At 66.5% G+C, this 64,767-nt stretch overlaps 1 protein-coding gene across 1 annotated transcript; it reads right to left on the bottom strand.

Annotated features, from left to right (window-relative positions):
* Positions 1-18,044: 18,044 nt before the first annotated feature.
* Positions 18,045-62,939, bottom strand: PLXNA1 (plexin A1; the record flags this gene model as incomplete). The annotated part of the gene is made up of 33 exons (XM_039248624.1): positions 18,045-19,326; positions 20,922-21,072; positions 21,154-21,366; positions 23,189-23,358; positions 23,517-23,707; positions 24,014-24,110; positions 24,327-24,430; positions 25,057-25,216; positions 25,335-25,481; positions 27,646-27,712; positions 28,037-28,293; positions 29,361-29,503; positions 31,861-32,095; positions 32,427-32,570; positions 32,654-32,893; positions 33,044-33,137; positions 33,588-33,755; positions 34,620-34,756; positions 35,068-35,188; positions 35,272-35,423; positions 35,522-35,715; positions 35,849-35,945; positions 37,735-37,935; positions 40,014-40,128; positions 41,347-41,446; positions 41,659-41,812; positions 41,897-42,020; positions 42,252-42,352; positions 43,259-43,399; positions 53,969-54,151; positions 55,835-57,119; positions 62,096-62,370; positions 62,677-62,939. Coding segments are annotated over 33 exons (6,320 nt in total), but the record flags the coding sequence as incomplete, so codon positions are not given.
* Between the last annotated feature and the right edge of the window lie 1,828 nt (positions 62,940-64,767).

The raw sequence follows: 64,767 nt of genomic DNA, 5'->3' as shown, positions 1-64,767 counted from the left end.
CAGGAAGACAAAACAGAAAATGCAGGGAAATAAAGATCCTTCAGATGCCAGACCGAGGAAGCCAGACAGAGTCAGGCCAGCTCGGAAGCAGAGCTCCAGCGAGTCTGTGGAATTGGGGACACCAGACACTTTGGAGATGGGTCTGGCCACTTGGATCCCCTTGTTCCCCATCCCACCTGTGCATGTGGGGCCTCCCTCTGCCCCCATCTGCCCTCTGCAGAAGCCGGCAGGGGTCCGCTGGGGTGAGGGAGCTCAGCCCCTCTGCGGCCGACGCGAGGCTCCTTACTAAACGAGAAGGGAACATAGGGAGTCTGCACAGGAGGTCTGGAGAGCCCAGGCCCTCCCCGTACACTCAGGACAGAGGGACAGCCAGGCGGACAGCTTGGCCCTGCGGGGACGCCACCCACTCACGAGCCCCAACCCCAACACACAGTGTCGCTTTTATGATGTTAGCCGAATTAAAGTATAATCAACACGTGGGGATTGCGCTCGTGGCCAGCATCCACCACCGAGATAAATCTCCCCTAGCTGAGCACACGTGGGGCCCGGGCCCAGCTCAAGAAATGGAACACGTCAGCATCCCAGAAGCCCTCTCTTCCCCTCCCAGCCTCCACCCTGTTTCAGAGGTAACCACGATCCTGACTTCCGGGTTTTCTGTGAAGCACACAGCCATGCATGCGTGCTGCTCTTATTGAATGTCATGTTTGTGAGAGTCACCTTTACAAATGTGTGTATAAATCATTCGTTCTCGCTGCTGCCTAGTATCCCGTACGGGAATACACTGCTTTATTCCATTCTACTACTGATGGGCATTGGGGCAATTTCCTGTTTCCCCTCTTACAACTACTCTTCATGTGTTTAATCAGCTTTTAGTACTTCCCTTTCAGACATGAATAGACAGGCAAGGATCACCCAGAGAAAGCCTCAAACAGGGAAAATAGAAAGGAAAACGGAGGGTCTGAGAGCCCCTCTGGCGGAGGCAGCAGAGCCCACTTCAAAGAAAATTAAAAGGAATAGCATCAGAGATAAAGGAAGACCTTTAAGGAACTACAATGCACTCTCAAAGAGAAAATTCAGAGAACACCTTCCACCCAGATCTTAGAAATTAAATATGCAGGAACGTAAGTTTAAAAATTCAGTCGGGGGGGCGCCTGGGTGGCTTAGTCGGTTGGGCGTCCGACTTTCGCTTGGGTCATGATCTCGCGGTTCGTGGGTTCGAGCCCCGCGTCGGGCTCTGTGCTGACTGCCAGCTCAGAGCCTGGAGCCTGTTTCAGAGTCTGTGTCTCCCTCTCTCTCTGACCCTCCCCTGCTCACGCTATCTCTCTCTCTCCTAGAAATAAATAAAAATGTTTAAAAAAAAAAATTCAGTCGGAGGATTGGAAGACGGGGTTGGGGGAACCTTCCAGAGAGTAAGATAAAATGACCAAAGGGAAACTATCCTAAGAAAATCAGAGAGTTGAGCCAGGACATCCGACGTCGGAATACTAGGAATTCAGGGAAACTAAGGAGAGAAAATTATCCAAAAAACAAAAAGCAAAAACAAAAACAAAAAACAAAACCGAACCGTGAAAAGAGACCATTCCAGACTGGAGTAACACCAGTTTCCACAGAGAGTGCTCATGAAGGACCCAAGGAAGGAAAGGACGCCCACACAGAGGTTCATTGCCATCAAGTTTCAACACTGTAGGCAAGAGACACCGAAGCAGGTCCATACTGCTGACTAAGCAAGGATTCCCTGGAAACGTGAACCAAGAGGCATTGATTTGGGTGATTAGATTCACAATTCCGGAGACTCAGATCCAGGTAACAACCTGTGCCTGTTCCCAGGAAGACTGAGAGGAGGCAGGGTTATGAAGACCAAGGTCATGGGCAAGGTCGTTCAGGTCGGCTCTGCAAAACAGGGATTGAAACTAGGTTACCGGGATTGGTTGGATTCGTATGCACACGAGGTGTTGAAACTTGTCAAATCGCATCGGCTCCTCTGAAGTGGAGAACGCACAGGATTCTGGGACGGCGGTGAGGGGGGGCCTTACGTCCAGGCTGCGGGCTCGCGGCTGATAAAACCTTCGTGGTTTATTCGATGAGGACACACGTAAATTGCTCCTCCCTCGTGGACTTCCAGCCCCGTTTTCTTTTCTTTTAAAGTGTATTTATTTATTTTGAGAGAGAGATGCGTGTGCACCAGCAGGGGAGAGGCCGAGAGAGGAGGGGAGACAGAATCCCAAGCAGCCTCCACTGTTCTCTCGTGGGGCTCGACCCCGCAAACCATGGGATGGTGAGCTGAGCCCAAATCAGGAGTCGGGCTCAACGGACCGGGCCACCCAGGCGCCCCTCCCGGCCCTATTTAAAGAGACAGTGTCTGGGGCGCCTGGGTGGCTTGGTCGGTTAGGCGTCCGACTTTCGCTTAGGTTGTGATCTCGCGGTTCGTGGGTTCGGGCCCCGCGTCGGGCTCTGTGCTGACTGCCAGCTCAGAGCCTGGAGCCTGTTTCAGAGTCTGTATCTCCCTCTCTCTCTGACCCTCCCCTGCTCACGCTGTCTCTCTCTCTCTCTCTCCTAGAAATAAATTTTAAAAATATAAAAAAAAAAAAAACAGACAGTGTCTTCTAGGCTTGCTGGCTCCCGTGCAAAGCCTCCCTGGCCGGTGCAGCAGACAGGACTCCCGCGGTGTCTGCCTCCTTCCCAGCAAGCCTGCCGGCTGGAAGGCCTTGAATGCTGATGAAAAATCCATTCCTACTTAGAACTCAATCCCCGGCCAGGTGATTACAAAGTATAAGGGTCAAATCCGTGCTTTAGCATATAAATACAAAATACAATCCTTTGGGACACATAGGGTCTCCATCTTTTCGCCTCCCCTGCATGCAGGCATGAAGGCACCCACCAGAGAATGCCTGCAGTCTACCTGCGGCCACCCACCAGGGAAGAAGGAGCCTCGGGACCCCCACGCTGAGGACGGAATCCCTGGGACGAGGCGGAGGGGACTCCAGCTGATGGGGAAGGGGAGGGACCACAGCTACCGCCATCTAACCATCCAGGCTCCGGGGGGGTGTTGGCAAGAAAAAAATTGAATTGGCGGGTTCCTAAATGTGTTTGAATAATGATGATGATGAAGAAGCCCCCAAAACAGGGGCGATTCCAGGGGAGGAACTGCATCCGGGAAAACTGTGGCTGTGTGACCCTGAACAACAGTTATACAACCAGAGCAATATAAATGCCGGACGTGGATTTAACCAAAACCTGTGACATCACCACAAAGCAGGCCACGGAGAGCGGAAGTTTGTGTGAAGGCGGGGGGCTCACATCCTGGCCTCATGAAGATGAGGTTCAGTGGATGATGCCTCATGTTTAAAGGATTTAAACGAATGCGTGGGACGGATGATGACATGGAACAGAAAAGGCGTCTAAAAGGGTTGAAATATTAGCCTCGGGAGAGTGGACTTGGGTAGGACGGGGGACAAAATGTCTGTTTCAAGCTTGGGAACACTACAAGTCTGAGTCTTCGAACCGTGCGCATTTATTGGGGTAACAAGTGAGTACAGAAAAAAGTCTCTGTTCATAATTTGATAAAACCAGGTACAAGTTCTATGAAGGGCGTTTGCCTGGAAATTTTAAAGCTCTCTCTGAAGCAACATTTGGATCAAAATTGAAATCAAACTCCTAATTTGGAATATCCAGGAATCATAAAAACACAACGTGGGAGCTAGCGTTCCTCAAAGGAAAATTCATAGCCTTAAACAGTTATGTTAATAAACAAGATGCAATGGAAAGAAGTGAATTAAATACCTCTGCAATTCTGGTACCACTTTCATTGTATGTGGGTTTTTTTTTTTCATGTTTATTTATTTCTCTAGAGAGAGAGAGAGAGAGACAACAGTCACAGGGAAGGGGCAGAGAGAGGGAGACACAGCATCTGAAGCAGCTCCAGGTTCTGAGCTGTCAGCACAGAGCCCGACGCGGGGCTCGAACTCGCAAACTGCGAGATCATGACCTGAGCCGCACAGTCGGACACTTAACGGACTGAGCCCCCCAGGCGCCCCTGAATGTGTGTTTTTAACACCCCCACCAGGCAATTGTCATCAGGGCCTTGGAAGGCCAGCCCCGGCTACAGTCCTCATTTTCCCACCCGTGAGTGTGCACACACCCCCCCCCCCCACTTCCTGCTCCTGGCTGGTCCCAGTGCAGAGAACAAGTGTCCCAGCGACCAAGGGAGACGTCCCGTCCAGCTAGCCGCGCACCTTGCCCGTCTGACCCGGCGCTCGGGGAAGCCTGGAACAAGGCCAGGGGAAGGGGGGAGGGAGGCGAGAAAAGCCCTATTAGGACCACAGTCAAAATCGCACCGTGAGCCGGGGCGGGGGGTGGGGGGGCCCTGAGCCCACAGGTGGCGGAAGCGGAGGGCACCAGCCCGCGCTGCCCCCTCTGCGAGCAAGTGGCCTGGGCCCAAGGGTCTTCTGATCAGGGGTACGTGTGGCGTCCCTGCTGTGAAGGCGGCTGGGAAAGGGAGCCTCGACCCTCCAGCTCGGGAACGGAGGGCCTGCAGGCTCGAGGGGCGCCGGCTGGCCGCAGGGAGGGCCCTCCCGGGCAGCGCGAAGGGAGAGCAAAGAGCACCCTCGGACACCACCCCCCCCCCCGCCCCAGCTACAGGGCCGGCCGGGGACATGTGTCCCCTGCAGGGAGTCTGACCCGCTGGAGGAGGGAGGCGCCTTCAGACTCCAGCTGCCTTCACAGCACGTGACCCAGCGAGGAGCGACCGGCCGGGGGCACCGGGGGAGATACCCATCTGCTCGCACCTGAAAGAGGCCCCGGCCCTGCTCCCCTCGGAAAGCAACGCTCCAGCACAAACATACGTTCGCTTAGGACCGTCTCCCAAACGTGCGCAGAAACAGCCTCCTGATTCTGTCAGCGCGGAATCGGCCACTAGGCCCTGTCGGCCTGTGAGGACGGGCCACGGTGTGGCCCAGCACGGCCCAGAGGAAGGTCCTGGGGGGATGGCCCTGGGGTCAGAGCTGGGGGGTGTTTTTTGGAGGGGAGGTTCCTGAGGGGAGGTCCTGGGGGGCAGAGCTGGGGGGGAGGGTCCTGGGGGGGTCCTGGGGGGCAGGGCTCCAGGGGAGAGTCCTGGGGTGTGGGCCCTGGGTGCAGAGTGGTGCTGCTTGCCCCACGGGGACAGGGGTGCTGCCCCCGGACCCCAAGAGGCGGACCCCGCCATGGCTGTGTGTTACGTCCTGCCTATGTGAATCAGCTCAGGAAACTTGCACAACAGACATAGATTTCTTCTCCGTTGTGGAGGCTGAAGTCCAAGGTCAAGGTGTCAGCAGGGCTGGCTTCCCCCGAGGCCTCTCTCCTTGGCGGATATGGTGGGTGGTCTGCTCCCTGCGTCCTCACACGGTCGTCCCTCTGCCTGTCCGTGTCCTGGCCTCCTCTCTCTATAAGGACAGGGACACCAGTCAGGTTGGAGTCGGCCCCACCCGTGTAACCTCATTTTAATGAATTACTTCTTCAAACCCTACCTACAGATAGTCTCCTTCTGAGGCAGTAGGACTTCAACAGGTGACTTTGGGGGACACCCTCGCCCCTCCCACTGCTGCTCAACCGGGGCTGTCAGATTGGCGAATAAAAACGCGGACCTGCAGTGAACTCTGAATTTCAGATAAGCGACACATAATTTCCTGCAGTTTATCTGAAGTTCAAATTCAACGGGGTACCCTCTATTTTATCTGGCTCCCCCACACTTAACAAACCACTGCAAAATTCTGTGGTTGAGAATCGCAAATATGAGTTACGGTGCAAAAAGTCGCAAACGTGAGTTACGGCGCACCGGCCCAGAGGTCAGGCGTGCGGGTCGGCGGGCTGCAGGCGGGTCTCGGATGGCCTTGGCTGGGGCAGCTGGCCTCTCTTCCACGGGGCCTCTCGTCCCCTAGCCCTAGCGAGCGGACAAGGCTTGTTCTCTGTGTGCCGTTAGAGAGCGCTCGTGAGTGGGGGAGGGGAGAGAGAGACTCTTAAGCAGAACCCACGCTCAGCACGGAGCCCAACTTGGGGCTCGATCCCAAGACCCTGGGATCATGACCTGAGGCAAAATCAAGAGTCAGACGCTCAACCTCCTGAGCCGCTCAGGGGCCTCAGGGTTAGATCTCTTGACCCATGAGAGTGAACCCCACAAGGCTTGAGGCCCAGCCTCCGATGATTTGGAGGATCAAACTGAGTCACAGGGACGCCCAGAGGTACGGGGTGAGGGGCGCACACTGTGTCCTCACAGGAGGGACACCACGGCGTGTTTAGTTCCTACAACTCCGGGTCGTGATGGGCCCCCGCCCCCCGCCCGTGCCTGTTCTGACGTCTGCCCAGACATGGGCAGAGTTTGGACCCAGAGCTCTGGGGACATGTCAGGGTGGCAGGTCACAGTCACAGGGCGGGGGGGGGGAGACAGGGGCAGAACGGCCCCCAGGGTGGCGAAGCAGAGCATTTCTTCAAGGCAGAGAGATTCTGCACCAGGACGGGGGGAGTGACCCACCGTGACCTCTGAGCCCATCCTGCCTCAGAAAGGCCATTCCCGGAAGAGGACGCCAAGGCCCCTGGCTAAAGATGGGTGGGGGGGTCCCCAGAAAAGTGGGGGCCATGCGTGTGCAGAAACCGCCCATTCGTCTATTCAAGAGCTGCCCCCTGCAGCCCTACTGCGTGCCAGGCGCTGCTCGGCCCTGCCTCACGGGGCAGCGCACAGGGAACTCCGTGGCAGTGACACAGGCTCCGGGGAAAACAAGCAGAATGGGGACGCAGAGCCAGCCCTGGGGAAATGGGAGGCCCTCGCTGAGCAGGTGGCCCTGAGCGCGTGGATGGGGAGCGCAGGCGAGCCAGCCTTCAGAATTACTAGACCGTGCTAGAACTCCGGTCGTGACCTGCCCCCCCCCGACCCCCAGCCAGGGTGACACGCCAGCCGTCCCCCATGCTGGGCCCGTCCCGGAGGGTCCTCCAGTCCCGCGTGCACAGAGCTTGGGGGACTCTCTTCCACTGACTCCAGTCCAGCCTGCGGTGGGAGGCGAGTCATTTGCGGTGGGACGGGTTATAGCTGGCGGAACTCACGGTCCAGAGCCACTGCCCATAAGCCTCCAAGGGTCCCCTCCCCCAAGGGGTTTAATGGGCCCCGAGGGGCATGCTGGGAACTCAGCCCGAGGATGAAGTGTTCTGCAGCGATGCGGCCACTTGCTGATCCAGGCTTGCGCCCCGCCAGGCCTCCGTGCCCGTTGCACCGATGTCTGAGCAGGGCCCCAGCTGTGCACCCATCTCAGTGGGTAGAGGGGGAAGGGGACAGTCTAACTAGTGGGCAGTTAAGTGAGGAGCCCTCCGACCTCTCCCAGGGGCCCTACAGGGGAACCGGAGCCAGGGGACTGTGGGAAACAGCCCCAGATTACGAGGAAGGCCAGCAAGGACCCCCGATGGTTTGTAAAGAGCTGTCAGAGGCTGGGCAGTAACACTGCGCCTTGTTTCACCCACAGAAACAGCCATGACCCGCCGGATGGCCCGGCTCCAAGGGGGACCTCCGTGCCCCCCCCCCCACAGTGCTCCACGAGTGGGTGGGAGGCTAGCCGGAGCAAGGGAAGGAGGCGAGAACTAGAAACACCTGAGTGGGACGGGGACCCCTCCACCCCATGGAAGCCTGAGCCCACCCCCAAGACCTTCACCAGAGGTGTTGGAGCTGGAGCCTATGGGATGCGGACAAAGGGCAAAAATGCAGCGCACAATATGGCGGTGGGGGGCCGAGGGCCTTATCCCTGTGCCGCTTGTTGCACCAAACAGAAACCACTGCCGGGATTTCAAGGTGTTGAACAAGAGGAATGAAGCCTTTGCATCATCGCTAGAAAGGCTGAGAACTGGGGCTCCTGAGGGGGCCGCTGGATGGCCCCCACCGGAAGTGTCGTTATCCAGAACATCGTGCTGTAACTGACACAGGATCAGGAAGACAGCGGAGCTAAACGCCACAACGCCAAAGATGAAAAGCAGACCCTGAAAACAGCCAGAAAGAATGAACACCACCTTCAAGGAAAGACAATTCAACTGACGGCCAATCCTCCACGAGTAATGGCGGAGGCTACAAAACATTGAATAAAGTCTCCAATGTGCCGAGAGAAAGTAACTCCTCAGAATCGGTACCTGGCAAATCCATCTTTCAAGAAAGTGGGTGGAACGAAATAAAGATAATTCCAGAAGAAAAAAGGGAGTCGTTACTTTGTGGCACGGGAATAAAAGAACAAATAGACAAGTCATACCTGATGAACATTAAGAACTTTTGTGCGTCAAAGGATGCGATCAACAGAGTAACAGGCAACCCACAGATCAGGAGAAAATATTTCCAAATCCCATATGTGATAAGGGACAGAGATTCAGAACGTATAGAGAGCGACCAAAAACAATGAGAAAAAAACAGGCAACCCAATTCAAAAATGGGCAAGCAACATGAACAGACATCTTCCCGAAACAGATACGCAAATGACCAATAAACAGAGAAGAGGCTCAACGTCACTCCTCAGTAGGGAAATGCAAACCAAACCACAGGGAGCTTTCCTGTCATTGGGAGGCTACTGTCAGAAGGGAAAAGCCCCAGAAAATACTAATTGTGAGCAAGGTAATTTGGGTGTTGGAACTCTCATTCTTTGCCGGGGGGTGGGTGGGGGGATATAAAATGGTGCAGCCACAGTAGAGAACATTCTAGCAATTCCTTGAAGAGTTAAACGTAGAGTTAGCACATGACTCAGCAGTCCTGACCCTATACCCCTAGTCGAGAGCAAGGGGAAAACATCTGTTCACACAAAATCTGGTTCACAGATGTTCACAGCAGCTTCATTCATAATAGCCAAAGGGTAGACACAAACTAAGGGTCCGTCAGTGGTGAATATTGGATCCGTGGTGTGTGGTCTGTCCATACAATGGAGTATTGCTCAGCCACGTAAAGGAGTAAGGCGCTGACCCAGGCTACCGCGTGGACGAACTTGGAAATGTCATGCTGAGGGAGAGTAGCCAGGCACGGAAAGCCACATACCGTGAGACCCCACTTCTATGAGAAGTAGAGTAGGAGATGGGTAGTGCCAGGAGTCGGGGGAGCGAGGGGTGCGGGGTTTCTTCTGAGCTGAAGAACCCGGTCTAAACTTGGCTGGAGTGACGACGGCCGTACAACGGTGGGAAAGTACTAAGAAGCACTGAGTTGTACAACTTACATGGGTGAATCGTACGGCACCTGACTTACCGGCTCGCCGAGGCCATTTAGAAAACAAAAGGTGGAGTGTTTCCTTACTTCCCCAGTTCTGGCCCCAAATCTGCATGCGTCTCAGCCACACAAGGCCACCTGGAATGGTTGTGCAGGCTGTGCAGTGCACAATTCCACGGGGCACCACTAGCATAGGCCGTGTACATAGACTCAACCCATCCGTCACATGCTCAGAAAACTGAGAACCCCCTAGAAGCAGTTGGCATTAAGTCAGGTACCACACACACACACACACACACACACACACACACACACACACCACTAAAAAATCCTCTTCTTTTATCCCTAGAAAATCAGTCTAATCCCACTCTGTCCAATAGAAATATGATGGGAGGCAGAAATGTAATTTAAAATCCTCCGGTGGCCGTAGTTTTAGAAGTTAAAAGGCAGAAGCAAAATTAAATTTAATAACGTATTTTACTTAACCCTCTCTATCCAATATATTATCACTTCAACACGTGATCCGTACAGGAGATTTTAATGAGATATTTTTCTAGCAACTGCGTCTTCGACGCACGCACGTCTCAGTTCAGACGAGCCACCTTTAGGGCTCTCGGAAGCCGCGTGTGACCAGGGGCTGTCACATCAAACAGTGCCGGTCTGCACTCTAAATGGCGATGGCAGATTGACTGGAACCAAACTAGGAAGAAGAATTTGTTGGCTACCGTGACCCAAGGCCAGCGTAGACTAGCCTTCAGGCATGGCTAGATCCGGAAACTCTCTCTCTCTCTCTCCCTCTCCTCCCTGCCGCCGCCCTCCAGCCCTCCCCCCCTCCCCCTCTCTCTCCCACCTCGCCTCTCTCTCCCATCTCCACATTCCTTTCTACATTCCTCGAGTTCACTTCACAGCCAGGCAGGCTCCTGAGGGACGCTCCCCCCGCCCCCACCCCTACCCCAGCCCCGGCAGCTCTAGGTGTACAAACCCACCCTGTGTCGGAGGATTTTCTCTTTTGTCGGGGGGAGAAAAATCGTCCGTGATCAGGCGACAGGAGGAAGGGATGCTCTGATGGGCTGACCGGTGCCACGTGTCGGCCGGGTGCGTGGCCACAGCCCCACGGATAGCTGTGTGGCAAGCGGAGCCCACACATCTCCACCGCACACGAGCCGCCTCTGGGGCTACGAACGCACACAGCTCTCTGCTCAGGCATTTTTGTTAATGTAACTTAATTGTCCGTAGCTTATCTAATCTCGCTCCCAAGCGTCCACCCTACTGGGAAGCAGGAGCAAAACCTTAGTCTTAAAAAAAGAAAACAACAACAACTAAATTGAGTGCTATGTAAACAATCTCTTTTGTTTTAATACGGTCTCTTTGGGGAAAACGTTAAATCCAGGTCACAGTTCACCTTCCTAACAGGGCTCTTCCTCCCTCTTCCTCCTTCTTCCCAAGGCAGCACTGGGGTCTACGACAAAGCTCATGGGACCTCCCGACACTAGGGAAGGGAAATCTTTCTTCTGTCGGCCTCCAGCGGAAGTCCTTTGCCCACGCAGGGTGGCCTGGTGCAGTTGTGCCCGTTGTGCACTGCACAACTCCATGAGCACGATTAGCATGGACTACAGGGTGTGAAAACGTGCCTGCGTGCCTCTGACACACTCCCCATCGTTCTTACACAGGCTTTACTAACAACCCTGCTGCGGGCCTCAGCAAGGCATTGCTGCTGTTGCCCCATTCTACAGAGGAAGAATCGAGGCTGAGGAAGGCAGAGACCTACCCCGACCGCAGGGTACCACGTGTGAGCCCCAGGGGTCTCGGCCAGGAAGGCCTCTTCCCTTCCTGCACACGGATCGTTTAAAGAGGACTTTGTGCCTTGAAAACTGTCGTTAGGTAATTAGTTCCTGAGGACTAAACCCGAATTCCACGCTCCCCTCTGTTCTTTCCACCGAGAATATACAAAGAATGCCAGGAATGTCACTCGCTTGCCTGTGCGATGTCAGCATGACCAGGCGCCCTGGGAGCTCAGACACCCTGGGGTGGGCCGGCTCAGAGCCCAGGAGAGCCCTGGGGGGCTTCCCCCGAGTGGTGCGGAAGCCAGAGAAAGGAGGGAGAGAACGCTCTCAGGGTCGCTGTGTGGGGCCGCTAAGGCTGGGCATCCAAAAGGGGGGGGTTCCCTAGATGCTCGGTGACACTTTCAGGCCGGGCAGCCCTGACATTAGATGAACCTGGGGAGCCCCCGCCCCCGCAGCGATGTCCGGTGTGGACAAGGGGCGGGGCCAGAGAGGGAATCTCATAGGAGGCCGAGGGCAGAGGAGGGGCGACCACCCGTTGGGAGGGGAAGCGGGCTGCGGCTGGGCTGCCGACCGTGCCGGGTGGGGGGTCGCCCACCCCGAGGAGACACGGTGCTCTGGGAAGTGAGGGGCCCCGCCGGCCTGGACCCTGACCGTGACCCAGACCCGTCAAGGTCAAGAACAGTTAGGGGCGCCTGGGGCGAGGGAGTGAGTCACCCGGCCCCACCCCCACCCCACTTCAAGATCACGGGGACGAAGGCCCTGCTTCCCCACCAGGAATGGCTTCAGGACAGACGGGGTCCAGGCGGGTCCTGGGGGGTCCTCCCTCCTTCAGACACCATCTGTGAAGACGCGGTTTGGGGAGAACTGGGGAGATCGGAATGTGCGAGCACTGTTTTGTTAGTGCGACGACACGATGGCTGTTCAAGAACAGAGTGTCTTTATTATAAAACAGTCTCGTGAACAAGGAAGAGAGGTTTTGAGAGCTCGCAGGGAAGAGGCTTCACCCGCTGGCGAGGAAGCAGGGCTGGGGCGGGAGGCTCCTGGCCTTGGGGCGTCACCTCCTGAGTCCCACCTGCGGCCTGTGCCGGGCCTGTGCCGGGTGGAGGGCCGACTTGCCCACCGACAGCTGAGCAGACACCCTGCAGGCAGGAGCCGGGGGCCGGCAGGTGGGGGGTGAGATCAGCCAGCGACTCGGGTGGGGGGGCCCAGGGGGTAGTCTGTTGAGGACAGAGGTCAGGACCACAGCCAGAGGCCTGAGGCCACCAAGCGCCGCCGAAGACAGTGCAGACGGGCCGCCCCGCCCAGAAGAAGGAGCAGAGTGCTCCAGCTGCAGAACATTCCGTGGCCCTCCCACCCACACAGCGGCCGGTGTTCAGGGGCATCAAGCCGTCACACCGCGGTGCAGCCGTCCCCACCCCAGCTCCACCCAGAGCGTCTTCATCATCCCGACCTGACACTCACTACCGCTTCCCGCCCCCCCCCCCCGCGCCCACCACGCCGCCTCTGTCTCTGTGAACTAACACCCCTGGCACCTCGCGGGACTGGACTCCGCAGGACGATGGGCCCCGGGGGCACCTCCTTTGTGGGCCGCAAGGCTGCGGCGCGCGTGGGTGCAAACATCTCTTCCGGCCCCTGCTTTCGGTTCGTCCGCGTCTCTGCCCAGGAGTGCGAGGGCTGGATCCTCTGACGGTTTATGTCTAACTTCGGAAGGATGCTCCAGAATGTTCTCTCCGTGGCTGCCCCGTTCTACGCGCCCAGCAGCATAGCATGGTGTTCCGGGTTCCCTGCACCGCCCCCCCCCCCCCCCCCCCCCCCCCCGGCTCTAACTCTCCCAAGGTGCTGCCTCGGCCTCACCGATGGCCCCGCGGGTGGGTGATGGGAAGGCTGCGGAGAACGGAGGGGCGGCGGGGCAGGTGAGGGGCTGGAGACCCACGGTGCCCTTGGGGTAGATTGGAAGGTAGTGGTGGGTGGGCGGGCTATGGGTGAGCTGGGGGGAAGGGCTGGGGGCGGGGCACAGGGGTGGAGGAGGAGAGAGCACATCCCTGAGGCGAGAGGAATCCAGGGAGCTCCGGCCACCCCCAGCCCCGTCCCCAGCCCTGGGTGCCCCCATCCCCAGCCCTGGGCGTCCCCCATCCCCAGCCCTGGGTGCCCCCATCCCCAGCCCTGGGCGTCCCCCATCCCCGGGTGCCCCCATCCCCAGCCCTGGGTGTGCCCGCCCCAGCTGTCTTGTGAAAATACTTCTGAGTTAGGGGTCAGAATGCACTGTCATCCAGTGTGTGCTTGGGGGTGAATCACAGACGTGTAACTGCTTCCCCGTCACCCCCGCCCCCACCTGGCAGGGCTCCCTGGGATCAGGGCTGGACTTAACCCTAAGCCTGATCTGCCCCGCAACCAAGGTCACGTGGGCAGCAGGAGCTCAGTGCAGGCCAGACTCGGCTGTTGTAGGCGCATTTCAACTGGGCAGTCAGTAGTCACTTACGGGCCCCCGGGCAGGGACTGGATAATCACGCCCCACGCACCCCTCACGTGTCCTGCGCAGACACGGGCCCGACTCACAAACCACACGGGGCTCCCTGGTCCTTGAATGCATGGCTCTATTCAGTTTGCAAAACCCCGAGGAGCCAATGGGCTGACTCCTCGTCCCGCGGGGCGTGTGTCCTGAATCCGGCTCATGGGAGCCCCTCGTTCTTCAGCCCAAAATGTCTGATTCAAATGGAGACGTGTGCCCTAAAGCTGGCGAATGAAGTGCTTCCCTGGACCGCGGGCGGCCGCTGCGCTGCTAAGCTGGTAAGCCGCCAGCTGCTGGCCACCATTTGGCACCTCCTGCCTGAGAATGAACCCATACAGATGACAGAGAAGAAGAAAGACAGATTCCTCAGGACCTCGTAGAGCTCCTGGATCCAGCTGTGCCTGAAGCCCTTGGACTTTCCCATTACATGAGGCAACCGGTTCCCTTTAAGGGCTCAAGCCAGTTTAGGTTATTTGCAATCGAGAGGGCCACCCGGAAGAAAAATATGCTGGGTTATTTCGTTGGGGTGGTTTTCACCCGGGAGAAAGTGGATTTCTCAAGCTCAATAATAAGACCCCAAGTGAGTGGGCAGACCGTCTGGGGTTGGATCCCGGCTCTGGCATTGGCAGTGCCGCGCCTGGGGGCGATGCCCGGTCTCCCCTCTCTTCGTCCTCAGGTCCTTCTCTCTCACATGGGGCTCCAGAGCTTCCGGCTCCTGTCAGTCGCTGTGCGGGCTGTGCTGCGGGAACAGTGGTCCCCAAATGACCGTGTCGGCACCTGCTGCTGCTTTGAGCCCGGTCCTGTGCTCCCCGCAGGCTGGCTGGAGGCTCTGCCCCCAGGCCCCTCAGCGCGGGAGCCCTAGATGCCCGGGCCAGACGGGCCACAATCCACTTCCGCTGACAACCCAACGGCGGGAACACGCCACCCAGCCCATTTCAGAAAGGCCACGCATGCCCGTGAAGCAGCACCGCCCACCATGTCGCTGGGTGTCTGGAATGGGCCCAAAGGCTCCTAGGAGACACCGCAAGAGCCTCCCCCGTGGTCGGTGGCCTCCTGCAGCTTCGATCTGCTGGCCAATGGCTGGCCCCCTCTGCCACCCACAGACGGCCCCACTGACCGGCCCTGCTGGGCACAGCCGGCAAGCCCTGGTATTAAGAGCCGATGGTTTTAATACCCTCGATGAGCCAACGTGTGCGGCAATCACGAGGCGCCTGCCTCCCCCCGCCTGCCCCGCACTCACCGTGTAATTACGCGTGATCACGGCACGCCGAGCGCTGATTGCGACTCGGAGGCGATCGCCTGCTTCCAGGCTCTGGGGCTGGAGCCCTCGGCGGCCTAACGAGGGTAATTGAGGCAGGGCTGATTGTGCCGGAAAGCCGGGGGGCCGGAGCCGTGAGAACGGGCTACGTCACACCCCAAACGGGACGCATTTGCTAAATTTGTTTCCGATGCAATTTCATGGTGATTACACTGATTTCTCCTTAGTAATTGAGCCTGGCGCTGAGCCCCGTGCGTGCAGCCCGGCTGTCAGGACGGGCCCGCGTGGGAGCAGGAGGCACTGGTCATGATTTATGGACCGCTGTCAGCGCCCTCGGAAAGGACACCGCGCGGGAAGGCAGGCCGGGCGCTGCCGGGCTCTCTGGGCCACTCCCTCCTGACGCGCGGTGGCCAGGTGTCCGTCCCGCTCTGTCAACTCAGCGCTGTGGGGGACGCTTGCCCCTGGTTCGTAACATTCCAAATCAGCTCACCGGCCACTGCTGGGCTGTGGCCGAGCGGCGAGTGGTCATGCCTGTCCCACCCAGAAGCAGGCCTGCCTCTCACCCAAACGCACCACGGTCGCCCCCCACGCCCACCCTGCGGGGCCTAGATACCAGGCCCCTGCCCAGGGCCACATGCTGGCAGAGGCCAGGCCGGCACCTTTCTCATTAGAGAAGTTTTTGCCACCGTTTTTCTGGGATGGAATCGCGAATCTGTGCTGTTTTTCTGGGATGGAATCGCGAATCTGTGCTGTGAAGGCCGCTCTCCCACGGGGTGCCTCACTGTCGGGCTCCCGGCAGAGTGCTCCCGGCTGAGGAAGTCTGGTAAACACGGCTCCGGGCCCTCACTGTCCCGGGCGGCCAGAGGCCATTCTGGACTCTCTGGGGCAGACTCTGTGTTTTGACGAGGCCCCTGGGACCAGCTCTGGGCTGGGTGAGTGGCGCCTGGAGGACCCTGTAAAGTCGTGCGTGGCCCCCGTGACAACTGGCCCCTGAGGGGCTCAGGCCTTGGTGGTTTTCGGGGTCCGCCGAGGGTTCCAAAGTGCCTCCAAGGTCCCCAAACGGCCAAACGCGGGGACCCCGTCCCAGAGCCCCAAACCTCCAGGCCTGGCCAAGCGGCGGCGGCTGAGAATCTGCACACAGTCAGTTCTGGGGTGCTCCCGCCGTCGGCTCCCAGCTCAGCAGCGAGGGTCCCGCCTGGACTTGCTGACACCACTAGGGTGCGGGCCCTGTCCCAGACCTCCCCCCCGCCCCCAGGAAGGAACACTCAGAGCCAGGGTTTAGCAAAAATGTTTAATCTCTCCTTAATGTGTGTGTGTATTTACAAGTACTAAATCTGAAGATCAGTAAAATAGGAAATAGCCGTATATTTACACAGTCCGCGGGCCGAGCGCCCCGACGGCCACACTGCTCGTGCGGGAGGGCAGTGGCCGAGGGGGCGCCTCTGGCCAGCCGAGTGATCGCTCTTCCTTTGGGTGGGGGCTCTGTGGCGTTAAAGGACAGCTAATTGTGGGCTTCGTCTTAAAAATATCTTTCTCTCTCTCTAAATATATCTATTCTAGCTTGGGTAGCACCAACGACGTGAGCCATCAGATCCAGAACTGGGGGGACCAGGGGTGGGGTGCTCTCAGCAAGGCCAGACCAGGGAGGGCAGGGGGATGTTCGGGTCCCTCGTCCACAGCCCCCGGCCCCAGCCCCTCGGGCCCTGGGTCAGGGCAAGCTCGAGGTATTTGGAAGGACCAGGCTCCCAGAGCGAGGCGTGAGCCGTCCTGGGCGCTCCTGAGATGGTGCAAGCAAGCAGGGCTGGGGGGGTGGGGGGGGAGTGGCCTGTAGCAGGGCCGGCAATGGCAGTAGCGTCTGGGACAGGCTGGGAGCCCCTGCACCCCGCACTGGGGCCCAGATCGCCCAAGGCCTGGGGCTGCAGGGGGGCCTTCGGGTCGCCGCAGAGGAGGTCACCGCACCCGCGCTTGGGGTCGAGGCCCCGTGGGAGCACGTGCACAGCTGCCGATGGGGGGCTATGGAGTTGGGGGTCGTGGCAGGGAGAGCACGGGGCAGGAAAGCCCGGTGGGAAGGCAGGCTGGGGGCCTGCCGCACCTGAGGGCGGGTTGGGATTGGCTCCGGGCTCGCGTGTAAACAGGGACTTAAAGTGCTTGCGCCTCCCTCCACCCCCCGGCCCTGCCCACCCACTGTCCAGGTGACCAGGGCACCAGGAGGGCGCCGCCCTGGAACCTAGAGCCTCCCAGAGGCAGGCACAGGGGCTCAGCTCTGCAGGGACTAGGGAGGTGGGGGAGGGGCTGGAGCTGGACTCTGAAGCGTGGGGGGCACAGGGGCTGAGGAGCCCCAACCTGACCCTCACAGAACTGGAAGAACGGGGGCTTCAAGTAGAAGCCGGCACCCTGGGAAGACTTTCGGGGGGAGCGGAGGCACGGCCAGGCCACACCGCAGGGGAGGCAGGGGTGCTCCCCAGGATGAGAAGCCAGGCCAAGGAAAGCGGTCTCTAGCTGGGCCGTCCTCCTCGGCTGCCCGGGGACAAGCCCCCCAGGGCGGCGCCGGGGGCAGGGGCCAGCCTGACCTCCGCAGGGGCTCCCGCAGCAGCAGGAGGCCCGAGCCCTGCCCGGGGCCCATGGGACCCCCGTCGGCGCCCTCCCAGCGGCTTCCTGGACCAGGAACGCCGGGATTATTTCACGCAGCACCCCCCCCATGAGAGGCGGCGGCCCCTCACCTGATCTCCAAGGTGTGGCTCACGCTGCTTAGGGGGGGGGGACCCCAAGACGGGCAGCCCCCAGGGCGCGGGGCCGGCCACAGTTAGCTGTCCCTTAAAGTCCGCGGGCATCTTTAGTACCGTCGAAAAAAGTGAACTTGAAAAGGGGCCGGGCCACTTGCTGGCTTTCACAAGTGACCAATTAATTAAAAAACATAAAAAAAAGGGTCTAACAACCTCTAGTATTCAACACTTGCAGTTTTAAAAAGATCAAGTCAGACTAAACGCTAGCACGGGCATGCAGGAGTCCACGGCCCGGCGCCCTGGACGCTCTCGAGGGGCCTGTGACAAGTTCTCTCCTTCTTACATCAAAACGAAAACAGGGTGACCCGCAGGTCGAGGGGCAGAGGCCTGGGGGGAGGGGGCTCCACTCGGGAAAACCCTGGCGACTTTCTCCACGACCACTTGATATTGCTTTCCCACTGCCTTAGTTTCCTTATCCTACACCGTAAGGTTTCCCTCCCTCCACGTAGCTATACAGGACCCCACTGGGGCTGGAGACTGAGGCCAGAGCCACATATATATAGATATATATATATATGTACAGGGTGGTTTTTTTTTTTTTTTTAATTAAAAACGTGTTCTTTCTTGCTCACCGAGGGCAGGGTGGGCAGAGCCGGCCCCAGGCCCTGCGGTCGCTGCACCCTCCCCCCGGGGCCCCCACAGCCCTGGCTGCCCACGCGGCTGCAGCACGGCTTGCGTCTTCGTCCCCCCTACAAACAGCCAGGTGTCCCACCGCTTGCGAGGGGCCGGCGCTGCAGGGATGCCAGGCCGGAAGCCGCTGAAGGTGGACGTGGAGAGCGGGGGACACGGTGGGGGAGGGGGTGGTCAGGGGGCTGCTCCCAAGACCTGCACAGCCGGAGAGCACAGCCCGCCCGGGGTGGGTGCGGGAGCGGCGCGGTGGGGGAATAAATAATGGGAACGTGCGCTCACGGCCCGGAGCCCCAGGCCCCAGAGGCTCCCAGAGGCACAGCCCTGAGGACACAGGAGAGGAGTCACCGAGTCCTTGTGAGGCCACCTGGGGGCTTCGAGCGAGCCATTCTGCAGCCCCTCCATAGGAGGGAGCCGGGGCCTCCCTGGGCCTCCGTGGGCCAGGGGGACGTGGCGCTCCGGCCTCGGCCGCGGCCGCGGACAGCACGCGGTGAATCGGACGATGGTGGCGGTGGTGCAGCAGCGAGCGTGGAGGACCAGACGTGGACGCGGTGGGCGGGCGGCGACGGGCGGCCCGACCTGAGCTCTCCTTAGGGGGCCCCGGCGGCTCGGCCTCCCCCAGGGCTGGCTCTGCGCAGGCGGCCGGGAACGGCGGACGCCCGCCTGGCCCCTCGTCCTGGCTCTCTGACCTTGGCAGCACAGCCTTGAGGACACAGACCAGGCCGGCTACCCCTTCCTGGGGGCACCAGCCTTACCCCCAGGTCCTTGGCAGTCACCCGACTCTCCCCAAGGCCAGGGGTCACGCCCGGGCTCCCCCAGCCCTGTGGTGGGCAGCTCCGGGGCACAGGAGGGCTAAGGCCCGGTCACCCCCAGCGAGCGGGACGGGGACCCCCGCCAGGCGGGAAGGGGCGGGGGCGGCCCGCAGGACGCTGACTCGCCGGCCTCTGCTGGAGGCTCGGGCCCCTGCACCGGGGGCGAAGCCGCCTCAGAGCTGCCTCTGCTCCCAGCTCTGGCTGCCGGACAGAGGCCGCCCCCGAGGGCCCTCTCGCCCAACTCCCGCTGGGTGGTGACAGCCTGGTGTCTCAGCTGCTCAGGGCCATCGTGTCCACCACCTGCTCCAGCTTGCTCCGGAGCCGCTGCCGCCGCGCCTGTTCGTCCTTCTCCAGCGCCGTCAGGATCTGCAGAGGTGGGCGGGGCGTCAGGGGGCCCGGGCGGGGCGCCTGCTCAGAGGGGCGGGGCGTCAGCGGGCCTGGGCGGGGCATCAGGGGGCCTTGGGAGGGGCCCCTGCTGGGGGGCGCGGGGACAGTGAGGGTGTCACCAGCGGGGACTCCGGAGCATGGGCCAGGTCACCCACTAGTGGCCTGGGTTGAGCCTAGAGCCCCAGAATCCTGATGTGGAGCATGAGGCTCCCAAGTCACTATTCCTACTCTCGATCCCCCAAAACCTCAACAGGGCTTAATCACAGCCTCTTGGTGTGGCCTCCTCATGCGAGCGTCACAGCAGGGCCTGGCCTCTGGGGGCACAGACCACCCCCACACAGCCTGCTCTGCAGCCCAGCTCGGCCGGGAGAAGCAGCACCGAGCTCTCGCCAGGCCCTCTGCTTGCCTGCATTCCCGGGTCGGGCGGGGCCGGCAGCCAGCAGCACAGCCTCGCGGCCACCTCCCTGCACCCATCTCCCTTCAACCTCGCCCGTGTCTGCACCCCGTTACAGAGAGCTCCTCAGAAAGGAGCTTCCCCCCTCGAGGGCCGCAGGCGGTGCAGGCACTCCTCAGCCTCGGCCGGTGCCTGCCTCTCGTCCCAGGCCCACCCGTCCCCTCCGGGCTCACCTCTGGGGCCGCCTCCTGCACTCACAGGCGAAGGTCCTCCCTGCTGCCTGCCGACCCCACACCCTGGGCCTGCCTGACAGCCTGCTCTCAGGTCCGCCCCACAAACTTGAATGGCCGGGCCCCTCGACCCTCAGACCCGTGCCCCCTGCAGCCTGCCCCACCTCCTGTCGCTGGGCCACAGGTCTGAAATCAGGCCCAAGCCTGTCAGGCGGGCAAGACCCAGCCCCCAAGGCGGGTGGGCCCCGTGCCCCCCCCCCCAACCCTGGGCGCCTGGCCATCCAGGCATGGCTCTAAACCCCGATGGCCCTTCCCACTCGGGGAACAGCCCAAGCTCCCTGGGGCCTGCGTACCCGGTGCTGAACCCCGCCAGGGCCCTCCCCACCCCGCCTCCAGGCTGGCTCTGATGTGGCCTCACGGCCTCTGCGGTCCCGCAGCGGGGCCCGCTCTGGCCTCGGGGCCCCGGCGTCGGCCCTGCCCGTCCTGCCTCCGCAGAGCCCAGGGTGCACCCGCCAACCCAGCCTGGAAGTCCGTCCTCCCGCGTCCGGTGGCTCAGGGGCCCCAGCTCCGCACAGAGGCCGCATCCGAGTCAGCAAGGAAGGTAGTCAACGTTGAGGGAAGGCCGGGTGCCCGGCCCCGGACGCAGCCACCCCAGCTGATAACCCCGCATGGCCCCTGGGGGAATGGTCACTCACTGACCCACGGTCTCCACGTTAGAGAGACTGCCCCACGCTCGCCCACGCCACACCGACCACACGACCCCTGAGACCCCTGACCTACGGCGGCCCCGCCCGGCCCTGAGGCCTGGCAGGGACCCAGGGGAGGACTCCTTCCCTGCCCCAGCGAGCGAGGCGGCCAGTCAGGGTGCGGCGTGGAAAGGGCAGGGGTGGCCGGAGGGACCCCCGCCCTCTGGGCTGGGGGCTCCGGCGAGGGCGAGTGCCCACGCTCACCTCGTCCTTGTACTTGGTGATGTAGGAGTAGATCTCGTGCAAGGCGCTCATGCTGTTGAACTGGCTCAGGTGCAGCCGCGACTGCTCCGCCAGGTAGGCGCTCATGTCCTGGTCGCTGATGGCGGGCATCTTGGCGATGTCAGCGTAGTACCTGCAGGGGGGTGGCGGGGCGGGCCGTGAGCTGGGCCCCGGCCCCTCGCCCCGCGGCCTGCGCCCCCGGCACCCGCCTCACCTCTCCACCCAGCTCTTGTAGTTGGGGATGTCCTTGGCATAGAGCAGCTTGTTGGAGGGCGAGTCCTTGCCCAGCTTGTGCTCAGACGTGGAGCAGGAGTCCATGAAGGTCTGCGCCACCACCGACAGGCAGGCGTCCGTGATGCTGCTCTTGTGGATGTCGAACACAAACTGCGGGTTCTTGATCACATTCACCCAGAAGCGCAGGGGCAGGCTGCGGGCGGCAGGCGGGCGGTCACACAGGACCTCCGCTCCCCTTCCGGGAAGCACAGGGCAGGGCCCCCCCTGGCTCTGACCCTCCACGCAGATGGGAAAACCGAGGCCCGCAGGAAGCCAGGACTCTCGGTGCGCAAGGGGGGTGCACCCCGGCACTCGGCACCCACTCCAGGAGGACAGGCCCTCCACACGGGCACAAGTGGGTGACAGACACATGGACCAGAAGTGCTCCCTCACCCTCGGGTGCCTGCCGCGCACACACGGTCCTCCTGGGCCTGAGGGCTGCCCACATCAGGCTCACACACGCCCGCACGCTCGCCCCAGGGGCGCACACTCCTGTGCAAGCTCACACACACTCGCACGCTCGCCCCAGGGGTGCACACTCCTGTGCAGGCTCACACACACTCGCACGCTCGCCCAGGGGTGCACACTCCTGTGCAGGCTCACACACACTCGCACGCTCGCCCAGGGGTGCACACTCCTGTGCAGGCTCACACACGTCCGCACGCTCGCCCAGGGGTGCACACTCCTGTGCAGGCTCACACACACTCGCACGCTCGCCCCAGGGGCGCACACTCCTGTGCAAGCTCACACACGTCCGCACGCTCGCCCAGGGGTGCACACTCCTGTGCAGGCTCACACACACTCGCACGCTCGCCCCAGGGGTGCACACTCCCAGGCCAGCTCACCCCTGCTCCTACCCAGATGGACCCTGGAAGTGAGACCAGGAGGGGACCCAGGAGACGCAGCCCCACAGGCGGCTGATCTCTCTTCATCCAAAATGCCACCTCCAGGACAGCCACCAGCTAGGGCACCAGAACCCACTAGTCACGTGTGGTCGTTTAATTAAATAGAATTAAATGAAACATAAAGTCCCGATTTTTGGTTGCACAAGTCTCACGTCAATTGCTCAGGGGCCACGTGTGGCTGCTGGCCACTGCTCTGGACAGCAGAGCTCTAGAACATTCCATCATAATGGGAAACTCCCTGGACGATGCAGACCTGTAGGGTGCTGCCTCCTCGCCAGTGCTCTGGGGGACCCCTCCAGGCACACGGAGGAGCTGGAGCACCGGCTGGGCCCCAACTAAGGCCGGGCTGCATCCCAGGCTCGGGAAGCGGCACACATAGAAGCCAAAGTTGGAGGGGCCGAGATCACCAGAGGACGAGGGACGCCGACGCCACAGGAGCCTCTCTGGAGACGGGGCACGTGTGCGGAGGGCACGGTCAGGCCAAAAAGACACGAGCCCAACAGGGCGGTGGCTGCTGGCCCCGGGGAGGGGGGGGTGTGGGGGGAGGGACGAGAGCTCTGGCAGTGCCGGCCCTCACGGTCACGTCCTCACCGCAGCCGGCCAGCGCGGGGCCTGCTCTCACACGGCAGCCCACACTCACACACCCGCACACAGCCGAGCACGCCCAAACACACCCGTGGTCACACCCGCACGAAGACACACACGGATCCACCGCCTACACCTAAGGCAGGTCCTGCAAGTCGGAGCAGAGGATGTGCCCAGACCCTGCGCAGGGGAGAGGCAACGGACACCCCCGGACACGTGAGTCAGGAAGGCTTGTCGGAGAGGAGCTGGCCTCAGCACGGAGGCCACGCACCAGGGGGCCGGTCTCCCACCTCCCTGCCCCTGGCCCCCCCCCAGCCTCCCACAGCCCCACAGCTGCTGCGCTGCACCTGCCCCGGCCCACCGCGTCCCCCCCCCCACACCAGCCCTGGCTCACCACGCCCATCCCACCCCCCCCCCACACCTGCCCCGGCCCACCACCCCCCCCCCCACCTGCCCCGGCCCACCACACCCCTCCCAAGAACACACCAGTTGCTCTTCCAGGTGTGGCGCACGTCGGAGTCGTGAATCTGGTGCTGGTCGGCCTGCTCGTCCAGAAAGTCGAACATGTACTTGATGGCCAGCGGCAGGGCCGAGCCCCGGTGCGCCGTGCTGAAGATGGTCTCAAACAGGTCGTCCACAAACTTCTGCAGCGTGCCCTGTGCGCGAGCGAGCGCGCAGAGCTGTGGGGGGCCGCCGAGCCGCCCCTCACCCCCGGCGGCCGGGGCGCTGGCTGCACCGCCCGGAAAAGGCTGGGGATGAGCCTGGCTTCCGGAGGTCCCCCCCGCCGCCCCCCCCCCGCCCCCCCGGGGCCTACTTTGGTGGCCAGCAGCCGCGTCAGGTAGATCTCCGAGACCATCTTGCTGCCCCGGTCGCCCTCCCGCTGGTCCAGGTGGTCGTGGTTCTTCACCAGGTGCCACAGCTTGGTGCCGCTCTCCAGGTCGGGCGTGATCATGGGCGTGCGGGAGCGGAGGCTGTCGGGGCTGCTGGCCGTGCGCAGCATGCTCTCTGCGGGCACCGCGCCCATCAGCGGGGCCCCTGCACGCCTAGCACCCGTGCGCACGCTGGCGCGAGCGGGGCGGCCTCAGGCCGGGTGCCCCCGCCCCCCACCCTTGTCTGGGCCTCAGCTTCCTCATCCGAGAAGTGGAGTCAACAGCCCCGCCTCCCTGGGTTGCGGGGGACAGATGCGCCACGACGTGCCGTCAGCCCCCACATCTGTGGGAAAGGCCACGTCCCTCCCAGCCTGCAGCCAGGAGCACGCAGGCGGCGTCCCTTCCAGGGGTGCGGGCCCTGCCCAGGGTCCCCGGGTCTCACCGTATCTGCTGAGGGACTTAGTGAAGGTGGACGAGTTGGAGATGTTGTAGGCGGACGTCTGCTTGGGCACCAGGGCCACTGAGGACCCGTCCGTCACCTGCAGGCGGAGGCAGGAGACGTGTGACACAGTAGCGGGGGCCCAGGTGACACGCTCCTGCTGGTTCCCCTCAACGCACTCTGGGCCTCAGTTTCCCTACTAGTGCAGCTCGGGGGCTGTGCTGTGTCGTCTTCCCCTTGCGGTCTGCCGCCCACGGCCCGAGAGGCCTGGACACGCCCAGGCCCCGGGGACGGCCAGGCGCGGCCGGAGGGTCACCTGGTAGTGCGCCAGCGTGTTCAGCCTCTTCCAGTCGTTGTCGATCTTGGTGGTGACGTCCTCGTCCTGCAGGATGACGCGCGCCATGCGGCCCTGGCGCCACTCTGCGGGGAGGGGGGGCGCTGGAGGGGCAGGCCACCCGCAGCTGCTCCCCCTCCCGCTGCTGGCCTCTCACAGCGGGAGGCCAGGCCCCGAGGCGCAGACAGAGAGGCCTCGAACAGCAGGGTAAGGGAGAGAGGAGGCTCCTCGTCCAAGCTCCCAGTGGGGTGCACGCACCCCTGCTGCGGCCCCTGCCCCTCCGGCAGCCCCCACCTGTTGCGGCTGCCCCACCGTGGTGGCCCCGCCTTCCAGCGCTCAGCCGGGCACTGCAGCCCCCGTGGCGTGCGGGCCCTTAGCCTCTCCAGCCACATGAACCCCGGGACTCCCTGGCCCGGGACCGGCCCTCCCCCCTCCCCCCCGCTCGGGCCCTTCCAGCTCTGCAGCTGCCCCCACCTGCCTGGCCCCCGCCCCAGGATAGGGCAGCAGCCCTCGCCCTGCCTGGGAGCTTTCCAGAGCCCAGCTCGACCGCATCCCTTCCCCTCACACGCCCCGTGGCCTCCAGCACCCTGCAGACCGGCACCCAGTGCCCGGCTCGCTGCCTGCGGCCCCAGACACGCCCCCCCCGGGGCCGCCCCTCCGCCTCAGGCCGGGCCACATGCTGCCAGCCTGCATCAGGCCCCTCAGGGCTCACCCAAGTCCATGTCCCCAGCCTTTGGCCGCTGGGAGTAGGGCACGCCCTTGTACACGGCGTCCAGCAGCTTCTCCTTGACCTGTGTCACCGTGTCACAGTTCAGTCCCTTCACTGGCACCTCGGGGGCATTCTCGTTCTCGGGGTTCACACAGTTCAGGGTCTGCGGGGGGGGAGGGGGTTGCGGCGTCAGCCCCCAGCTCTCCTGGGGCGGGCCGTGCAGGGGGTGCGCCGAGGGGCGGGGGGGCTGCCGAGCCGAGGGGCGGCGGGCTCGCGCTCACCAGCGTCTTGTAGTCGATCTGCTGCCGGATGAGCTTGTCTTCGCTCAGGGAGTAGCGGGCCTCTCCGGTGATGGCGTCGATGGGGCCCTTCTCCATCTGCTGCTTGATGGCGCAGTAGAGCATGAAAAGGGGCTCCCCTGCACACTCCTGCGGCAGGCGGGTGGGGGTCAGGGCATCTTCAGGGCCTTTGGCCCCCGGCCCGCCCCCGCCTCTGGTGCGTTTGTGAGCCTGCTTCCCACCAGGGCAACATTTCCAAATATTTTTTAGGGGCCAAGTCGAACCCTGGCTCCGGAGCCCAGCGAAGACAGAAGAGACACGTTACGCGACGGCCCAGCTGCGCCTGAGAACTTCGATGTGAAAGTCCTGACGCGAGGGGCGAGAGCGCGTGGAGGACCCGCGTGGCCGAGCCGCTTTACGCCAAGACAAGACCAAGGCCAGTGGACGCCAGCCTGAAGCCTCCCGCGTCAGCACGTCAGGCCACAGTGGGGCCGCTGCCCCAGCCCCCGCCCCACGCCCAGGCCGAGGCACGGTGGACCCTCGGCCGGCACAGTGCGACGACTGCCGGGGATCCGTCGGATGTCGGGGGCCCGCCGCCCCTCCTCCCGTTACTGGAGGGCACAGAGCCAGCGCAGTCCTGGGTGCAGACCTGCTCACCCAGAGCAGCGACCCACCAGCCGCGTGGGACAGAGTCCACGGCCATGACACCCTGAGGTGGTCCCTCGGAACTCGGCAGACGCCTGCTTTGCCCCTGCCTCTGACCACGCGCCCTCCGGCCCCCCCCAAACCCCAGCCGCCGAGCCTGCCTCCAACCAAGCACGGCCCCACCTCAGCGCTTCTGCACCTGCCCGCTCCTACAACCAGAAATTTCTCCCTCGGGCCTTCGCTGTGGACAGAAGCAGCCCTGGCCAGTCCCAGGCGCCCCTCCTTCCAAAGGGACGTGCAGGCAGGCCCCGCACGGCCCCCTCCCCGACAGGGCCCCGGGCCCCCTCCTCCCGCGCGCGCTCGCTCCCTCGCGTGCACGGCAACACGCGCCCAACCCAGGTTCTCCAACCCGATGTCAGGCTGAGGCCCCTTTCTCCGGGGGTGCGGAATCGGGGTCACACAGGGAGGCACCTAGACAGGCCCCGCCCCCAGCCGCCTGCAGGCTCCCGCCGCGCTTCTCCCGGCCTACGGGGCGCGGCGAACCGAGCGTGTAAGCGGCAGACGGGGCCCGCACAGGGCTGCGTTTTCACGGGAGGCGCACGACTCCATCACTGGCACCGGTGGCATACGCTGAGGTCACTTTGGGACTGCTGCTGTCCCCTCGCGCTGTGCCCCCCGCGGACACGTCCCAGCCCGGCTCCCCGGACCTCTTACTGGGGCTTGCACCCACCTCAGGGCCCTGCTCCCTCTGTCTGGCCAACTCCTTCCCCCCTTCACCTCTCACCCCCCCGGCCCCCTGCCCCTTTCACACCTGCTCCATTTCCCGTCCACACCTCCCTCCCCAGTCGGGGCAAACTCTGCTCCGGGCAGCTCGGAAAGCCCGCTGCTGTCCCCGCTTCAGTACGGACCCCCGGAACCGAGGTCCTTGGCTATGAAGCAACTCCAGGCCGCCTGCGCCAGCACGACCCCCGCCACCCAGCAGCCACAGGGCTCCGCGGCCCGCGCCCGTGGCCACCTGCTGAGCCATCCCGACGCCAGAGACCAGGTGGGAGCACGAGCCAGGCTACGGACACTCGGGTCCATATCGCTCAGTTTCTAAAGTGCAGGTGGCCGACTGCGAATCCTGGAACAAAACCCACCGGGGCCCACATGAGCCCCCACCGCACTCGGAGGCGGCCACGGGCCTCCAGGCTCATCTCCTGAGGGTGGCGACAAAGCCCAGGCGGCCACGCTCTGTCCACAGCAGGGGCCACCGGTGCCCAGGACCCTCGGCAGCCTGGCCAGCACCAGGACACGAAGCCCCTGTCGGGCATCCTCTCCGGAGGCTACGGAGACCTGGGCCCGTGTCCAGGCTCCAGCTCGGCTGGATCCGCCGTGGGCCCCGCACAGCTCGCCACAGAGCCGGGGTGGGGGTGGGGGTGGGGGTGGGGGGGTGGTCTGCACCGTGGCTCCAGGCTGGTGAGATGCAGGCCACCTCCAGGAGGAGGAGGGGGGAGGCCAGCGGACACGGGTCCTTGGAGAGGTCGTGCTGAGACCTGGTCCCCAGGTGAGCCACTCTGGCCTGAGCTCCCCCCGCACCTGCCTGTCCCACTCTCTCCTTTGTCCCTTGAAGCCATTCACCCCCCTGACACCCCACCTCGGACCTTCTCCCTCCTCGGCACCCACCTACCTTCAGGAATTTGTACAAAAGGAAGGTAAACCAGTTGGTCAGCATCTTCTCCGCCACAGATTCGGTCCTGGAGGCACAACATGGGCGGAGATGGCTTAACGGGGCCGCTGTGCCCGCCCGCCGTGGAGCTGAAGGTCAGGCCCGGAAAGGCACTGCAGGTGTCAGGAGGCTGGGGGGCTGCCGTGGAGACCCCGGCCCTTGGCCCCAGAGCCAGGCCTCTGAGCGGGACAACTCTGGCTTGGTGCCGATGGGCGTCAGGTACGGCGTGCCCCAGAGCAGGGGCCCTGTGCCCGACACGCCAGCTAGGCCCCCGGTCTGCGTGTGGGAAGGGCAGGCTAGGGAGGGGCAGGGGGGGCTCCCCCCGGGTCTGCGGTGGGAGGGGCAGCCTCACCGGCGCAGCAGCAGCTTGGGGTGGTTCTTGCTCTCGAGGTTCTTCTCGATGAGGTCGGACAGCAGCTGCTTGAGCACCCCCGTGGCGTACTCCATCTCGCCCTGCAGGGCCGTCATGATGAGCGAAGCCACGTTGCCGCGGTCCCGCATGGAAAAGCTGCGCTGGGCCTCCAGCGTGCGGATGAAGGTCAGCAGGAAGTGCTTCTTGGTGAGCAGCTGCCCGAACAGCGTCAGGGACTTCTCCACGTTGGCCTGCACCTGGGGGGCGGGAGGGCCCGCTCAGACCCGGAGCAGGAGGCAGGAGGGGCAGGCCTTCTGGGCGGGGGGCTGCGGGCAGGGCCGGGGAGCAGGACTTGAAGGCGGGTGACCCGTTGCCCTGACAGGTCCCGGGGCCTCAGCTGTGTCCTCGGCAGGATGGACGTGGGGAAAAAGGGCGGGTCACAGGCATGGCTGGCTCCAGGGTCCCTACTCTGTCTTATCTACACCGAGGCTCGTCAACATAGGAGGTTCCCCACGAGGCTACACCAGAGGCTGCCGGTGACGCGTGCTGCCAGCCCAGGCAGACGGGTGACGGGACTCAAGCGCACGAGCACAAGGCCCAGCACGCGGGCGGGAGCACCGGGGAGAAGACCCGGGAGCGCGCGTGGAGCCTGACGGGGCAGCCGTTCTGGGGCTGAGGAGGGCTGGGCCGCCCGCGGTGGCCCTGGGCCTGAGCCAGAGTGACACGGGCCCGTCCCCGCACAGCGGAGCTGCGATCGTGAGTGCGCTCCCCAGCGTCCGAAGTGTGCGGGTGGGACACCGTCGGGCAGACAGCGCCACCAGGCCGACCAGCAAGCGCCCGCCTGTTCGTAGCCGGGGCCTGGCTCCCCGCCTGCCGCCGGGGGCGCCTAGAGACACCGGGGCAGCCCTCTCGCGTTCAGCAAGCTCGTGCCAAGAGTCTGAGCACTGCCAACGCCCACGGGGCAGAGCCCAGCTCTCTGAGCACCACGCCCTCACCCCCAGGCCCGTGCGGAGCCTAGCTGGGCACCCCCACCTCCCGGCATGCAGGGCAGCAGGCCCCGCCCCGGTGAAGCTCAGGACCCAATGCCAGCCAGGAGGCAGGACGGGTGAGCTACTGATGGAAGCCGGGACACGAGAACCGCATGAAACAGAGGCAGGCGCCGAGGGGCCCAGACCGCAGCCAAGGTGGCCGTGAAGCTGGCCTGACCCCCGACGTCCACCAGGCCCGGCCCCGTGCCTCCCAGTGCCCCGCCCGACAGGCTTGGGCCACCCCCCGGGGCCCCAGGCTGTCCCCCCGGCCCCAGGAGCCCCGGACGACAGCCCACCTCCATCTCCTTGAGCACAGGATGGTCCTCGATCCCGGGGAAGAGCACGCGCATGGCATAGGTCCGGTAGTCGAGGAACGGGATGCCCGCCCCGTCCAGGTCGTTGGTCAGCTCGTGGATGTCCGTCTGCAGCTCCGCAAAGGCTGCAGCCAGACCAGGTGTCAGGGCAGGCGCCCCCCAGCCCCCACAGCCCCAGAGCCCAGCCCTCCCACCTTCAGGGCCCACTGCTGGCTGGGCGACTGCGTGGAAACCCCTCAGTTTCCCCAGGCCTCACGCACAGATAAAAACTCTGTTCTTCTGACGTGCCGCAGGATTAGCCAAGCCCACAGCAGGGAAGGCACCAAGCCTGGGGCAGAGCCGAGAGGGGCTTCTCGTGACGAACACTGGCCCTTAGGGGCAAGGAGATCATGGCTCCATGTGCCTCCCTGGGGGCACACTACCCACCCCAGGGAGCACGGCACCCACCCCGGGGAGCACACCACCCACCCTGGCTCTTTGGCCTCAGCTCCTGGTAAGAGGAAGGAGGCGGCCCGGCATGGGAGGCAGAGGCTCGCCCCAAGCCCCTGGGCCCTCCACACTGACAGCCATCACAGGATAACGCAGAACGGTGGACCCTCCACACCACCCGACCTGCTCTGGGCGCCTCTGCTTCTTTAGGAAACAAAGGCAGGCAGGGCAAGGGCAGGCCTCAACAGAACATTCCAGAGCCGTGAGGTGTCTGGCCCACAGCAGCCCGAGGTAGGCACTCTCTGACGGGCAGCCAGGGCGCTGGGGATGGCGGGCAGGTTTAATTAAGAGCGGGGGCCGTCATCTGCTGGCAGCCACACGGCGTCGGCTCCGGCACACGGTCGTCCTCACCCCCGGGAGGGCCCCACCTGCACAGCTCCCAATCCTGGCCCTGTCCCGGGTCCCCCGTCACCCACCCAAACCCCACACACCGGCCTGTGTCCCCTGGGGCTGGTTCTCAGCTGAGCTAAGGTCCTGGGCAAACGCGACACTCTGGTCCGGGGGGGGTCACTCAGAGCCCAACACCAGGCCCGAGGGTCCCGTGCAGCAGGCACCCACAGGGCCTCGCGCTCCGCCTGCCGCTCAGCTCCCCGCCCCCAACCGCTAACAGGTGCGCTCCCGCTACCTGCCTCCAGAGCTGGGGGCTGGCACCTGCAATAGGCCAGATCCCTCCCCCATCGATCACTGTTTGTGCAGCTCCACCCACCCCTCGTAACAGCCCCAAGTTCCCTGGTGAGGCGGCAAGCCAGGGGCCACAGAAGACGGGGGTCACCCCAGGCTGATCCAGTGCCCAGGGCACCCAGCCCTGCACTACCGCCTCACACCAGCCAGAGAAGCCGAGCAGGCGCGGCGATGCCACCAAGGCCAAGTTCTGCTGCCTAAAGCCCATGCCCTCAAGTGGCTGCCGTGCAGCCCCGGGCCTCCATCCCAGGCCGCTGGGGGGGCTCCCCATGGGCCCCGACCTGAGCGCCCACCTCTCTGCTGTGGCACCAAATCCTCATGCACCCCCCCACCCCCACAGCAGTGCCCCCGACACGTGACCAGGTATGGCAGTACCTGCCCTGCTTGGGATGAGCCCGGGCCTTGGGCACACTGGCCTCTCTGGGGCACACAGGGTAGAGATGGGGTGCCCCCCACCCCGTTGCAGCTTGGGGCCCACCGCCCTGGCCTTTCCTGCAGACCTCAGAGGCCCCTGCTCACGCTTTTTTGACCTCTGTGGCCCCTGTGGGCCAGCACCCATCGCACCATCTGGGGACCCTCCCCCTGTCCTGGGGTCTCCCCAATCTCAGCTGGGGACTTCTGGGGGAGCAGGCTTCAGGGAAGTGGGACATGTGACCAGGAGTGGAGTCAGTGATTGGGCAGAGCTGGGCCCGGTGGGGAAGCTGAGCCGGCCCACTGCGCCAGCCCTGTCCCCACCGGGAGCGTCCTGAAGACACAGGACTCCATGCTGGAAGTCAGCCGCACAGCGGACTTTCCCTGCACAGGGGCCCACGCGATGCCTCCACGCTGGGGCCTCTCTGAGCCGACTCCCAGCACTCGGAGAACAGTGTCACCAGAGACACGGGACCCTCCTTAGGAGACTGGGCTGTGGCCTGATTCCTGAGACTTCCTGAGACAGCCCTTCGAGGACAAAGATCAGTGCCAACCCAGGTCTGTATGTGCTGAGGGCCTACGAAGGGGCCCCATGGACCCAGTCACCACGCCCACGCTCCAGATGAGGGATCTGAGACCCAAGAAGGCTGTATGCCTGTTCAAGGCCCTGCACCCAAGCAGGGCCATAAACGCAGCACCTCCGGCTCCGGAGCCTGTATGTCAAGCAGCGCTCGCACGCGCCCCAGGGCCCGGTCTGGGCCTGGCCCACCTGCCAGAGACGGAGACGGAGCCGGCCCAGCAAAGGTGTCGGCCCGCCGAGAACCTGGCAGAGTCGGTGCAGAGGGCGGGGCTGGCTCACAGGCCGGCCCCCCGCCCCGCCCCCACCGCTCCGGGGACGCACCTTCCTTGCACTCCAGAGCCACGCGGGACTCCAGGTTGTCCATCTGCAGCTGCAGCCGCTTGAGTGTGCGGTCAGCGTCCCGAGACTTGCGCTTGTAGGCGATGAGCACGGCCACGATGACCAGCAGCAGGAGGCCCCCGCCCCCGCCAATGCCGACGATGGCGGGCAGGGTCAGCAGGCTGTCCGAGTACACCTGCAGCATCCCTGGCGAGAACTCGAAGCCGCCAGCCCGGACCTGGAGGGGGGTGCAGGCCGCTCAGGAGGCCCCCCCGCCCACTCGGAGCTCTGGAGACCTCTGGTACCGTGCTTGCGGGGGACCCCGCGCACCCGCTCCTGGCCCCAAGCGGTCAGGGGGTGAAGACGTGGGGACTCAGGGCAGGGCTGGGCCCGCCGGGGATGGGGGTGGGGGGCCGCCGGGGCTGGGCGAGGGCTGAGTCGTGCTCCCCCTGGGCCAGAGGCCAGTCTGGGGCTCGGCTGCAAAGGCAGTGCTGCCCTGGGGAGACAGGGTCAGCGGGTCAAAGGCAGGTGCCCCGGAGACCAGAGGTGGGGCCGGAGGGTGGACGCACCGTGACCTTGTGCTGCCCCGTGAGGTTGGGGGACTCGCACAGTAGCTGGGTCTCCGACACGGTGAGTGCGCAGGGCGTGGAGCCAATGAGCACCGTGTAGTTGAGCCGCGAGTTGCCGGGCGCAGGCGGCAGGAGGTTCCGGCCCTGCAGGGGAGGGTGTGAGCCGGAGGGCCCCGCTGCCCCACGAGCCCCCCACCCGGGGCCGCCGCCCGCTGACCGTGGCCCACCTTGAGGATGAGCGGGGAGCTGGGCTTCAGTTCCAGGAGGCCGGTGGGGCTGAGCGGCTCCAGCACGGGGTCCGGGTAGTAGAGGAAGGAGGAGGAGTTGAGCACCAGCAGGGCGCGCACGTCGTCCATGACGAAGCCCAGCTCGTCGGGCCGCTCCCCCAGCTCGGGCGGGGTGCGCGTCGGGTTGTCCACGGACGGGGCACGGCACACCATGGTGGTGTCGTTGTACACGAGGCAGCTCTGGGGACACAGGCACGGACGCTGGGCCGGCTGCTCCCCATACAGTCAGGCCCCGCCCAGCAGGGCCGAGGGGCCGCAGCTTCCCCTGGGGTCCACGCCCCCCCTCCCCACCCCGTGGCACGAGCTACGGGGGCCCCTGCAAGGACTCACATTCTCCCTTTCGACGCCTCCGTACTTGGCCCGGATACGGGGTTCGCGGACGGTGGCCAGGTTGGTGCCCGTGACGGTTAGGAGGGTCCCTCCACTAGAAGACGGAGCAGGGGCTTGTGGGGGATGCTGACGTTCCGGCGCAGGCGTCAGCCCCCACACACGGCTCGGAGGCTAGAATCCCTGCGCATCGGACCTCTGGCTACGGGCAGCAAGTCTCAGAGTGGACAGGGTCCCCCGTCCTCAGGAGGTGGCTCTGTGCACCTCGAGGAGGGCAGCATCACGGGCCTTGGAGGGGACTCTGTCCCCTTGACTAACGTGAGCTCCAAGCTGTCACGTCCAAGGCACAGCAGGGGTCTCTGTCTTCACTCAGTTTCTCTTTCACTCTGCACTCACCCCCAGAGACAGGCCGGGGCAGCACGGGGCAGGTCCCCCCCTGCCCCGCCCAGGCTTGAGGGGCAGAAAGGGGGTCAGGAGCTGCGCCCTCGCCGGCACCACACAGGACAGAGGGGCCGCTGGGGCTCAGCGCGGGCTGGGGGGGGCCCACCTGTTGATGCTCCACTCTGGGTCGATCTTCAGGATGGTGGGGTCCTCCGTGTAGTTGTACTTCACCTCGGGGTTGGTGAGCTGCGCGCGGTTGATGTTGATGACGATCGGCGCGCTGCCGGGGCTCTGCCCAGGGGGCGTCAGGCACCGGATCTCCCTGGAATTCCTCCTGGGGCCGGGGGACAGCGAGGACGTGTGAGCTGCTGGAGCCTGGGCAAGTCACCGGGCCTCCCCTGCCCACCCGGAACACGGAGCCACAGCAGCCTGGGCCCCGGGAGCTGACCGTCACGGCCACTGTCCCGTCAGCCCCTCCCAGGGGTGGCTGCACGTCTCCCGGAGGGCCGTTGCTAAGGGACGTGTGCCCCCGGCCGCACCCCACGCTGTCTCCTGATCTGAAAATGGAGCCAAGCCAAGCCTGGGCCCCGAGGAGGCAGAAATGACCCGGCCAGCGTGGCAGGGGCGCTGGGTCACCCCCCAAGCAGCCGGCCGGTCACCACCTGCACCTGAGTCCCTGTCCCCTCAGCTCCTTGAGCACAGCCGGGAGGCTCTAGAGCCGCCAGGCCCGCTCCTGCGCCAGGGCTGCAAACACAGATAATTAGTCTGATAGCGGATAATTACGGCAAGAAAATATTTAAAGGGCCGTTCCGTTACCATCCCTAATCTAAAATTATCCACTTCAGGCCTCAGGGCTTTTGTCAAGATTTCGCTTTTCTCTCTTAAGAAAACAATTTTTTAAAGTACTTGCGTTCCCAAGGGGACCCCCCTCACCCCGGAAGAGGGCCACTGAGCCCACCCCTCGGCCTAGGCCCCACCCACCCCCCCAGCACTGCCCACCCTGCCCTTCCCACTCTAGAGGTAGCCTGTCTCCATGGTAACACTCTCCGCCTCTGGTTTCCATAGCGATCACCCCAGCCAGGCTCTCCACACCCCCCTTGTTTCCTGGGCAACGAGAGGGGGCACGCACCCATCTGCACCACCCCCCAGGGAAGGTAGGCCTTGCCCCGGCCCCCCACGCGCCATCCGCACCCCATACCAGGAGAAGGAGCAGGGCCGGCCACCAATGGACACGGCCACGTCACTGCCTGCGTTCAGGTGGCTGCCCTCGATGCCAATCCAGGTGCCCCCGGACAGAGGCCCTCGGGCAGGGCTCACCCGGTAGAAGGTCGGAGTCTAGGGGACGAAGGGACTAGTGTGAGGTGCAGGGAAGGCCTGGCCCTCGGGCCAGAGGCCTGCGGCACCTCCAGACGAGCCCCAAGCCCCGTGCTCGGGGGCTCCGGGGCGTGGCCCACAGTCAGGGCCCAGAGTATGCAGCCGGGGGCCTGGAGCTGGGCCCTGGAGACGGGGGCGCTGAGGGGAGACCAGAGACCACCCGCTGAGGTGGGTGAGGGGGCCCACGGAGTCCCGGGGAGCTCCATCCAGCCCCTGCGCGGCTCCCCTCAGCCACTGGGGGAGGACAGGGGTCCCGGCTGGGCGGGGCTTACCACGAAGGTGAAGCGCTTGGGTGACAGGGCCCGGTAGTGGGGGGAGCAGTCTCGCACGCACACCTCGACCAGGGCATCATGGGAGCGCACTGTGCTGGCGTCCCCGATCTCGCAGACGATCCTGTGTGCCACCAGGTGACCTGAGCGGGCTGCGGGCTGGCGCCCCACCCACCCGCCCGCTGGCCCCGCCCCGGCCGCACTCACTGCTCGGCGCTGATGTACTCGCTCTCCACGGGGCTGCACAGCACCTTGCCCACGCGCACGCCCAGCCGCACGTCCTCAAAGCGCAGGCCCAGGTTCTCACCCGTGATGGTGAGCCGCGTGCCTCCCTGCCGCGGGCCCGTCTCGGGGAACAGCTGCGGAGAGGCCGAGGCTGGGTCACGGGGCGCCGTGGGCCAGGGACGGCCTGGCGCGGGGGGTGGGGGGGGAAGGGGAGGGTGCGGGCCCCGCCCACCTTGAGGATCTTGGGGTCCGCGCAGCGGCTGGTGCCATGGCGGGCATGCATCCAGGCTGCAGGCGAATCGGCGGGGCAGTGGGGGCGCAGGGAGCACCGGCGTTCAGCCACGCACCAGCCGCACTCGAAGCGCGGGTCGGCCTTGAGGCAGAGGCCACAGCTCTCGCGGAGGGCCGGGCACTTGTAGAGATGGGCTGCGGGGAGGGTCACGGTCAGCGCGCCCGCCCTTGGCCCCGCCCCCGTGCCCCACCGTTCCACCCCAGGCGCCCGCCCTCAGCCTCCTGGCCCCCCTGGCCCCCGCCCTCCGAGGCGCCGGGCCCAGCTCACCCTGGATGTTCTGAGGGTTGTCGATGACGAAGTTGCCATTCCACACCACCGACAGGTTCACGGGCAGGTCGCTGACGTCATTGCCCTCATAGGAATACTGTGGGCAGTGGGCAGCGGTGAGGTCGCAGGCCACTGCCCATGGCACCGAGTCAGGGCCTACATGCCCCTCCCGGCCACCTCTGAGCCCGGCCCCTGGGAGCGGGCTTGGCAGGGCAGAGCCTGGGGGCTCCCACAAAGCCACCCGCCTACCAGCCAGCAGAGAGGGCTAAGCCGTCACACCCAGCTCTCCAGCCACCTCCACACACACACACACACACACACCCACACACACACCCGGGGCTTTTTTTCTGGGTGGCCAGACCCATGCTCTCCAGCCAAGCCCCTGTCCCCAGCAGCCGCACGAGGCGCCCACTCCAGGGCGACCCCCCTTCCCCTGTGGTCGGCCCCACCAGGAAACCAGAACCTCCCCACTGGCCCCCCCCCTGCCCAGGCATCAGCGACTCTCTACCAACCCATTTCTTTGTCTGCTGAGTGGACTCAGTAATCCCTACGCTGGACCTGGCCTGAGGTATAAGACGTGCGCCCCCGAGCGCTGGGCACAGGCCAGCAGGAAGCACCAGGTGAGGCTCTGCCCCCCCCCCCCCGCCCCCCAGGCTGGGCTGGGCTCAGGGACAATACCCCTCCCCCGGGAGCCCAGGCCCCGCGCTCCCAGCTGTGTCCCACTTTCTGCAGCTGAGGGCCTCCACTCCATCCCAGAGCAATTCATCATTATTTTATCTGCAGGAATTTAATTGGATCCTATCAAATTCCCTGGTACTCCCTTTTCCCATTCAACACAGGCACCGGAAAGACAAATGTGGGCCAGGGGGCTGGGGGAGTGCAGGATGGAGGGGCCAGGGGCTGGGGCACGGCAGGGAAATGGGGCAGGGAGGCACCGACGGGAGGCGGGAGCGAAGGGGAGGGTGGAAAGAGACAGGCCACAGACCCAGAGACGCAGGTGGAAGGCGTGGCCCAGGGAGGAGAGAGGGAAGGGGCAGGGACCTCCTGGGCCAGCTGCGGGCCACAGGGCCTGGCCGAGGGGCCCACCTGCCCCGGGAGGCTGCTGTGACCCCCTGCCTGCCCCAGGGGCACACAGGGTGCTGGCCAACAAGCCACCGCCATTCGCAGGCGGCCGCACCTCCGACCACAGACCTCTCCCCTGGGATTCTCTCCGAATGACACTCTTCCTGAACAGACGGGGAAACCGAGGCCTCCCAGCAGTCCCAGAGCCGGCCAGAGGAGAGCTCGAGTCCGGCCTGCGGACCACCACTCAACACCAGTGCCCCCTCTGCCAGGGAAGGCTCTGGCTCTGCAAGGATCACTAGACCTATCAGGTTCCAGACTCCAAACGTGGCTGCTTCCCGCCCTAAGGCAACACCACCGGTGGATGCGCAGTGGGCCAGCCCCTGGGGACGCTTTCTGGGGCTGGGCACAGGACACCTACGAGGAGCCAGGCGCTTGGGCACTGTCGCCCTGGCTCTGGCCCTCCTGGGCGAGGGAGGCAGGCACGTGCACCCATCTGGCCGCCTTGGCCACGTCAAACCCCACGCAAAACCACATGTGCACTTCCCACCGTCTTTCTGAGTCGCCCTCTTCCACATCGGCGATGTGCTCCCGCCAGATGGCGGCTCACGGCACATCACCAGCCGTGACCTTCTCACTCCCCGCCCTGGGTGCACGCAAGGCTGTGGCCCCGGTCCGCAAAGCCCAGAGAGCCTTCTGAGCCGTCCCCGGGCGCTCGTGACTGCACCGTCCCGGTGCTGAGCAGGGACCGGATCCTGGGGCCGTGAGCGTGACCGGCTCGGCCCAGCACGGGGTGGGGGGCTCCCGCAGACGCCCCGCCTCACCGAGGAGTTCTGGCACTGCAGGCTGGAGCTGTTGAAGCGCAGAGCGGTGACGCGGGCGGGGCCGCCCGGGATGTGGAAGAGGCACTCATACCCGCGCTGGCCCGACTGCGGCTGCGGCAGGTTGCGGGCGGCCAGGGTGATGGGCTTCACCACGCCCACCGGCACGTAGATCTGCGTGGAGGGCAGGATCTGCGGACAGTCCTGGGCAACGACAAGGCTCCGGCTGAAAGGCTGGGCGCGAGCCCGGTGCGCCCTGCTGCGGCCCAGACCCCCCTCTGTGGCACCCCGGGCCCATCCTCCACACTGGCAGACAAATCTCCGAAACAGCCAGCAGACCTGGAGGCAGGAGGCCCGGGTCCTGCGCCCGCCAGGCCGAGCCACACACCGGGGGCCTCTCACCTGCAGGCCCGAGTGGCGCGCCCGGCGCTCCAGGACCCCAACTGCTCGGCCACCGCGGGAGCCCCATCTGGCCCACAGCTGAAAAGGCCCCTGAGGCAGAAGCAGCTGAGCGGCTGGGGCTGTGAGCTCGCAGCTGGGGGCCCAGGGAGCGAGTAAAAATAGCCAGAGCTGGGCAGAAAAACAGCCCGGGCCCCCAGGGCCGCCATTTGGGCAACAAACTGATGCAACGGCCCCGCTTCCTTGCAACAGAGCCGGCAGGAGCCGCGGGGAGAGGAGGCCCCGCGGGAGCGACGCGAGCTGCGCTTTAAATAGAGATGCTGAAAACAGGCCCGAATCCCCAAGCCCTGCAGCAGCTCCCACGGCAGGCGCAGGCCCGGGGCCGGCTCTGCAGGGGCTCCGGGCAGCGTGGGGGGGGCCCGGACCCCGGCAGGATGGCCACGAACTGCCAGGTCTGCAGGGACACCCCCCCGCCCCCGGCCCAGTGAGAGGGAGGTGACGGGGTCATGTACGCAGGGCTACCGTCCACGTTCAGGGACCCACACGCTCACCAGCACTTCCCGGGCCGTTTGATGGGGTGCCCAGGCCCAGGGACCCTCCTGTTGCCTCCCTGCCCCGGCTGCCCCTCCTGGACCCCCGGCAGCCCCGGCTCCTTCCAGCCACCGGGACTTGGCTCCCATCGCCCCCCCACCTCACACCTCCCTCTGCAGACACCGTCTCTGCCGCCCCGGAGGCCCGGGCCTGCGTCGGGCTGTAGGCTCCATGCCCGCATCAGGCTGGGGTCTGGCTGACGCTGCTCCGTGGCACCAAGCTCCCGAGGCCCCACCCCAGCGGATCCAAACCAGACGCAGGGATGGGAAGCGGGCGAGGAGCCCAAGTCCTTCCGAGCAACGGGGCTGGCCAAGTTTGGGCCCGCGGCACCCTCCGCAGAAAAGCCCCCGTAAAGCCTGGGGCTACAGCTGCAGAGGGCGGATCTGTAGGAGCCCCTTCCCCGGGCAGCCTCCCTGGACCCCAGGACCGGCCCACGACAGCCCTCCCCGAGGTCCCCGACCCTGGGGTCGCTCACCAGCCCCCTGCGTGCCCTCAGGACACGTGCGCCCAGCTCCTGTGGGCTACACCCCCGCCCGGCTCTCACACCTCCTGCTCACCCAGACGCCCCTCCCGCCAAGTGCCCAAGGCCCCCAGCTGCCCCTGGCTGCCACCCTGTCCCATGACCTGAAACGTCACACTAGGGAGGGGACAAAGGCCCGGGGTGAAGGAGGCTGGTCGGGGAGGCTCTCGGGGGAGTGGCCCCAGGCACGCTGCATCTCCTCTGCCCCCCGGTGCCCACACCCTCATGCCCCATCCAGCCATGGGCACGGTGTCCACTGCAAAACAGGGGCCCTGGCCTCCGAGTCCCCCGTCGGCCTGTGCTGCCTGCTCAAAAATAAGTCCGCGCCCTGCCGGGCTCCAGAACGGCTACTACCTAGTTACCGCCAGTCACCACGCAGCACCTCGAACGGCTCCGGGAACAAGCTGCCCACCCTGTGCGTTGGTCTGATGGGTCCTCTCATCCACGAGGGTTCTGGGCGCCGCGCGTCCCCACCTGCCCGACACCCCACGCCCCAGGCTCTCACCGCACGGGGCGGACAACCCCCCTCTCCCCGCCGTGGGCACCCCTCTGGTCCGCAGCGCACACACAGGCCCGGGCGTGGGGCCTTCCCTGGGGACTACAGAGCAGACGGGGAGGCCAGCAACAGACGCTACAGGCTGGCCTGGGGTCAGGACGGCCTCGGAGAAGGCCCCTGACGACACGGGCCTCGGGGGCAGCTCTCCCAGGCCCGGCTGCAGGCGGCGCCCAGGCTACCCACCTCTAACCCCCGAGACCCTCGGGCTGGCCTCACCTCAGACACGTTGACGCGGCCCTCCAGAAAGGCGCAGTCGGCAGCGTTGTGTGTGCACACGTGGCGGTATTTGCACCAGTGGCAGGGGAAGGAGCCGTTGACACAGGACAGGCAGCTGTGGGGAGAGGGCAGGGTGGGGGTCCAGGGTGGCCTGTGCCTCCACCCAGTGGCCACGTGGGGCCGCACCACCACCCTATCTTCCGTGGCAGCAGCTCACGGTGCCACCTCAGGACCTTTGCACCGGCCGCTCCCCCGCCCGGTGCGTCCCCACCCCAGCCTCTGCTGGCAGAACCTTCCCAGTAACAGACGTGTCTAAAGCCTGCGCGGTCCACAGAGGTGACCACTGGCCACACCACGTCACACGTGACCATTAGTACCGGGAAAGTGTGCTGGTGCACGTACGGAACAGCCTTTCAGATGCCAGTCTCACCCCAATTAACTTAGGTTTACGTTTAGGAGGTAAGCCGTCCCCGCGGGGCCCGGCGGACACCGCCGCCCAGACCGAAGGCGAGCTCCGCCTGGCAGGCACCTGTCCAGCTTCGCCCGCGTGTCCCCGGGGCCCACGCGGGTCCCTGCGGTGCCGCGCCCTGTGCAGCCCCCTCCGGCCGGGACCCCGTCATCTCTGCGGCCCCCGTGGCACCCGCGTGCCCTGGAGAAAACCCCCTCTGACTTCTCAAGGGCCAGCCAAGCCGCTGCCACCCCCCTTCTCCAGGGACCCTCAGCCCCCCCCAGCTCTGGAGTGCCGCCCCTGCTCCCGACCTCCCAGCCCACCCAGGACACCTGGGAACATCCACACCCAGGCCCTCAGTGGGCGCCCACGCAGAGCCAGGAGCCGTCAGTCTGCAAGTCAGCCAACAAACGCACAGCTGAAAGTCAGGGGCCTCTGGCTCTGTGGCTGACCCAGCCGGGCGGACCGCCCCCCACCCCCCAGCCCCCTCTCCGGCCTTCCAGACGGAGTCCCATCCAGCTCCGGGAGCACCAGGGAGGGCCCCCCACCCCGCTCTCTGTGCCCTCGGCCCCAGGGAGAACCCGGAGCCCTGAGTATCGCTGAGCGGCAGGTACCGGCACAGACAGGACAGTCCCTTCCCTCACACCCCCCCCCCCACCGCTGGGCCGTCTCCCGCATGGACGAGGCAGCTCCCCTCGGGGCTCCCTGCCTCGCCCTGGTGCTCTCCTTGTTTGAATCGGTGCCCCTCACTCCCCCACCCTGCCCTCTCTCAGGCTTCTCCCCACGTGCGGCCTGGAGGCTGGGGCCCCCCTGCCAGACAAGGCCCCGCCCCGCCCCGCCCCTGCCCTGCCGGGATGGCCCCCGCAGCACAGCCGGGACACTCACGACTGGTGGACGCTGCAGTTGTAGAAGACAAAGTCCACAGACGCAAACTTCTTGCCCGTCTCCTTGGACTTCAGGTAAAGCTTGACCACCCGCTGGTCTCCTGCAGAAGCAGCACGGGCCGCGTCATCGGGGCGCCCGGACCCAGGGCCCCGCCACAGGGCCAGGCCTCGCCGAGGACCCTCCCTCGTGACCCTGGCCGCACCCCTGCCCCTCAGACCCTGCGGGCCTCTGAGCGCACGGGACAGGCTGCTGCTCCTCGCCCCACCACCCTGCAGCGACCCCTCCCCAACCCCAGCCCCCCATGGCACTCACCCTGGCCCCGCGTGATGGGCGCCACCTCCCGAGCGGAGGGCGAGCGGCAGTGGATGTGGCCGTCCTCCAGGATGCTCTCGGACTCGGTGAAGTCCTCGAAGGAGCAGTTGACGCCAGCCGAGAGGTCGGGCACATTCCAGGCCTGCAGCACAAGCTGGGCCCCCCAGGAGGCTTTGGTGAGCAGGGACTACCACCCCCCCCGCCCCCCCAGCCCCCGCTCCAGGGCGGCCGCGCTCACCGGGACCTGAGACATGGTGACGGAGACGTTCCGAGGCTGCACGGTCAGCTGCACACACTGCAGCAGGTCGGAGGCGAAGCGCTGGGGCTCGTCCGCCCGCTCGCAGGCGTCCTGCCGCGAGCAGCTGCAGGCACAGGGGGCAGGGGCTGGGCGTGGGGGAGGCGGCTGGAGGGGCGCCTGGGACCCTGCGCCGGGGGAAGCCCGCTAGCTTTGCCCGGACGACGGAGCCGGCCTTGCCACCGCTCAGCCGGCCACGGGCCACTGCCAGGCCCACGGCACCCCGCCCGGGGAGCCCAGAAGCGCTCAGGAGCCGCGACTGCCCCCCGCGCACAGGAGGGCCGCCTGGGGCACTCACACGCTGTGCAGGACACACCAGCCGCAGTGAGGGTCCCGTGACCCCAGGCACAGCTCACACGACGTATACTGCACGCAGCTCTCCACGGGCACCCGAGTCACCTGGCAGCACGGGAAGCGAGGCGTCAGGCCCCCGTGAGGCGTCAGGCGCCCACGAGGCCTCCTCGCCGCCATCACGTGTCCCCTGAACCCTGCCCTGCCCCCGCACGGGAGGGCAGCCCCGTTTCAGGCCTCCTCGTTCCAGCTCGCTCTCTTCGAAGGCTGGTCCTGGGTGGCCCTGACTTGGCCAAGTCAGGCCGATGGGCCGGGCCCTCTCTCCCGGGAGGCAGCGGCCAGGGAGCCAGCAAGTCGGTGCAGGGGAGACATCCAGGGAGGAGGTGACAGCTCCAGCCAGAGCCGCTGTCCCATCTATCTGGACTCCGAGCTCCCCGGGAGGCCGTGGGCTCGTCAGCCCTGGGCCTAAGCCCAGAGGCAGGCTGGGCCCCGCGTGGCTGGCCCTGAGGGCCTCAGAGGAGTGGAACAGCCTGAGAGCTGGGACAGGGGCAGAGGGGAAGCGAGAGAGGCTCCAGGAAGCGAGGCCTGGCCCCACCTGCCCACCCTCTTGGCGATCATGCGGTCACCAGGCTGAGGTCAGAGGCTGGCTCCGAGCGCTAGGCCAGGAAGGCAAACGGTGGCCTCGATGCAGTGGGCCAGGCCAGGTGCCAACCCCGGGGAGGAGGCTGCCCGAAGTGCCCACCGGGCACACGGGGCCAGCACTGTGCCGGCCCTCAGCCCAGTGCTCGGGGCCCCAGGCGTCCGCTCCTAGGCCTCAACCGATGCCAGCGCTCTCATGAGGCTCTTATCTAGTATCTGTTCCTGAGGGCGTGCGGCCGTTCGGGAGGATTTGGGAAGCCCGAGCCTGACTGGGGGAACCCGGAGCCAGTGTGTACACAGCAGGTCGATGACGGCCGAGTCCCGCTCTCTGGGGGCAGGGGCCCCTCCCCACGTGTCCTGCAGCGGGCCACCCACCTGCTTCTCCGTCATGGCATAGAGGTACTGGCGGTCGGGGCTGAGGACCAGGTCACGCAGGATAGGGCTGTTCTCCTGGGCCACCACGCTCTCGTAGGCCAGGGCTGGCCGGCCGCCAGGGTTTGCCAGGTCTACCAGGATCTGCGGCCGTGAGGGGTTACGTGGGGCTGCGCCGACGCCTCTGTGGCCCAGCCCCACGCCTCCGTAAGGCCCGGGGTCTGGAACCCCGCCCCCAGCTGCCCCCCCACCCCCAAGCCCTGCAAGGACAAGGCTGAGGCCTCCATCTACCCCAAGGAGGTTGTGCGGGACACGCTTCAGCCCGGCAGGCGAGTCCTGACCTAGCCCTTCGTCCACGGGAATAAGCACGACCCGCCGCACAGCCACGCCCAGCACAGCAGGGGCCAGAGCCCCGGGCAGGTGCCCCGCTCTCCCCTGGGCCAGGCTGGGCGCCCTGGAGGAAGGCAGCGGGGAAGGGAATGAGGAGGCAGCAGGGGTGCTCAGGGAAAGTGAGGTGCCCAGCGTGGCTGAGAAGTGGCACCAGGAGGCTCCGGGGCAGGGAGGTGGCACGGGAGTGAGGGGCCAGGGCGGGGCCCTGAGCGGGGAGCACATGGCAGGAAGGCGGGGGGGGGGTGCATCTCATGGGCAGGGAAACACCTTCCAGATCCCAAACACTGGGCGCTAATCAGCCAGCTCTTCTCCGCAGCTTGTGATGCTACAAAGTATTTTTAGCTGCTTTTACCAAACAAATGTATTCAATTAACAGAGACCCAGGGGGCTTTCCAGAGCCGGGACTCGCGGGGCTGCGTCTGCCCGGCTCAGCCGTCCGGGCAGGCTCCCAGGGCATAAGGTGGCCGGCCCTGCGCAGCCCCCCACCCCTGCCCCCCCGGCTGTGACCGCAGGCTGCCCACCTCTCCACCTCTGCCTGGCCCCGACTGGCCCAGCACCCTTGCCATGCACCCCCAGGCCGACAGGACAGGGCAGGTCCCGCTCGCTCAGTGGGGTGGGCCGGCGCTGGCGAACACCCCTGCGCTCCGCGCTGGCTGAGGGCGGCAGCCAGGGTGGGGCGCTATGAGTCTGGGCCAGAGGCTGCCGGCTGAGGGAGGGGGAGGGCCGCATTCCTGAGGGCCCCAGGCCACCCCCCACATCCGCTCAGCTGCCTCCCAGCCAGGCAGCCAGGCTTAAGTCAAACCAGACCCGGAAGAGCCGGGCCCTGAGCTGGGCAGGGGGAGGCGGCCGCGGCTGGGCCCGGAGCTGCCCAAGCGGCTTGGGCCCAGGGCCTCCAGGAAGAAGGGGTGCTGGGGAGGGGCCGTGGCAGCCCAGCCCCGGTGGCCCTGTGGGGGAGCGTGGACAGGACGGCACCTGCGCCCCGCCGGCCCCGCGGAGCGCCCGCCCTCTGGCAGGCCCAGGCCAGCATCAGCCACAGGGGAGCTGGGAGGCCGGCAGTGCGGCCTCCGGACCCCACGCCGCCTGGGCCCGAGCCCCGGTACAGACACCCGGCTGCACAACCTACACGGGGCGCAGACCCGCTCCCTGCTCCCCTTCCTGTGAAACAGGGACCACAGACCCCAGCCCCCACGCCACAGGTGCTCTGAGCAAGAAGGGCCGAGCCAGTGCGCCAAGGAGAGGGGACGGAGGGAGGGTGGCCGGACCTCCAGGCAATCCCCAAACCCCAGCTGCCACAACGCAGGCCCGGCAAGGCCAGCCCAGACAACGGCCAGGAAGCAGGGGGCAGGGGGGCGGGGCCCGTGTGCAGGCCGGCGCACTAGATCTCCAGCCCCAGGCCCGGCCCACCTGTCAGGTCAGGACTCTGGACTCTCCCAGAGCCTGGCCTTACACCCGCCCCCTCCCTGCAGGCGCCTCCCGCAGCCCCCAGAAGCCCAGGCCAAACCCCAGCCCCCCCTCAGCCCCCCGGCCACCAGGCCTGCCATCCCCCTCCCTCCTGAGGGCTGAGGGTGTGGACGTCCGATCCAGGGGCACTCACAGCCCAGCAGAGGACAAGGGGACAGGCCAGGGAAGGGCACGAGCCGAGAGCACAGCAGCAGGGGCCGCAGGAAGGGGGGCAGGCGGAGAGCAGGGCCCTGGGGGGAGGGAGACACAGGCCAGACCCAGAGCCTGGAAGCCCCGCCCCTGGCCGGCAGCGCGCCGGCTCCGACAGGTGGCACCGACAGCTGCAGCGGGGAGCGTGCGTGTCCAGCTGTCCACCCGCCACGCGTCCATCTGTCTGCCCACCTGCCCGGCAGCGGGCGGCCCCGGCCCTCGAACGCGCAGAGGCGGGTCCCCGGGGGCCGCGATGTCCCTGGAGAAAGCAGAGCAGGCGGGGGCGCTGGGGGGCACAGCTGGGCCCGGGCCGGACGGGACGCGGGTGACAGGCTCCACGCTGTAGCCGCCATCCAGGCTCAGCGGGCGACTGCACGCATATGTGCGGCAGCCGGATGGGTGGAAGGCGTCCCGCCCCGGAACGACGGGCGCTGGGCACATGCCTGCTGTGTCACGGCTGGTTTTCAGGCCGCGGGGCCCGTGCAGCAGACAGGTAAACTGAGACGTGCGAGGGCCTGACAGAGGCGCCTAGAGCCCTGGGTGGCCACGTGCACCTGGGGACACAGAGTCTGCGCCCTTGGCGGGCGGAGGGATGCAGTGCGCCGCCAGGACGGCATTCCAGGCCCGGCATGGGGCCAGGCGGCCGGCTGGGCTGCAGGACATATGCCACACCGCCGCCGGCCCACGTGCTGCCACTCCCCTGCGCACAACTGTCTGGCGGGGGCCACCCACCTGGGGATGGCCCTCCCTGGGGCAGCCAGGCTTGCAGCGCACACCGGAGACTTCCGGCACCCCCTGGGATCTTCCCGCCCGCCTCCAGCTGGCACCTCTGTGCTCTGCAAACCATCCCCCCAAAACACCAGAACATTCCACGGACAGCCACGGCGCCATCCCTCCCACATCCCACCACGGAAATGCCTCAGGGTCCTAACTCGGCTCTATCTCTCTGCCGCGGCGCTCTTCCCCACACCTGCCCAGACGCTGGCATGCAGGTGGCCAGCCCCCCAGGGCATGCCTGCTGGGACACCCCGCGCCCAGGCACCCACCCACCCCTGGCTCGGACCCAGACGGACACAGCCACCCCCATCTAGCCTCTGCCCCAGCCCTCTGGCCCACCCATTTCTCCAACCTGGGTTTTTCCCCTGTCGCTCTGCACATGGTGGGGGGGGGGGGGGCCCTGCACCTTGAGCTGTGGCACAAGGGCTGTCCGTGTCCCCAAAGAGGGGCCTGGACCCAGCAACCCCTTGGTGCCAGGACCAAAATGCCGGGCCACACGCCTACCGCCACCACGAGGCACCCACTGCCCCTTCCCGCCGACAGGCCAGGGAGCAGGTTCACCCTCACCCCAGGCCAGCAGGTCCTGGGGGCCCAGGACGCGTGGCACGGGGTGGGGGGTCCTGCAAAGAGAGCCCCAGGGAGGTGGCCAGGAGCAGGTGGGCAGCCCCGGGCCCTGGCGGCCTAAGCCCCAGGCTGGCCCAGCCGGCCGCCCCCACACCCGTCCCCGCGTGGCTCTCGCCAACTGCTGCAGCCCGGCCAGGTCAGCTGTCCGTCCGTCCAGCCCAGCGCCGACAAAGAGCCCATTCTCTGTGCCGAGGGCGGGTGGGGCCCTGAGAGGACGTCTGGGCCACGCAGGCTGCTTGCCAAGGCCGGCACGCGCCCTAGCCGCCCGGAGGCAGGGGGCTGCCCGGCTTGGCCCCGACCAGGGGAGGGAAAGAGTCCCCCGCCCTGCCCATCCCAAGACAACAGCCCTCATGGCCCTTACCTGCGGAGGAGAGGTGCACTGGCTGCACCAGACAGCGGTGAAAGTGACCCCAGGTGAGGGACAGGCAGAAGATGGGGCAGGGGGGGGACAGCATCCAGTGACCCGGCTACAGGGCTGGGACCCAGGGCCGTCCCCTCCTCTAGCACACAGCTGCCCAGCCCATTCCCAGCCCCCGGCGGCAGACTGCTGCTGGGAGGGGTGCATGGGGCCGGGGGCCTCTTACAGTCGCACGCTCCGCTTCCCGGTCACGGCTGTGCAGGCCTGGCTCAGGGCGCCTCTCCCTGCTCTCAGGCTGCCACAGGACCCCCCCTCCTCCAGCTGGGGGCAGGTTCCAGGCCCCTTTCTGGGACCGTTCTCAGAAAGGCCAGGAGGAATTTGATACTGGAAGAGCAATTAACAATTTCCTCTCGGCAGTACCTGGGTAATTAAAACATGATTTGCGGGAGGCCCAATGGCTCTAATTGGGCCAAACACACCTGGCAAGATTGGGGGGAGGGTCCCAAGAATCTGGTCTTTTCCAACACGACACAGAGAAAAGCGGAGACCAACACACACACAGTGGTCCTCTCTGACCCTCGGTCTCCTCGCCTGCCAACTGACGCCGCCTCACAGGGCTGGGTGAGAGCTCGGAAGCTCGTGGTTCCAACAGCAGGGAGGCTTGCAAAGCAGGCCCCCAAGACTGGACGCTGCCACGAGGTGGAGGGGCGCGGCCACCGGGGAGCCCGCCCCACAGCCCTGGGGGCCCCGCAAAGCTGGGCCCCAAGGCAACGCGGAGCGCACAGCCCGAGCTTTGGGCCTGCTGTTCGCCCCCCGCCCCGTCCGGGACACCCTTCCTGGCAGACTCCTGGGGAATGCTCTGGCCTCTGTACACACCTGGCCGTAACGCCAGGAGTCCCCACACCCTGACCCCGTGGAGGACGGGTCCTGGGGGTCAGGGACCGACCTGCCCCTGGGCAGGGGGACCGCACGGCGCGGGCAGCAGCCCTGGGCCCGCACTAGGCCACCTCACCAGGCCAGCCCTGAAGCGAGGCGCGCACCGGACCGGGCACAGCGCGGCCACGGCAGGGCTGCACCCGAAAGCGTCATTCTCGTCAGAGACGCCGAGGAGCCCCGGCTGTGGTGCGGCCTGATTAGCCAGAGCCCGCGGGGAGGTGCGCGCGCGTGCAGGGCCTGGGGCGGGACCCTCCACGCATGCCTGCGGGCGACCGCTGGCCTCATGGGGGGGGGGGGGAGAAAGCGGTGCTCATTCTGGGACAAAGGGCTGGGGAGCCCCTAGACGGACGTAGGGGGGAAGGAACGGCCCTGTGCCCTCTGGCGCGGCCACCAGGGCCAGCTGTGGCCCGGGGTACCATGCAACGCCACCCAAAGGTCCCAGGGACCACGCCCCCAGCAGGAGGGGCAGTGCGCCACGAGCCCCCAGGCGCAGCAGCTAAGACCTATAGGACGCAGGCGGCTGGGGCGCCCCTCCCCACCCACAGCCCCCTGGGGGGCAGCCCTCCGCCGGGACCCAGGAGCCTGCCCTGAGCAGGGCTGCGTGAGGTCACCCGGTCCGCCAGGCAGTGCCAACCTGGACGTGGCAACACAGCCGGTCCCGGAGGGTCAGGACAGGGAGGTAAGAGGGGCCCAGCAGCCCTGCTCCGGGGCGGAAACCCAGCCACCGGCCCCGCATGCACGGAGCCCTCGCTGGCCGGCGGGAAGGCAGCCCCGGGCGGCCCCACGGGAGGAGCCCGCGCAGGTCCGCCGTGCACATCGGCACGACACAGAGCCCCGCACACTGCCCACGGCGGCTCGGCCGAGCCCACCGACGGCAACGAGGAAGGAAGACCGAAGATGAGGTGCCGTGTGACCCACGAAAACCCCAAACTGGCAAAACAGCCTTAGGGATGGAGGTCGGCCAGTGAGGTGACCCTTGGGGGATGGGGGGGATGGGGGGACCCTCCAGGGGACGGAGGTCTGCTGTGCTTCCTGTGACACGGCCCCGGGCCGCACATCCACGGCTGCGAGCTTCCCGCGGATGCATCACAACTGAGAGGGGATGTCAGTCACGCCCGGCCACACGCAGGAGGCGGAGACCTCCCTGCCCCCCACCCCATGCAGGGCTCCCGTCCCAGTGGGATGAGGGCGTCTGCGGACAGACAGTCCCCAGCCGTGCAGGTGGCCTCCTGGGAGCCCTTGCGGGCATCTAGAGGTCAGGTCACGGGGAATCAATGGCGTGCCCGACACACAGGATCCACATCCACGGGGCCACGGGAGTTGGGGGACAGGGGCCCCATCCTGCCCAGGATCTCTCTTGGGGCCAACAGCTTTCCCTCAGCTCCCCAGGGGCTCCCCAGTCCACCTCGGGCACAGCCGCGGGCTGGGGTAGCAGGGCCCCCTGCTGGGTGCACCGCGCAGGCTCCGGCCCAGGACAGGGGGGCCCCCCCCCGGCAGGGACCCTAAGAGGAGGCCAGCGCCGCTCTGCGCAGCATCCTAGGGAGCGTGGGCGTCCTGGGGGAGTGGGAAAAGCACCCGGAGGGAAGCTTCTGGAGCCGTGAGGCCACTGGAGGCTAAGAGGCACCCCCGTCACTGGCAACCCAGGCCCAGAGCAACACACAGCACGGGCCCAGCGACAAAGCACAGTTGTGACGGCGGGGTGGGTGTCCAGAGCGCCACGGCCACAGCCACGTGTCTCCCACACTCAAGGATCAGCACGCAGGAAAACAGGCCAGCCTCCCCGGGGCTCCCCAAAGCCGGCAGGCACAGCCCCCCCAGCGCTGAGGGTAAGAAGCAAGGCCCCGGAGGAGGGAGCCTCACCAGGGCAGGCCAGCCAGACTCCAGAAGGGCCCAGGCCGGCCCTGGAGCCCAGCGGGGCGGCTGTCCCTCGGGTCCCACCCCAAGGCCCGGCACCCTGCAAGCCAGCGATGCCACAGCCCGGGTCCCCACGGTCATAAACTGGTGGCCTGTCGTTTGTTGCCCATGCTTCACAATAAGAAACCCCCCACAAAATAGAGACTTCCAGATTCTCCTGACAAACTGGGTGCTGGGGCAGAGCGGCGGGCCACGTTCCTCAGCCCAGGCCCCGAGCCCCGCAGCCGGGGAGTCCCCGTGCAGGGCTGGGCGCCCCTCACCCGGCCCAGAAGCCAAGGCCCATCCCCACGTCTGCTGTGCGGACAGGAAGAGTGTGAGAAGGCCTCCAGACGAGGCTGGGGCGGCGTGGGCACCCTCCAGCAGGAGCCCGGGGCGGGCCCTCTGCCCACCGAGTGCCTGGACGGACTCAAAAGAACTCAAGCCCGGGCCCCCCTGGGGAACTCCTGCCAGGCTCCGGGGCCCCTGGCGGCCATTCGGGGCAGTGGGGGGAAGACACACGCGTGGCTGGGGGTCCGGGGTGTCAGCCGGGAGGACAGGCTGCCTCTGTGGACGGGGAGGGAGGCGGGCGGCGGGCAGAGTCTCTGGGGAAGACCGGGGCGTCGGGGAGCACCCCCAGCCGGCCCTGAACAGCTGAAGCTGGCAAGTCCCAAATTAATCAGCCGCAACTTCACACCACGCTCGCCGGCTCTCCTTCGGTGGGGCCTGGCAGGGGCCCAGCTGCGTCCCCGGCGCGCCAGTTACTTGTTAAAGCCCGAGCAGACCCAGGCCCGGGGAGGGGAGGGCTCCTCGGGCTTCGGGCTTCGTCAGTACAGCAGGGCTGCCCCCAGGGCGGCAGTGGGCAGGGGTCCCCAGGGCCCAGGCTCCAGCATGTGACCAGGATGCAAGGCAGGAGGCGGGGAGGAGGCGCGGCGCTGGGCGGGGCCAGAGGGCACCCCTGGCGGGGCCAGAGCCGCTCCCACCCCCGCGGCGGGGCCAGGACGACATGGCGGGGAGGGTGGGGACGAGGTGGGAGAGGAAACTGCTGCCACAGGCCGGGCCCCGGCCAAGGAGAGGCCCGAGGGGGCAGGGGCCAGGTGTCCCTTCGCGACGGGTCAAGGCTGGAGGCCGGGGGGCGGTTACGGGGCCGGGGCACAGAACGGGGCTGGAACCCCTTCCCCCGGCCCCACCTGCTCCGGACCCCCACCTGCAGTGGTGCCCCAGGGTGGCGCAGGGTCCACGGGCGCCATGGGCCCTAGGCGGCGGGGAGGCAGAGAGAGCAGGGCAGCCAGAGCTGCTCCTGGGGAAGGCAGGGCCCCGCGGCCACTGGCGGGGGTGCTGGGCTGGGGGCTGGGGGAAGAAAGACCCCTGAAGGCTGGCAGGGCAGGGCAGGAGGGGGCAGGGAGGGGCTCCCGGAGGAGGGACTGCCCTGGACCCCGGGCTTCCTCAGAGAGGGACAGTGAAATCGGGTCCCCGTTTCCTTTCCTCCGAGGACCCACAGGACTCACCCTGGAGCCAGTAAGCCTGGGCACCTGCTGCTGCCACCACGTGCCTCAGTTTCCCCATCTGTCCCAGGGCGGCACCGCTATTTCGAGGACTCCGAGAGGCGACACCAGGAACGAGGGTCAGCCACCCGCCCGACGGGACCACACGCGCAGCAGGCTCTGGGCCTCGTCACGCCACACTTGGGGGACAGGCCCAGAGGCCGGCCAGCCAGCTCCAGGGTCACAGAGCCCGCGAGGGGGAGACGCATCCACAACTGAACTCAGCCGCTTGGATGGACAAGGCCGCGAGCAACTGGCCGTGGAACACGAACAGCCACGCGACAAGCTTCCCGAGACCCCCTTCTCCTCGGGCAGGTGGTGCAGGCGAGCAGCGTGCAGGGCGAGGCTGGGCCGGGCCTCCCCGGGAGAGCCTCACGACTAACAAGGCTCTAATTCCCCGACGACGGGGCGCCCCTGCCGCCAGGCCGGCAGCCCCTGGGCACCGCTAACCCCACCTACCCCAGGAAGGTGCAGTCCACGCACCCGCAGTGCACACCCAGCCCCGACGGGTCCGGGGTGGGAGGGGCCGATGCCCAGGAAGGACGGGGCTCTGGGAGGCAGGTGCAGGGGCGGGTGAGGGAGAGGAAAGCAGAGGCTTGCCGATGAAGGGGCCTGAGCCCAGCGCCCGCCAGACACACTGGGCCTCAGTTTCCCCTCTGTGGGGCCAGGGAAGAGAGGAGCAAGGACCGTGAGACTCACGGGGCTCCCACCCGGCCCTGGGGCAGGTGAGCGCGGCTGGAGCCAGGGAGGCAGCAGGACGGGGGCCGGACTAACCCGTTCTCCAAGCTCACAGGGCGGCCTGTGGGCACAGACGGTGCCTTAGCCAGCTGCCTGCCAGCCCACCCGCCATCAAATGGGCCCCAGGAGCCCAGCCTCCCGCTGGGTATAGGTTCTGGGGCGCCCGGCGGGAGTGTCTCCAAGCAGGCTTCACTCCTGCTTGGGGGGTGCGGGGCTGGCCTCCCCGGGGGACGGGGGTGGGGGGCAGGCAGGGGGCGGTCCTCACCGCAGCCACACTGGACATGCCGAGAACAACCCACCCGACACACACGCCCCAGGGGCTCCGCTGCCCCCCCCCACCGCCCCCCCACCCGACACACGCCCCACGGGCTCCGCTGCTCCCCCCACAACCCCCCCACCCGACACACACGCCCCAGGGGCTCCCTTGCACCCCCCCACCCCCCGGCCCCACATACCCTCCCTGGGCTGGGAAGAGGGGCTGCATGCTGGGGGGGTGGCCCACTGATAGGAAGGGAAGAGTCGATGCCCAGGCTGCAGACGCCACCCCTGCACTCGGGGAAGGAAGGTGGACCACACCAGGGGACCAGCTCTAAGGGCACGGGGGCTCCCCCAGAGACCAGCGGGGGCTGAGCTGACCTGCCACCCAGCCTCACTGGCTCGCATGGGGCCTGAGCCCCGCAGCACCCCAGGGCGCCCCTCCGGGGACGACCGGCAGCCCACATCTGGGCTCCCACTGCCTCAGGACCACCCCAGCCAAGAGCCCACACGCCTGGGTTCATTTCACAGATGGGAAAAGCTGAGGTGCGTAGTGGTGGGGCGGGGAGGGGATGCCTTCACAGGGATCACAGGGCCAGCGAGCGGCGGGACGTGATTCCCAGGGCACCCAGCATGGCCCAGACGGGGAGACCCCCTCCCGCACAGAAGCTGGGAGCAGGCGAGGCCCTTGTTGGCCTCAGGCCCGGCCCTCACCCACGGGTACACGGCGGGCGGGGAGCTGTGTCAGCAGCAGGCCCGGGGACAGCTGTTATTTCATCTCCCGGGCCCCGCCCCTGGACCGACTCTGGGGCTCCCAGACACCCCCACCCTACGGGCCCCCCAGCCCAGACACCTCCAGCCCAGCAGGCTGGCCCTACCCTGGTCTGGTCCCACTCACCCACCAAGGTGGGACTGCCCCGCAGGCAGCTGCTCTCGCCGCCCCCCGCCCCCCCCCCCGCAGCCCAGTGCTTGCTGGCGAGGGAAGGGATGCAGGCACCGGGAAGGCCCCGCCCCACAGCACCCCAGCCCTCACCCTGAGGGGCCCTCATCGCTCTGGGGCCACTAGAGCCCCCCTGCACCCACCAGCGGCAGGCAGGGGCAGAGGGGTGCCACCCTTGCCCTGCCCTTGGCCTTGCTGCTCTGCGCAGGGCGGGGGCCTCCCACCAGCTCCAGAGCGCTGCCTCAGCAGACACCGGATCCCCGGAGGGGAGGGGGCCGTGCGGGCATGCCCTGCCCCCACCTCCACGGCCTTCCCAGGAGGTCACCGTGCGCCCTCAGACAGCAGGGCCGGCACCTCCATGTCCTGGGGGGGGGGGTGGCCAGGCCAGCCCCTTCGCACGCCGTGACCCGCCCCCAGAGCCCCCGATGCCCAGCCAGACCTTTGCACCTGCCTGACGCCGGAGCAGCCCCAAACGCGGGGCATGGAGGCGGCGGCACGGGGGCGCTGGGGCCCACTGCGCACCCCGCGGTGACCAGGCCCCGCATCGGATCCAGGCTGTCCCACACCCCCAGGGCCCCGCCCACCACAGCACGCCAGTTGCGGGCCCTGACCTTGCGGATGCGGCCGCTGCGCGTGCCGGCGAACACCACGGTGCGGCCCCGGTAGTCGTAGGCGGCCACGGCGGTCAGGCCATCGTCCTTGTCCACGAACAGGGGCATGCCCTCAATGGTGACCGTGCCCCCCAGAGGCTGGTTGAAGTCCTGCCCACAGAAATCGTCGTCGATCTGCAGGGGCTGTGGGAAGGGAGAGGGTGAGGCCCGGGGCCCCCGCCGCCAGTCTCAGGTGTCCAGTGTCTTCTGCCCGAGGGTGGCGGGCGTTGCCCCGGAGGCTGGCTGGCGCCCCCACTCATGGGGGGTATGAGGAGGCAGGGGCTCACGGAGGGTCCTCAGAGGGGCAGGCTGGAGCCGGGCTGCACAGATGTGGGAGCCCAAGGATTCTGGGACCCGTTCGACCAACAGAGAAGCGAAGGCTCACAAGCTTGCAAAGAAGCCAGAGGCCTGGCGCACACGCCCAGGCGGGCCCGTCTCCCACCCGGCGGCGCACGCAGGCCCCCGGCCAACCTGAGGGGTAGGCAGGAAGCGGCCTGGAGACCAGGGAGGGAGAGCGGCTTCCCCGTGGCCCAGGGGGCTGTGGGGTCCAGGCAGGGCTTACTCCAGGGCACAGGGGACACCCCCAAAAGGCAAATGCAGAGATTGGCTATGAAACAGTTACTGAAGGGAAGGGATGCGATCAATTCCTGAGGTTCCAGAGAAGATGGAAAGGGCTTGGGGGGGGCTCTGGGGGCAGGAGGCGGCTTGCTCGCCTGAAGCAGGTTTGCAGGGAAGGGGTCACTAACGCACATGGAGTAGCGGATGCTGAGTTGGAGCTGGGCTGAGGGTCCCCAAGTGTGTGAGGAGCAGAGACCTGGCCAGGGGGGCTGTCAGGCAGGGGGGCAGGGGGCAGACCCAGCCAAGGGGACGGGGCATGAAGGGCACGGAGCATGACCTCTACAGGAGCTGCTCCTCCAGGCCTCGGTTTCTCCAGACGCGTAACAGAGGTCGGACACCTTCCCTGAAATGCCCGGGGAGGGTGGCCAACACATCAGCCTGGCACACGGGGGCCTCACTGTGGAGGATGGCCCTGCCCTGACACACGCCCCCTGGGGCCGACATGACAGACAGCGGAGCGGGGACCCTTGCCCTCCCATCCTGCCCTGAAAACAAACCAGCATCATTCCGGGTACAGAGATGGGAGACAACCGAGGCCAGATGTGCCAGGCCTTCCCGGGGCCGCCCAGGGACCCAGAGCAGACGGCCACCCCCGGGGAGGTCACCCCAAGGCGCTCCTGAACGCTTCCTGCTGCCTCGGGGATGCACATGAGGCTCCCCATCGAGCAGCCGGCCCCAGGCTGGCCCACCTGGGCCTAGAAACGAGAGCTGTGGCTGCTGACCCCCGAGCACCCCGCACCCAGACCCTCAGGCCCCTAGGGTCAGGCCCGGTGCCATCAACGCCGCTGCCAGGTGAGGCCAGGGGCCGAGAGCGGCACACACCCCAGAGAAAGGGCGAGCAGGGCCCCCCGACAGAGGGAAGAAAAGCGGGGGCGGGGGTGGGGGGAGACGGGTTTGGGACCCGCACTACCCCCGGGCGGCCCCAGCCAGCACCGCGTCTGCCCGGCGCTGTGGCCCTGGGCAAGCTACCGACCTCGCCGAGCCTCGGCGACCTCAGCTGTAAAACGGAGGTGCACCGGCGCAGTATGCACACGGCACAGCGCGAGGCACGCGGTCAGTCCTCTGCCCGCCACCTGCGGGGGCTCCCGGAGTGGCAGCCGGGGGCCCGCCGCCCCGTCTCCACGGAAGCGAGGTGGCGGCCGGCCGGGCCCGGGAGCTCCCCGCCCCTCACAGGGGGCCCGGCGCGGCCCCCCCATGATGCCTACTCACCGAGTTGATGCAGCCCAGCTCCTTGTTGAGCAGCCAGGGCAGCGAGAGCTTGCCCTCGCCGCGGTAGCAGGACTGGATGCGCTCCTTGATCCTCTCCTTGATGGCCCTGAGCGTGAACAGGCACAGCACGGACTCCTTGGGCGGCTTCACGCGGTTCTTCTGGCCCTGCGCGAACACGGTGAACAGCACGTCCTCGTGCTCGGCCAGGCCCAGCTGGCGGGCCAGGGCGCGGCCGGGCCGGCTCAGGTAGGCGTCCTGCACCAGCCGGTACTCGACGCCCGCCTGCTCGCAGCCGATGGGGAACTCGACGTACGAGTAGAACTTGGGGTCGTCCACGCACAGGCGCACGATCTTGGAGGTGAAGAAGTGCTCGCCGGCGGCGTCGGGCGACGTGAGCTGCGTGTCCAGCTGCAGGGTGAGGTAGTAGACGAACTGCTCGCTGCGGAAGCTGTACACGTAGTAGATGTCGAAGGCCGGGAACTTGGACAGCGTGTCCGAGGGGATCTTGAGCTGCGACGACACGAACTCATCCTGGTACACGAAGCCGAACATGTCGGCGTCCTCCTCATTGGCCATGAGGCGGCGGCTGGACAGCGTGGGGAAGTACTCGGACTTGCCGTCGATGGGCGTGCCCACGAAGAGCTTGGCCTGGCCCTGGCCCGGCGGCCCGGCGATCAGCACGCCGGCCATGCTGCCCGCCTCGCGCACGCTGGACAGGTAGTGCTCCTTGCGGTGGTGCGGCTCGCCCAGCTTGAAGAGGTCGTCCAGGCGCAGGAACTGGCAGATGCCCTGGGAGGCGCTGCCGCAGGCCAGCAGGCGGTTGGCCGCGTAGTCCAGCAGCAGCAGCTTGTTGACGTTGTCGGTGCTGCCCAGGCCGTGCGGGCACGACTGCACGCTGGGGGGCGGGTAGCACTTCTCGTTGTCCTCCACGGGCCCCGTCACGTGCGCCCGCAGCAGCGTCAGGTTCCCCGAGAGCTTGTAGATGCGGTTCACAGCGCCCACGTACACCTCGCCAGTCTGCTCGTGGACCACCAGGTGCGTGAGGCCCCAGTCGCTGGCCGAGAAGGTGCGGAAGGCGGGCTGCGGCCCCCCGCCAGCCCTGGGGGCCCCCGCTGCGGCCCGCGCGCCCCCCAGCAGCAGCAGCAGCAGCAGCAGGGGCAGCGGCGGTGGCAGCGGCGGGAGGACCCGCAGGCTCACTCGCGGCAGTGACATGGCGGGCCGGGGCCTCGGGCCGGGGCGCTTGGGTCCTGCAGACGCAGGAATCACGGGGCCGGGAGCCTCAGGCCTGCGAAGAACAAGCGGGAGAGGGTCGCGGGTGTGGGCACGGCCCGGACGCACACGTCCGCGCCCCAGTGCACGTGGGCATCCCGTGAGCTGTGCGTGCCCGGCCCATGCAGGGACATCCCCCGCTCTGCCTCTAGGGGGCATGACCCCACCCACAAGGAGACGCCCTACAGGCACGGAGAGGTACCCCAGGGGGGCCCCGAGACCAAGCCCGCGAGCACCAGGAGCAGCACAAGACGACCAGACAGAGGAGAGATAGTGATGAGGGTCCAGGGTCCAGCCTGGGAGCCATCGCCTCCTGACTCGGAGCTTCCCCGCGTCCTAGGGAGCAGCCCCTCCCCCCGCCACCGGCTCCAAGCTCCGAGGCGGGGTGACCACCCCCGAGGCTCTGGGGGTACGTGCTCCTTGTGGCCGTGGAGGCTCCCACGAGCAGGCACCACCCCGAGGCAGACAGATACTCAGGCCCATCACTGCACAGGAGGCAGTTCTCGGGGAGGGAGGGAGGGAGGCGGTCTGGGCCACCTTGGCCCTGGGGCCCCTTGCTGGTTGAGCCTGGCCAGCCCCATGCTGGACCGTGAGCCTTGCACGCCAAGAAAGGACCCAGAAGTGGAGGGCTATACGTTCCCCCCACCATCCCCCCAGCCCGGCCGCCTGGTGCCCACCCCCCCCCCCTGCCCCGTGCCGTCAGCCCAGCCGTGCCCTTGCCAGGCTCTGTCTCAGCACCTTCTCCAGGAAGCCCTCCCAAGAGGAAAGGGGAGGCGCCCCGCCCCCCCAGCCGTGGTCCCATCTCCCCATCTGAGCAGCCCAGAGGCTGTCGTCCACCTGCCAGGGGCTCCTCCCTTCCATCAGCTCAGGTTCCCAACTCCCTCCACCCCCCCAGGCTTCGGGCACCCCAACTTACACTTCCCAGGCCACACGCTCTAAGGTCCATCAGCTTCATCCCTTGCGTCTTCCCCCAACTGCCCACCCCTCTCCCACCGGGACAGGCACAGCCAGGCCCCACCCAGTAGCCTGGGCCACGTTTCCGCAGGGCACATCAGGTCACCGGCCCCAAATTCTACCAAGCACCCCTGCTCTCTCTAGAAAAGTCTCATCTCCTCCCGGCCCAGCAACCGGCAGGCAGACGCACGGCTACACTGAGGCTCCGTCACCAGGTGGCCCTGACTGGAGTCACTCCTCTTTCCCGGCCCTGGTTTCCGTCGTCTATAAAATGAAACTGGCAACAGCTCCTCTCTCATGGACATAAGGGGGGCGGTCGGGGCATGCCCACAAGGTGCCGTCAGCAGGGGAGCCCTCTTGGTGTTAGGAGGGGCCCTGCCCCGGCTCATAGAGACCGGCAGCCCATTTTACAGGCGGGGAAGCTGAGGCCCAAAAGATACATGTCCTGTGCAGACTTGGGAGGCAGCCACAGGGCAGCAGGCTGCCAGACAGGGCGCGCGGGTCCCGGGCTCCCACGGCTGCCCCTGTAGCGGGGCTCCTCTGCCCTCAGCCGGGCTTTGGACTTGCTGTCCCCTCCACTGGCATGCCCTTCCCTCCCCTGCCCGGTCTCAGCTGTCTGCCCTGACCCGCCAGCCGAAGGCGGCGGCTGCCTCTCCCTCTCAGCCGGTTACCCCGTTTTCATTCGCGGCACAGGACTCGCTGATGCTTTTGTGACTTATTGTTCCCAAACTTGCGCTCTCCCTGCAAGAACGGCCGTTCCACGCGACAGAGCCGGGCCCCCGCGTGCCCGGAGCCGAGGCCGGGGCCCAGGACTTGGGAATGAAAGAGTCAACGAACAGGTCCTGGGCAGGGCCTTGTCCGCGGCCGAGTGGACGCCCAGCCCCACCGCACGGCTGGGGAAACTGAGGCTCAGGGAAGTGAGGAGGTGAAGCCAGGATCCCACGGCCAGAGGACCAGGCTTGCTGTCACCTGCCTTTCCCTGAGGATCTTCCCTCAGACATCACCCCGAGAGCTACAGGGGCACCTGCGCGGGCAGCCAGGAGCGGGGTCCCCCGCCCCTGCCCCGTCCCCAGCCCAGGAGCCCCAGCAGCACAGGAGCGGGGAGCAGGCTCCTCACGGTGGCAGCGGGGCCTGGGCCGAGAGCTGAGTGCATGTGAACTCCAAAGAAAACATGAATCACTCACCGTTTATCAGTTCAAAGCAGGCCTGCAATTACCAGGGGCTGGGCTCTCCCCTCCTCCGGGATAATTATACACGTCTTAATGCAATTACGGGCCCTACTTTTTATATTAAACAGGAGAAACCCGGCTGAAGAAGCCACCATCCAAACTCCAGACCGGCCCCGGGCCCACTCTCCGCCCCCCCCCCGCCCCCCCCCCCCAGGGGCTGCTGGAAGGGACTGGCCAGGGAGGGTGGGGACTGCCAGGCAGGAAAGGGGGGCCCCCAGCCCAGGGCTGGGTCCCTCACAGCCACCATCTCACGAGGCCAGTGAAGACATTTAGGTCACTGGCCCTGTCTCAGAGTTATGGCGTCCAGGGCTTGGACAGACCCAAGGTCACCTGGCAGACGGGCTGCAATCCCACGCTCCCACAGAAGCCTGGACGGCCAGCCAGGGCGTCTGCCCAGGGAAGGAGGCCATCGCTCCAAAGCGGGGCCTGGGTGCCGGGGAGGACCGCGCTGGGCTGGGGGCAAGGAGCACCGACAGATGCCCAGAGGGCCTCCGGGAGGGGAGCAGAACCGGCCTCCGTGGTCTGGGAGGCTCCTCCGGGGGCCCCTCCACCTGTTCTAAGAGAGCAAGGCACCCCGCGAGCTGGTGGGAGGGGGCGCCTCGGGGGCAGAGCAGCAGGGGTCCGGCCAGGACCTGCCCCGTCACGCAGCGGGGGGCGTGAGAACGGCTGCAGCTTCCTGCAAGCACAGCGGGCTGTGCCGGGGGCCCAGTCTGGACCACCCTGGGAAGGGGGAAGCTGAGCTGGGGTGGGGTGTGCCCACTAGGGAGAGTCAGGGCAGCGGCGGACGGGAACACAGCACGGCGGGCTCCGGCAGAGCGTGGAGGGAGCCACAAGCCCCTTCCCTCTCCAGGGCCCGGCGGCCACCACCGCTCCTTCTGACCCTGGGAAACAAAGGCCTTCAGAGCCCTCTTCACAGAGGGAGAGCCTGATCTCCATGCCCTCCGGCTCTGGAGCTTTCTGGGACTCGGGCAGGTTGGGGCCTGGGGGCGTGGGGAGGCCGCCGCCATCCCGCCCAGAGGGCTGTCCCGTCACCACCTTCCCCAGCAGAGGCCCTGGGGGCGGGGGTCCCCAAGCCGTCCTGCTCTCCCACCAGACAAGTCCTGTGGGTCCGGGAGTCCTGCTTACAAAACGTGCCCACCACCCAGCCCCTCCCTGGGGGTGCCCTCCCTCCTGGCCAGCTGCTGCGGACACGGGGACCTTCCTGGGGGATCGGGAGCCCGGCAAACAGGCTGCCTGCTTTGTGTCCACGGCATCGCACTTGTCCCCCCTCCCCCCAACACACACCGCGGCCGCCCGGAGCCCGCCAGACCTCCGCCTAACCAGTCCCCCGTGCTGAAACGCCCTTCCCGGGCCTCCTGGTGCCACCCTCCCGGGCTCGGGTGCAGCCTGGCTCCGGAGGGGAATCGCCGTCTGCCTCTGGCACGGGACTAGGTGCCCCTCAAGGACTGGGGAGAGTCTTGGCTGCCTGCTGCAGCACCTGGTCTCTCCCACACCCCCCAACCCAGCAGGGGGCCGGGGAGACCCAGGGCCCGCTCCCCAAGGGCCAGGAGAGCAGAGACGGAGCCCCACCCCCCAACATACCCCCCCCCCACCCAGAGAACCGCCTCAGCAGGGAAAGAGGTGGAGCAGAAGTAAGCCGCGGAAGCCCCGGCTTGGGGGGCAGAGGCCCGGTCCACATCCCCCCCAATACACACACCCCTTTCTTTCAAGGGGCGTGGCCCCAGCACCCCACAGATGAGTCAGGGGCAGTTCTCCGCTATAAGCAGCCACTGGGGCCCCGACCGCCCCCCTTTCTCGGGCTGCACCTGGGATCTCACTGCAGGCACGGGCCTCCGTGGAGCCCCGCTGCCCTTCCCAGGGCGGCCCCGAATCGGCCCCGCCGCCGCCCCCCGCTACGCCGCACACCAGGCCCGGGACTGTCCAGGAAGCAATCGGAAGCCTCCGAGGAAAGCAGGCTGACCCTGGAGAGGCCTTGGAAGGGGGAGGCTGAGGAGGCCCGAGCGGGCGAGCCGGGCGGCCTCCCGGGCGGCACCCGCACCGCCCCCTCCCAGCCCGGGCGGGCGGCCCTGCGGGCCAGGGGCGGACACAGCGCCCGTCTCCCGGCGCCTCGGGCCAGAGGGGGCGGGGGCGGGCGTCGGTCCCGAAGAAGCGGCTCCAACTTCCACCCCAGCGCCCTGAGGGCCAACAGAGGACGGAGCCCCGCAAGACCTCCCCCGGCGCCCGCGGCCCTGCCTAAGCCGCGGCGCAGCCCGGCCCGGGCCTGCCCAGCCCGGCCCGGCCCCGCCGGCGGCCGCGGGTCGGAGTCCGCGGTCCAGCCCCGGGTTCGGCCTGGGCCCCCGCCGGGCCCTCCCGCCGGGGCCGCCGCAAACTTTCTCTCCTGCCTTTGAGGAGGGGGCAGCACCGGCCCCCGCCCCCGCCCCCGCCGCGCCGCCCGGAGCGCTGCCCCGCGGAGCTCGGCGGGCCGGGCCGGGCCGGGCCGGGCCGGACGGGGAGAGGCCGGCGGCGCGGGGCCTGGGGCCGCGGTCCGATCCCGGCCGGGCGGGCGCAGGACGGGCTCAGCGCCGGCGCCACGGCCGCGCCCGGACACACGCGGGCGCCGGGCCGGAGCCGCAGGGACACGCGGACCCGCGGACACGCGCGCCGCAGTCCTCCGCGCACACCCCCTGCCCGCGCGGCCGCAAGCCCCGCGCCCCGGCCCGAGGCCGCTCGGCTGCCGCCCGAGGGCGCCTCCCACCCCCGCGCGCCCCCCGCCCGGGACCCCCCGCCCGGCCACGCTCCGCGCCGCGGGGAAAGTTGCGCGCCTACTCACGGGCTGCCCCGGGGCGCGCCCCGCCGCCGGCCATCGCCGCGCCCCGCCGCCCGCGCCGCCGCCGCCGCCGCCCGCCCCGCCGCGGGGCCGCCGAAGCCGCGCAGGCCGCCCAGGCCGAGGCCGCCGCCGCGCCCGGGCTCCGCTGCGTGGCCGCGCCGCCGCTGCCCAGCATGAATGGGGCGCCGAGCGCCGCGCGGCTGCGGACCGGCCTCGCTCTCGCCGCCCGCGGAGCGCCGCGCCGCGCGCATGCGCTGCCCGAGGCCGGGGGGCGGGGCCTGTGGGGGCGGGGCGGGCGCACGGGGGCGGGGCCGCCGGCAGCCTCCAGAGGGCGCTCTTCCCCGCGCCGCGCGCCCGCCCGGGCCCACCTGGCGCCTTCAAAGGGCGATGCAGTGGTCCGCCTTAATGGCTCGGCTCCGGGTCCGCGGCGGAGCGTCCCCCCACCCCGGAGCCCCAAGTGCCGGTCCTGGTTCTGAGCCCGCGCGCCCAGGGATGGGCCCGCGCTCCGTGGGCCGGGCCCAGGACATTCACATTCACATAGGGTAAACTGAGGCCCGAGTAGGGGGCGCGCCCTGCCGCGGGACCTGCGCGGCCGTGGGTGTGACGCCGGAGCTCCGGGCCGGGCGGAGGCCCCGAGGCGGGGGCGCGGCGGGGCGCGGACCCCCGTCCCCCGGACGCGGCCGGGAGCGCAGGGCGGTGCGGGGCGCGACCGCCAGGGACGGTGCTCGCACAGCGCGGGGTGCGGGCGTCCCGAGGGCCCCGAAGGGCGGGGGCCCGGGAAAGGCTGCCCCCCACCGGGCACCAGGCCGAGGGGAGGCGCGGCGGCCGGAGCGCAGGACCCGGGAGCCTGACGGCGGGGGGGGGGGGGGGGGGGGGGGGCTTGGCCCGAGAGCAGGACGGCCTCCTTTGCTGGTGTGACCCGGGCGTCGTCCCCGCGGGCAGATCCCCCCCTTGCGCGGCTTGGCTGAGAAAGAGAACGCGGCAAGGAGCCGAAGCCCGGCCAAGGGCCCTCCCATCTCGACCTCCCCCCCGCCCCCAGGCCCCATCCGAGCTCCTGGGTTAATCTTTCCTTCCTGTGCCTTGGGGTTCGACCCTTGACGCGCGTGCCCAGGTGCCCCGCGGCTTTGCGGAGCCTGTCCTGGGGACACGTCAGAAAAGCGACCCTCCTGCGGTGGCCGCGCGGCCAGCGGGTGTGACCACTGTGCCCTGCGCCGCCTCCCCTCCTGCTGAGGGACAGGACGGGGTCGCCCTCTGTGCGTCCAGCTGTGACCTGCGTCTTGTGCAGGGTTGGGGGCACACTAAGACTCCAGGCCGAAGGGTCACCCAGTGGGTGTATTTTTAGTTTGGTAGATGACAGAAAGGCAATTTTCCCAAGGGAACCCCCCCTTCCGTTTGCGCTCCTAGCAGCGGTGCGGGTGGGTCCTGGGGGGCCCCCCAGCCTCCCCCACACTTGCTACTGTCACTGAGATCTGCATATCTGGTGATACGCACTTATTTTTCACCGTGGCCTTAATTTTCCTGGCCCTGAATGAGGGCGAGCATCGTTTTCAAAAGTCCTATTCACTTTTATTTAACAGGCACTAATTTAGTGGTGACTCAACACCGGGCTTGGTTACATGTTACAGATGGGTAAATTGAGGGAGGAGAGGTGTTATGTCTTGCCAAGGTTCCCTGGGTTATAGGTGGCTGATTTCCAGCCAACAAGGTCCAAGAGCCTTCCTCGGGGACTTCTGAGCCACACACACTCGGGGGCAGATGGTGGCCTGGCTACTTAACACACAGCCAGTCCTGTCCGCTCCCAGGGCCTCACTCTCTCCGTGCATGAGATGGATTTGGAGAGCGCCGCCCCCCCCCCCCCAGCTGCTGTGAGGGGGCAAGAGTGTGAACGCCACAGGGGCCCATCCTTGCTCTGTGACGCCTGTGCCTGCGGCTTCAGGGCCGTCACCGCCCCTCTGCCTGCTCCTTACCAACCTGCCTTCCCTGGGGCCACTGAGGCAGGCGTGGTTCGAGGCCCTTCTCTCGCTGACATGTCAGGCCCAGAGCCCCCATCTCCAGCTGTTTTCAGGGAAGCTCAAGAGGGTGGCAGCCAGCGTGGCCCCCCCCCATCCCACAGCTACCCAGCCAGGAGCCCCAGTGTCCTCTGGACACTGTTCTCCCCGCCCCCACCCCCCAACGTCGCAGCGGCCCGCAGCCCACTGGATCCTCCCCAAAATGGGATTCCGGCCACACCACTTCCCTCCACCCCCACTCCGCCCCGTGTTCCTGCTCTCGTCACCTCCCTGTCTCTCCCTCAACAGTGGCAACAAGATCGGATCAAGATGGAAACCTCCGGGGGGCGCCTGGGGGCTCAGTCGGTGAAGCCTCCGACTTCGGTTCAGGCCATGATCTCACAGTTCCTGGGTTTGAGCCCCGCGTCGGGCTCTGTGCTGACAGCTCAGAGCCTGGAGCCTGCTTTGGACTCCGTGTCTCCTCTCTCTCTGCTTCTCTCCCACTCACACTCTGTCTCTCAAAAATAAATAAACATTAAAAAAAAAAAGATCGAAATCTGAGTATATAATACTCGTAAATCATACCCGACCAGCAATTCTAAGTGGACCCCAGGCCTCAGAGCCGTGAAAAGGGGTAACGAAAAACCTGCAACAGTTTTAGAAAAACAATAGAGTCACAAAGTATCT

This window comes from Hyaena hyaena, unplaced genomic scaffold, assembly GCF_003009895.1.
Source record: "Hyaena hyaena isolate Hyena2069 unplaced genomic scaffold, ASM300989v1 scaffold_316, whole genome shotgun sequence".
Lineage (NCBI taxonomy): Eukaryota > Metazoa > Chordata > Mammalia > Carnivora > Hyaenidae > Hyaena > Hyaena hyaena.
This window is presented reverse-complemented; position numbering and strand designations above follow the sequence as displayed.